This window comes from Astatotilapia calliptera, chromosome 22, assembly GCF_964374335.1.
Source record: "Astatotilapia calliptera chromosome 22, fAstCal68.1, whole genome shotgun sequence".
NCBI lineage: Eukaryota > Metazoa > Chordata > Actinopteri > Cichliformes > Cichlidae > Astatotilapia > Astatotilapia calliptera.
Window position 1 is genome coordinate 25,980,435 of NC_137442.1, and position 70,669 is coordinate 26,051,103.

The 70,669-nt window shown below is 41.0% G+C and overlaps 4 protein-coding genes and 2 long non-coding RNA genes across 18 annotated transcripts in view; 2 read left to right on the plus strand and 4 right to left on the minus strand.

Annotated features, from left to right (window-relative positions):
• Window positions 1-5,443: 5,443 nt before the first annotated feature.
• On the plus strand, window positions 5,444-14,925 carry hsf1 (heat shock transcription factor 1). Of its 4 annotated transcripts, none has more exons than XM_026156230.2 (15): window positions 5,444-5,822; window positions 8,790-8,898; window positions 9,811-9,947; window positions 10,226-10,350; window positions 10,423-10,498; window positions 10,667-10,728; window positions 11,111-11,183; window positions 11,361-11,479; window positions 11,560-11,741; window positions 11,818-11,971; window positions 12,611-12,682; window positions 13,163-13,268; window positions 13,349-13,402; window positions 13,508-13,553; window positions 13,639-14,925. In XM_026156230.2, exons 1-15 carry the CDS (start codon window positions 5,703-5,705, stop codon window positions 13,806-13,808), a joined length of 1,605 nt encoding a protein of 534 aa, XP_026012015.1. In that variant the 5' UTR covers window positions 5,444-5,702; the 3' UTR covers window positions 13,809-14,925. The 4 variants fall into 4 exon arrangements, with proteins under 4 accessions (XP_026012015.1, XP_026012016.1, XP_026012017.1 ...); XM_026156231.2 differs by having other exon boundaries at window positions 11,821-11,971; XM_026156232.2 differs by lacking the exon at window positions 12,611-12,682.
• Window positions 14,926-18,591: 3,666 nt separating this feature from the next.
• On the minus strand, window positions 18,592-35,037 carry LOC113015263 (uncharacterized). Of its 9 annotated transcripts, none has more exons than XM_080296541.1 (29): window positions 34,955-35,036; window positions 34,003-34,067; window positions 33,853-33,918; window positions 32,890-32,925; window positions 32,538-32,603; window positions 31,771-31,800; window positions 31,109-31,168; window positions 29,659-29,712; window positions 28,017-28,058; window positions 27,859-27,888; window positions 27,062-27,118; window positions 26,923-26,970; window positions 26,733-26,777; window positions 24,598-24,639; window positions 24,374-24,409; window positions 24,248-24,298; window positions 23,932-24,048; window positions 23,774-23,824; window positions 23,535-23,561; window positions 23,394-23,432; window positions 22,088-22,138; window positions 21,641-21,682; window positions 21,526-21,558; window positions 21,369-21,428; window positions 21,051-21,116; window positions 20,928-20,963; window positions 20,124-20,159; window positions 19,436-19,480; window positions 18,592-18,961 (listed from the first exon to the last, which is right to left on the minus strand). In XM_080296541.1, exons 1-29 carry the CDS (start codon window positions 34,963-34,965, stop codon window positions 18,927-18,929), a joined length of 1,377 nt encoding a protein of 458 aa, XP_080152667.1. In that variant the 5' UTR covers window positions 34,966-35,036; the 3' UTR covers window positions 18,592-18,926. The 9 variants fall into 9 exon arrangements, with proteins under 9 accessions (XP_080152667.1, XP_080152666.1, XP_080152670.1 ...); XM_080296540.1 differs by having other exon boundaries at window positions 31,100-31,168; XM_080296544.1 differs by lacking the exon at window positions 32,890-32,925.
• A 9,407-nt stretch (window positions 35,038-44,444) lies between these two features.
• Window positions 44,445-55,598, minus strand: stm (starmaker). Of its 2 annotated transcripts, XM_026157211.2 has the most exons (16): window positions 55,231-55,598; window positions 54,352-54,410; window positions 54,078-54,095; window positions 53,868-53,900; window positions 53,713-53,748; window positions 53,546-53,575; window positions 53,422-53,451; window positions 53,242-53,283; window positions 50,450-50,479; window positions 50,293-50,343; window positions 50,169-50,201; window positions 49,965-49,985; window positions 46,801-47,544; window positions 46,438-46,494; window positions 46,249-46,298; window positions 44,445-44,840 (listed from the first exon to the last, which is right to left on the minus strand). In XM_026157211.2, exons 1-15 carry the CDS (start codon window positions 55,239-55,241, stop codon window positions 46,288-46,290), a joined length of 1,206 nt encoding a protein of 401 aa, XP_026012996.2. In that variant the 5' UTR covers window positions 55,242-55,598; the 3' UTR covers window positions 44,445-44,840; window positions 46,249-46,287. The 2 variants fall into 2 exon arrangements, with proteins under 2 accessions (XP_026012996.2, XP_080152675.1); XM_080296549.1 differs by lacking the exon at window positions 49,965-49,985.
• Window positions 55,599-60,617: 5,019 nt separating this feature from the next.
• On the minus strand, window positions 60,618-61,626 carry LOC145423769 (uncharacterized). The gene is made up of 2 exons (XR_013904810.1): window positions 61,500-61,626; window positions 60,618-60,752 (listed from the first exon to the last, which is right to left on the minus strand). It is a non-coding gene; the product is annotated as an uncharacterized LOC145423769 (long non-coding RNA).
• A 100-nt stretch (window positions 61,627-61,726) lies between these two features.
• Window positions 61,727-62,137, plus strand: LOC145423768 (uncharacterized). Its single transcript, XR_013904809.1, has 2 exons — window positions 61,727-61,914; window positions 62,013-62,137. It is a non-coding gene; the product is annotated as an uncharacterized LOC145423768 (long non-coding RNA).
• A 5,047-nt stretch (window positions 62,138-67,184) lies between these two features.
• LOC145423770 (uncharacterized) overlaps window positions 67,185-70,669 on the minus strand; it is a 6,516-nt gene continuing 3,031 nt past the window's right edge. Inside the window, exons 8-9 of the mRNA XM_080296551.1 lie at window positions 68,794-68,835; window positions 67,185-68,518 (exon numbers count right to left, since the gene is read on the minus strand). Of these exons, the coding sequence (XP_080152677.1) occupies window positions 68,289-68,518; window positions 68,794-68,835 (272 nt within the window). The 3' untranslated portion in view covers window positions 67,185-68,288. The remainder of the gene's footprint in view (window positions 68,519-68,793; window positions 68,836-70,669) is intronic.

A 70,669-nucleotide genomic window follows, 5' to 3' on the forward strand; every position in this document is an offset into this window, starting at 1 on the left:
CCCACTTTCTATACCTCAAAGTAAATTTAAAATATGGGATAAGATGATGTCAAGGTTTATATGGGATGGGAAGAAGCCCAGAACAAGGTTAACAACATTTCAACTCCTGAAGTGTAAGGGAGGGATGGCTTTGCCTAACCTAAGGGAATACTTTTACGCAGCCCAATTTAGACCTCTTGTTTGTTGGTGTAGACCAGATTATGAGGCACGGTGGAAGGAAATTGAGAAAGAAATTGAGGGAAACAAAATTCAAATTTTTATCTCTGACAAACAATGACCTCTTACAAAAGTAGAATGGATCAAATTGTGAAATTTACATTAGACACACAGTAATAGAAAAACATCAGTTAAAAGAACAATTATTTTTGCTGAGATGGTTTAGACACGAAAAAAAAATTAAGCCGGGACAATTGGACCAAACATTCAAACGATGGGAGTTAAAAGGGATTACAGCAGTTTTTACTCTAATGAAAAATGGAACACTACTGAGTTTCCAACAACTAAAAAATAAATACAAATTGGAAAATAGAGATTTTTTTTTAGATATCTGCAAGTAAGGGACTATTGTGTAAAGCAAATAAAGACTGAATGGCTTGAAGAACCATTGGGTGTTATTGGACTAGTAAAAACTTGCTATGAACATAAACAATTCAAAGCAATTTCCACCTTCTATAGATCTTTAGAAGAAGATAGACAGGACACAACCTTTTACCTTAAAAAGAAATGGGAAGCTGAACTTGCCATAACTATAACAGAGAAGGAATGGGTTAGTATGTGTGAAATACAACACAGCACAACGAATTCGCCGTTGTGGAGGGAATTTTGCTGGAAAAATTTGATGCGTTTTTTCATTACATCCAAAATAAAAAGTAAACAGATCTCAAGTCCACAGAAATGTTGGAGACTGTGTGGAGAAACAGAAGCAGATCATTCACATGTATCCTGGAAGTGCATAAAAATTAAAAAGTATTGGGAAGACCTTAAAATGACCATAGATAATAATCTGGGTTATGCACTCCTAAACACCTGTCAAGTGATGTACCTTGGAAACATAAAGGAACAGATACAAAAGGAGGACTTATATCTGGTAAAAATAATTCTAGCCGGAACTAAAAAAGCAATCACAAAGAAGTGGTTACACCCAGACCCTCCTACTCAACAAGATTGGATTAGGATTGTAGAGGGTATCTCAGAGATGGAAAAAAATCACATTCAATATTAGACTGATGGGATGTAAAGATAGACAATGGAGGAAGTGGAAAGCATTCCGAAGTGGCACCAAAAACACACCATAAAAAGAAATTTGATAGGTGGAAAAAGAAATGTAAACTCCAGACTGCATATATGTTCGTTTGTTTGTAATTTTCTTTACTGTATCGTTTTCAATGTTAACTAAAACTAATAAAAATTAAAGTTGAAAAAAAAAGAACAAATTTAATGAGAATGTTATACACTCTGAAGTATACCCCAGTAGGTCATTATGTGTTAGAATTTACCATCAGTGTTGATAATGTCTTTCTTCTTGCCAGTCAGAAAAATACTTTTTGTTGGACGCCCCAGAAACATGCTTTTTGTTCTGATTATCAAATACCCTAATCTTCTGTTACTAGTGTGAGGTGACTTTAATATAATAGATCCTTCCTTAGACAGATGCCCACCTTGCTCAAATAACTCTGCTATAAATACATTTATGCAAAAAATTCTTTTAATAGACATTTGGAGAGTTAAGAACCCTAAAGCCAAACTGTACATGGAATAATAAATCCAGCTCTTCTAAATCCTGTATTGATTTCTGGTTAGTCCCTGATTGCTTAGATAAGAATAACATAATAGTCAATATAATGCCAACTCCACTTACAGAACACAAAGCGGTATCACTTCAGGTTTCTTTAAGTCTTCACGCTGCCCAAGCGCGTAGGAGCTGCTACTAGAAACGTAATAATTCCCTTCTAAAACATGAGACAGGGATTGAAGATATTCTGGTATTGATTAAATGTTTCTGGGATAAATCCCTAGCCAGTCATGTTTACTGTCAAAACTGGGAGCTTTTCAAATTTGAAGCCGCTAAATATTTGAGTATGGCTTTTCAACAGCAAAACAAAGGAAAACTGAAGGAATTAATGTACCGTAGTTACAAGGATAACTGCTCCAGAACCGATCGGAAGATGATGAGATTGATTTTGTTTTGCAACAGAATAAATTAAATGACATTTATAAATTGAATGCGGGAGGCTTTATGAGATCAAGGAGATAGATGGTGGTTAGAAGAAGGCAAACAACACTCATCTTATTTTGGCCCTTATGTTCAGAATGCTATTTAAACAATGTACAAAAATGCTAATTGTTCCATCAAATTACATGCCGGTACATCCTTTAGGTTTAAGTTGAACCGTAGTATCAGGCGAGGTTGCCCCATCTCCCTATATTTGTTTCTCATCTGTGCTCAGCTCCTCTCTGACTATATTAAACGTAGTCCCCTGAAAGGCATTACAATTGCAGAAAAGAAAAATTCATTAGTCAGCTTACTGATGATGCCACCCTCTTTTTAAAAAGTGCTTCACAGGTGCAGATAAACATTAACACAACTGATGCTTTTTCTGTAGCTTCAGCACTCCACTTAAACATCGGTAAATGTGAACTGCTTGCCCTCAGAAACTCTACCAGTCCCTCTATTGCTGGCATTCCAGTGAAAGAGTCGATCACTTACCTTGGTAATTAATAAAAGTCAAACCACCAGATACTTCTTCAATTTCAATCCAGTTTGACATAAAACACAACAAAAAACTAAATTCTTGGCTCCAACAGGATTTATCTCTGAAAGGCTTTTCAGTTTTACACACCAAAGCGGAGGGATTATCTCGATTGACTTATGCTGCTTTGTCTCTTGATGTAAATACAGAAACCCTGGTGGATATTGACAGACTCCTTTATAAGAATACAATACATTATATTAAGGGAGCAGTTTATCCAACTCATACCAACATGGTGGAATAAACTTTCTTGACTTTTCTACAGTAAACAATGTGTTTAAAGTAAACTGGATCAAACAATTTCTCAGGAACCCAACATCAATTTGGAACTTTATTCCAAATTAAAAAATAAATAAATAAATTTTAGTCTTTGTTTTATCTTGTAATTACAGTATTGATAAAATCCCCTTAAAACTGTCCAACTTTGCCAACGACCAGATGCTTCTTTCCTGGTCGTTGCTTTATAAACACAACTTTTCTCTGCACAGATACTATATTTGGAACTATATCTATATGTAGATATATATATATATATAAAGATATATATGTAGATAAAGATATATATATATATATATATATATATATATAATTATATATATATATATATATATATATATATATATATATATATAATTATATATATATATATATATATATATATATATATATATATATATATATATATATATATAATTATATATATATATATATATATAATTATATATATATATATATATATATATAATTATATATATATATATATATATATATATATATATATATATATATATATATATTACATGCCGGTACATCCTTTAGGTTTAAGTTGAACCGTAGTATAATTATATATATATATAATTATATATATATATAATTATATATATATATATATATATATAGATAGATAGATAGATAGATAGATAGATACACACATACATATCCTGTTACCTCTGTTACACAGATCTATTTTCCCACTATAAAGAAGAAAAACAACCCTGGCATAAGAACTCTGTTTCAGAAAGACAGAACTTGTGTCCCAATGGCTGTTGCTTACTGGAATAATTTATACTAGGACCTGGAATGGAAGAAAATTTGGACCACACCATTGAAATTCCTGTTAACCAAGAAATTAAAGGAAATATCTTTTAAAATTATAACTTTCTTGACTTTTCTACAGTAAACAATGTGTTTAAAGTAAACTGGATCAAACAATTTCTCAGGAACCCAACATCAATTTGGAACTTTATTCCAAATTAAAAAATAAATAAATAAATTTTAGTCTTTGTTTTATCTTGTAATTACAGTATTGATAAAATCCCCTTAAAACTGTCCAACTTTGCCAACGACCAGATGCTTCTTTCCTGGTCGTTGCTTTATAAACACAACTTTTCTCTGCACAGATACTATATTTGGAACTATATCTATATGTAGATATATATATATATATAAAGATATATATGTAGATAAAGATATATATATATATATATATATATATATATATATATAATTATATATATATATATATATATATATATATATATATATATATATATATATATATATATATAATTATATATATATATATATATATATATATATATATATATATATAATTATATATATATATATATAATTATATATATATATATATATATATATATATATATATATAATTATATATATATATATATATATATATATATATATATATATATATATATATATATATATATATATTACATGCCGGTACATCCTTTAGGTTTAAGTTGAACCGTAGTATAATTATATATATATATAATTATATATATATATAATTATATATATATATATATATATATATAGATAGATAGATAGATAGATAGATAGATAGATACACACATACATATCCTGTTACCTCTGTTACACAGATCTATTTTCCCACTATAAAGAAGAAAAACAACCCTGGCATAAGAACTCTGTTTCAGAAAGACAGAACTTGTGTCCCAATGGCTGTTGCTTACTGGAATAATTTATACTAGGACCTGGAATGGAAGAAAATTTGGACCACACCATTGAAATTCCTGTTAACCAAGAAATTAAAGGAAATATCTTTTAAAATTATTCATAGTTTTTAACCCACCAGAACCTTTCTTGTACGATATAAAAAGACATTGATGCTAACTGTTATTTTTTTTTAACTGTTAGAAGAAAGATATTTCTCTCTTATTTTGATCCTACTTATGCGCTAATCTTTTCTGGCAAGATGTTTGTGCTTTTGTTGTTTCTTTGATCTTATCTTTGTTACGGAAAAATATTGTTTGGCTTTTTTGATTGCCCTGCAAATAGGTCAAACACATTTCATTTGATTAATTTACTAATCTTAATGGCTAAATTTCATATACATGAATCCAAAATTTCTAATGCAAAACCGTCTTTTCAATGCTTTATAAATGAAACCAGACAATATTTTAAAACTATACAACATTCTCATAATATAAAAGCAATAAAACTATAAATTTATGCTCCTTGTTTGGTATCTTGTGATTAGCCTGTGTCTAATTGTTATTACACGAAACCCCCTGACATTGTCTTTTGCTCATTTATATCTGTAATGTTTGAATTGCTAATGAAGTTAAAATAATAATAATAATAATAATCCGCATTACTGCACATCACATCACAGCGCGACAGAACTTTAGGGTTACGTATTGTGCTGACGCCATCAGACCGCGCTGGGCAGCTATCTGCGCAGTTGTGTTTTATCGGATTTGCGGAGTTGTCGCTGCTCTAAGTGAAATAAAGTTCAGGACGTCTGTTTGCAGCCCCGCGGGGAACTCTGAGTTCAGCAGCGGGACCAAACAGGCACGGTCCGAGTCAGATCAAGGACCCGAGTCGTAGTTCGTTGTTTTCTTTCTGACGCAGCTAGCAGTTAGCGTCGTTAGCTCAGGTGTGTGCTCGATTTTCGTCTCTCAGATGGAATATCCCGGAGGAGGGGGGGCGGTGCTGAGCAGCGGGAACGTCCCGGCCTTCCTGACCAAATTGTGGACCCTGGTGGAGGACCCGGACACCGACCCGCTCATCTGTTGGAGTCCGGTACGCACGTTAATAGCTAACAGCTAACGCAGACAAGTTTAACTTTAATTACACTGCAGAAACAGACACAACTTTATTTAAACTGGAATGCAGACAGGTTTGTTGACAAACTTTATTTACTGACTAAGGAAAAGAGGTCAGCTCAGTTAGCTTGGCTTCAGTGAGCTATTAAGGCTAACAGATCTCACGTCAGAGGTCAAATGATTTCAGACATCATCAGCTAGTCAGTAAATGATCAGTTGACGGTTGTTTTTCTGACAAACAGATCCCAGCAGCTGTTTTGGTGATTGGCATAAAGCCTGAATTCAAATAAGCTGATGTCACTGTAGTGTCATAGCCCACACAATGTACAGCTGCAGGTGTTAACTACCAGTTGCACTGAAATCAGTCACTTATCACCAAGAGGTCTCCATCTTTATTTTCCTGATTTTTAGGTGGGTTTTTTTTTTGTTTATTTGTTTTTTTTAATTGCATAACTATTAGGCTCCGCCCACAGCTGAAGGTCATGTAACACCAGATTAAAGATTCTCAAGTGTAATTTCCTAGTGTAGTTTAAAAAGGAAAATGAACCTTTAATCCACGGTTTTCATTACTGCCACACCCCCACCTAGATGGCAAAAACAATACTGCGGTCCTTTGCTCTCCAGCCTCCCTGTGAACGTCTCCTAGTTTAACTAGAAACCAAAGTGCCAGATAGTTGCTGTGCTATCAGATGCAGTAATCAACATTTATTTACAACTGCCAGAGAGGAGTTTTGATTATGGCACCAACATGTAAGCACACCTCCTAACTCTTACTGGCTACATCTGCTTTTCACAACAACCCTGGCTGTGCAGTGCAGGAATGATTTAACTGGCATTAGAAAAATACTCGGTCAACTTTACTGTTATGACATGATATTATTGTGACAAGTTAATACTACCTGAACTTTTCTGGAACTACACTGTAAATATCCAAGTCAACAAAATGTAAGATTTACATTTGGTAGTTTGTGTTTAACCCTTTCACGCACAGTGCTCACTACAGTGGACACCTATTCAAAGGCTGTTTTCTTGTATTTGTGTCAGAGTTGATGGTATACTTGCACATAAACCACTACACTGGACACTGATGTGTCACCCCATACCCTGCCACCCATTCCAAATGTCCACCTAAGTGGACATGTAAAAAACTATTTGAAAAATACATGTTTAAGAAATGAAGTTGCAAGATATTTTTTTCATGCCTAAAGATCATTAAAAATACTTAAGAAAAAAAAATCCTGATTGAGGTTGTCATAATTAAGCTAGCTATGTAGCGCTTACTTTTGCTTTAACAACAAACATTTTCTTGTTCTTCTTTGGCGTTATTGGTAAGACGGCGTTGCCGGCCCTTTAAGTTAATGTTAACCTGTACCATTTTGTAATAAAGTTTTATTGATGCAGAACAACTCTGTTTGTTTTCCTTTTTTCATTCTGATTCCGGACTCATTTGTTACTGGTCCCCTCTCTCACATGCCTAGACCCCTTCGGGGGGAACGTAACAAAGTGGGGGCTCGTCCGGGATATGACTGGAAGGAACAGCAATTGAGTTTTAGTGAGTTGTTTGCCGGTGGCTTGTTTAGTTGTATTGTATCTGCTGCGCTCTCTCTCCAGTTAGCAAAGGGGAGTGTCTAGCTGAGCGTAAGCTCCTCCTTCAGGCACTCATTTTTTATTTTTCCTTTGTTATTTTCGGAGTAATCCCGGGTGGGGATTAGTTCCCTGTCGGGGGTAGGCTTGTCGGTGCTTTGTGCACTTGATGCTTAGCCTTTAAAGTTGCCTTGAGCCTGGTACACTCCAGAAGCTAACTAGGCTAAGATTTTAGTAGGCAGGTCTGGGGAGAGGGTCGGCGGTACTTTTATTTATTGGTTAACCTGTGGCCACACTTTTTCCGCCTGTTTCTCATTTGTGTATTGGAGGTGGTGCTTCTTTGTTGTTATTGTTAGCCTCAGGTAGTTTTTGTTTTAGAGTCAATGGCTACCTTTGATATTGCAGTGTTTAAGGGTGAGCGTGGTGCAGCGTCTCAGCCCGTTCTGCAGGCGCCAGCTCAAGCTGTAGGTCCATTGGTGTCGACACCTGTTGATCAGGGGCTGCCTGAGAACAAACCCATGACAGTGCCTCGCTTCGAACCCCTCTCCATTGAATCAAGTGAAGGCTCGAAGCTGGATGCTAAGCTCCGTGTCCGTCTGGCTCGTCTCCAGCTGGAGAAGGAGCAGCGTGAGAGAGAGTTCCAGCTGAAAAGGGAGCTAGAGCTTAGGCGTTTGGACGCGGAACTGGCTAGGGCATAAAGCTTCCGCGGCAGGATATGGATCACAAGTCCCCAAAATTAATGGGTTCTCTTTATATCGTTGTTTTTCTTCCATGGATAGATGATCCAAATAAAGAGTTCACTTTCATCTGCAGTGTGTGTGTGTTCTGTTTAAATAAGAGTTCCAATCAGTAATCTATTCATCAGTGCCTGATGTGCAAAAAAACCAAAATGTTGAAATAATCAATAAACTGTGAGCTGGTCAGACACAGTCTGCAGGAGAGCAGACAGCTGAGATTAAAGTGTTAGCAGTGTGCTCTGACTTTCAGATCTATTCCTGGAGATTCCTGAGAGCGTAAGAGCGTATATAGTCTCTGTTTTTATCGGTTGATTATAAGGTAAATGGAGTGGTTCTTATACATTCCTTAATACTCAAGTACTCAAAGTGCTTTATACACCATGTCTCATTTACACACATTCATGCGACACTTTTTTCAACCTGCGCGCTTTCTGTCGAACAGTCACACACTAATGAACGCATCGAAGAGCACCCGGACCTCAGGGTTCAGTTTGTGGCCCAAGGAATGGAGCAGAGAGGAATTAAACCACTAACCTTCTGATTAACAGATGACCTGCTTTGCATCCTGAATCACAGCCACCACAATAATACAGATTCTTTTTCTTTTTCTCCTGTTGTATAAGAGTGGTACCAGTTTCCATGTGTTCGACCAGGGGCGGTTTTCCAAAGAAGTTCTCCCAAAGTTCTTCAAGCACAACAACATGGCCTCTTTTATCCGCCAACTCAACATGTGTGAGTAACCAGCAAGGAATCATCAGTGTGTTAGCCCCACCTCTGAATGGTAGCTTGTTCAGAGGTGGGGCTATCACCACTGGTTGTTTTTTTTGTTTTTTTTCATTGATTTATTTTTTGGGAAAGAAGATTCACCCAATCAGGTGTGCTTTGTGAAGAAACATTGAGATATGAGTGAAATGTCTGGTGTTTAGCGGGTTTTCTTTGCTGCTGTAATTATCATAGCAGCAACAACCAGTCATCACAAGGCAAGGTAGCCTGCAGTTAACATAGCAGTTAATGAGAAGATAGCAGTTAATGAGCCAAGCCAGTGCTCCCCAACCTTTGTTGCGCCACAGACTAGTTTATGTCCGACAATATTTTCACGGACTGGTTTTAAAGGTGTTGTGGATAAATACAACAAATAAAACGAGTATCGGTACCCCCCAAAAAAGAACATTTATTCATAACACATGGGAAAAGACCCAGGGAAACAGAGTTAACGATAAAAACGGATAAAAACCACAAATTTCGCACCTGAGCCTCAACTCTCGTGGTCCGGTACCAAACGACTCACAGACCGGTACTGGTCTGTGCGCTGGAGGTACCGGTTTGTGTATATCAACTGATCGTTCATCATGATGATCTTTGTGCATGAGCAACTTCTTTTTCTCCATGTCACTGAAGAAGTGCTAGTTGACTGGTATGCTGAAAAGCTTAACTTTTCTCAACACTCAGCAGAACCATCTTTATAAAAAGTAGGATAGAAGAAAAGGACAGGCCCACCTGTGCATGCTCCACCTCTAGCACTGTGCATGCAAAGGCATCTGGACTATGGAAGAGCCAGAAAGAGCAGCTGTGATATTAGCAAGTGTAGCATTGTATTGATGGTGTCCACATCCTTTATTGATGGTGTAATGGTACTTCTCTCAGATGGTTTCCGTAAGGTGGTGCACATTGAGCAGGGTGGTCTGGTGAAACCAGAGAGAGATGACACAGAGTTTCAGCACCCATTCTTCATCAGAGGACAAGAACATCTGCTGGAGAACATCAAACGCAAAGTCACCAACGTATGTAGTGCCTCACACACCAGAGAATACCTAAAAATGCAGACAGGTGATAGACTAAAGGCAGACTCTGCTGGACTTCCTCTGAAAGGTGATGATTCAGAGTGCTGTGTGACATCACAGGATACAGCTAATCAATCATAAATACTTTGTATAGCCCCCTTAATGTGGGGTCAGAGTGGCCTTTAATCTATCGCTGTGCATGTGGTACTACGAACTCAGAACCCAATCTGACCTGTCCTGTCCATCTCCTTGGTAACGGTATGCTGTGATTGGAACAGGTGTCATCAGTGCGTCAGGATGATGCGAAAATCTCAGCAGAGGAAGTGAATAAGATCCTGAACGATGTCCAGTTGATGAAGGGAAAACAAGAAACCATCGACTCCAGGATCGTCACAATGAAACAGTAAGTACCAAACCAGAATCGGGGCTAGAAACCACTCGGCAGTGTTGACTAAAGGCTGATTTTGTATTTCAGTGAGAACGAGGCTCTGTGGAGAGAGGTGGCCAGTCTGAGACAGAAACACACTCAGCAGCAGAAAGTTGTCAACAAGGTACCTGTTCTCACTGTCCACACCTTTCCAATTAGCAGAACTCTGTAAGAATACACCTGATGTGATCCCTCTAAAAATATGAAAACCTCAGGGGAGAGTGATGCCACATAGTTGTCAGACATTATCTTAACATTAATGAACTCTCTGCCTGTCTTTCTCTCTCTCCAGCTCATACAGTTCCTGGTGTCTCTCATTCAGTCCAACAGACTGCTAGGAGTCAAGAGGAAGATGCAAGTGTTTTTTTGATACCATAGATACTACAACAAATGCTACACTGTACACCACAAAATGTTACAATTGTGACTTAGACACTAGATAATTTCAAAGTGCAGATTGGATGCTGTGAGATTTTCTCTGCTAAGAACATTTTCAAGAAAATGTTCCCAGGTGATAAAATGAGGATCCAACTGCCCAAATTTCTGACTTTTGCTTTTATTTTGAAGTACCAGTTCCATTTCCCTCTCATACCTGACCTTAAATTCAGTTTCGTCTGTACATGTTTTGCCATCCATCCATCTTCATCCGCTTTATCCGAGGCCGAGTCGCAGGGGCAGCAGCCTAAGCTGCTACATGTTTTGCATTTTCGTTTATTCATTTTAACTCTCTCTGCAGTCCTCTGATGCTCAACGACTCTGGCAACACCCACTCAATGCCCAAATATAGCCGTCCCTTCTCATTGGAGCAGGTAACTTGTCTCTGATTTACATCTTTCACTCAGAGCTGCACAGTCAGCGGTGATTATCTTTCAGAGTGACATTAGCTGATTGTCTAGCTTTAGCTTTGAAAACTAGACTCTTCATATCTACCTGTGCAGATCTTTGTCCTCACTTGGTCACTTGTGCTTTTGTGTTTTTCATTTCAGGCTGCAGCCAATCTCTTCTCAGCTGACACCTCTGTGACTTCAGGACCCATCATTTCTGACATCACAGACATGGCCACATCTGGTTCAGATGAATTGGCTAGTGATTGGACGGACCAAGGGTGAGTACTGATCAGATTAGTCCTGCTTAGTCAGTAAGTGATTGATCCTTCAGAAGTCAGAGTGCATAACCTCCTTGCAGAGAGAGCCAATCAGTCGATATCAAAGAGGAGCCGTCCAGTCCAGAGGTGGAGGTGTGTCCTGTTCTGGAGGAAGTGGCTGCACCAGTGGACACGCCCTTCTCCCCCACTACCTTCATTAACTCCATCCTAGAGGAGAATGAGCCACCCACCCCAGTCACCTCCACGAGCAGTGCTCCCACTGGTAGACATTAAGTTTGTGGTTAGCAGTTTGATTCCTATTCAGAGCATTTCCGGTTAAATAAAAATCTTTCTCTCAGCAGCCAGTCCCATTGTGGTGATGAGCCCCGTCTCCACTGGCCCCCTGTCTTCTGCCTCATCCACCCAATCACTCACCTCTGTTACCACAGCAAACACAGCCCCCAGCACAACAGCACCTCAGAAGAAATGTCAAGCCATCGCCTGTATTGACAGGTAAGTGTGACTACACCAGTATGCAGTTGTGAAACATTCATAGAGACTTCTAATAGAGTTAGTACCACCTGCAATGAACAACTATGAGTGTTTACCAAGAGTTAGCCCAAGTATTTCCCCAACAGTGGCCCTGCTCTGACTAAAGCTGAAACTGTGTTCGAGGTTGCAAAGAGCTGCCCAACAAACCGTCTCAGTAGACTGTCTATTAAACTGTCCTCAGTCCACCCTTACGCTGGGGAAGGCGTCACCCTTTACTGACAGCTTCCCCAGCATCTCCCCAGAAACTGCCCCAACAAACACCTGCAGCTTCCCTGAACAGCTGCCCCACCCCCTGCATCCGTCACCTTGACATTCTGAGTGTCTTTCTGAAAAGTGTCTTTCAGACAGGATACTGAAAGTGTTCTGCTGAATGCAGATTGCAAGCTTGTGTCAGGAGTGTGCGAGTTAGACCTCAGTCTGAAGTTTGTGCTACAAGTTTAGGAACCTCCTCCTATTCAGCCCACTTGAATAGCAAGTGCAGCGCTGCCTTATCTGAAAGCCTCTTAACTAATCATGGTGTGGTTTCAGTTTGTCTTACATTTAAGGTGATGGTCCTGTTGCAGGACAAGTGTGTCATTAAAACCCCTGTGCTTCCTTCAGACCACGCCCCATTCCCTCTGCAGGTGGACTCCCACCTGATGTTTGGCGGTTCCTCTCAGCACAACCTGACAAGTGAATCACTAACTCTACAAACAATTATTGATTTGTAAATATTTGTAAAGTTTTGAAGTCTTCTGGTGACATTCTGCATTTTCTTCTTGTCAAATGTGTGAGGTCCAGATCAGCTTCTTTAGCTGATCAGATGTCAGAGGTCATGAGATAGTTAATTGATTATATTTGGTCAATATTAAGTGCAGAAGTAAGCAATCCGGTCAACAGGTCAAAAAAGGTTTCTTAGGTGGCTCACAGCAGGAAATGTTTCAGGCATGTTCTGACTACAGGAAATACTGTGTGTGGCCACAGTGAGGGGTGGAGCCTTTGCATAAGATTATTAACAGCAGAGAACTGGCAGGTTCAAACTGAGCTCACCTGTATGGAACAGTTGAGATGCAGATCATGTATTTATTTGGATCTCTGCAGACATAAAGGAAAATGTAGAATAACGGCAGACATGTGACCTAACATCAGACCTGTCTCACCTGTGTGCCTCAGGTCTGAGCTTTTGGATCATGTGGATACTATCGACAGCGGCTTAGAGAACCTGCAGAACATACTCAACACACAGACGTTCTCCTTGGATACAGTTCCATTTATTGAGGTTAGTCTGACTTCTTGTTACCACCTCACATTATTATCACTTGTGTTTGTGTGTCACTAACTGTGTGTGTGGGTGCTTAGTTTTTCAGTTCATCTGGCTCGCCTGCAGACTTTGACCTCGACAGTTTGGACAACGTGAGTTGCAAATTTCACATTCTTTGGTCTGCTGTTTCAAAAATAAGAGCGTACTGTTGCCGATGATGTCAGACCTGTCTCACTGATGTTACCGTTTCCCACTAGCTGCTGTCTGATGAAGCTCCTAAGGGAAGTGAAGAAAGCGGAACGGGTGAGTCATGCCTTCAGTAAGTTGCTGCTCCATCCACCTGTCTGTTGTCATGTCATGACACTGTGCTGCTCTCTGATTGGTGCAGGAAAGCAGCTGGTTCAGTATACACCTGTCCAAACGTCTGAATCTGACAGCGGGGCTGACCTGCCAGCGCTGCTGGAGTTGGAAACTGAGCCATTTCTCAGCTCTGACCCCCACACCGAGGACCCAGGCATCACCTTGTTGAACCATGGCAATCTGGACTCCAACCTCTGACCTCTCGAGTAACCATAGCAATGTGACACCTGAGCACTGACTCAGTTGCAGCAATAGATGAGAACAGTCGATAGGTCAAAGGTTGTGTTTTTATTACACAGATGTTATTGATATTAATCTGTCTTCTTCTTCTACTCTTGTTCTTTTCTTCTTTGTTGAAGCTTAAATGGAAGCCTTTGTTGCTGTTGAATGCATGTTGAAGTCAGATTTTATGGTCGTCTTTATTTTCTTGTGTAAAATAGATTGAAAAGAATCAGAATATTTTTGGAGTTTTATCAACAAGTGCTGTGCGACCTGACTGACTGCCCACCCATATGAAAGAGCCATGTGGATCAGTGTTATTTCTCATTAGTTTGTTTCCATCAGTTTATATTACTATTATATTCAGTTAGTTCCCGAAACATGAGTTCACATCACTGCTCACTGCTGTGTCCCCATGTTTCAGAAATAATGCAGAGACATGTCTGAGATGGTATGAGCGCCTTTTTTGACTTGTATATTAGAGATGCTTTGGATCAGATTTGAGATTCTTGTCTGCAGAAGCTTCATGGATGGAACTCTGAAGGTAACCAAATGATGGTCCGTGCTGCCAATTGTGTTTGTGTTTGCAAGGCCAGTTTAAGGAAACTTTGTTTGAATTTGTCGGGGTTGCACGTTGTTATGTCATCAGACACAGGGTTAACATTCCTCACAGCTTCACTTGGTTAAAGTTTAAACAAAGGCCGAGATCTTAACCACATCTCAGGCTCAGTGCTGTGATACAGGGCTCATCTGTGATGTCGTCATTCTTACTGAGCAGCTTTTCTGTATGCTAAGTCACCTGTGGCTCACCTGAACCAGTCGTCTCTTTGATGGCTAAGAAACACCTGAAGTCCTGAGGATATTTTATTGGTCACATGGTCAGAGCTGAACAAACAGAAAGCTCCCTTCAGTATTAACACATCTGTTAATATAGTACAATTATATTTAAGGCAAGTGGTAAATCCACCCGAGTCCTCCAGGCTAACATGATGGCGCTCCACGTGTAGAGAGGACAAAGACGGGGTCAAAGGGCAGATGAAATGTTGATGTATTCTGAGTGTAAAATTTTGATTCAATAAAATGTTTTTAAACAGCAGCATGTGAATGAATGACTGGTTGATTTAAATCAAACTGTGAGGATGTCATAAGGTTGGTAATACTGCGTTGTCTCTACAAAGTGAAATGAATGTGTGAGTAAGCTAAATCACCACGTTAACTGATGCTGAACAGATCACCTGGTCAGGAGCAGGTAAAGTTCAGAGTTTCAGTTTAACATCAACTATGTTTATTTCCAGCATGTTTTCAGCCTGATAGATTATCTGTTAGGAAACCATGTTTTATAGTAAGCGCTACTTTTCTAACAACAGTCAGTGAAGCTCAGCTGTAAAGTTAGCTCAGACCTTTTACCCCCTGCAGCTACTAGAATAGAACACACAAGAAATATCTTTTCAGTCAGTCAAAATTAATTTGATTTCCATGTTTGCTATATCTGGCTGTGGAACAGGAAGCTTAAATGTATCAGTCCAGATCCAGTTTAAAGCATAGCTTTTGTCTTTCACATTTGCACATTCTTTGACATACACAGCAGCACTGTGAGAAAATGATGTAAATAAATTTGGTGAACATTTACTTCATCAAGAGGGAGGAAGGTACTCACAGATGGACTGTATTGTATGCAGAGACTGCAATCTAAAAGGTGGTGTTAGAGGAGAATGTAGTTAGACATATGATGGTAATGTGTAGGATGCCCACTTTGAGCAGTTTGGATACAGAGAGGTGAGGTAAGATTGGGCACGTGCAGAGGAGGAAGAATGGATACACTGGACAAAGGAGGATGAAGATGGAGCTGCTAGGCACAAGGAGAATAGAAAGACCTCAGAGGAGGTTCATGGATGTAGAGAGGGAGGACTGTTGTGACAGAGGAGAATGCTGGGATAGGAGGACATGGAGGCAGATAATCCGCTGTTAAGACCCCTGGAGCAACTGAAATAAGTGCAGACATGGTTTAAAAATAATATTCTGGTAAAAGTTAAAGAAGTGATTCAATGTCTTTACTCAAGTAAAAGTAAAAAAGAAGTTCTGCAACGCTAACTGAACCTTGTGCTATAATAATACAATAAAATCATATTAGTTAGATGGAAATGCAAACATAATTTCAGTCTAAATTCTAATAAAAACAATTCTAATAAATGTACTCAGGTTGAATCAATTATGTAAGTAAGTATGTAAAATTTTATTTATATAGCATGTTTCTAGATAAAAGATCACAAAGTGCTTCACAAGGTATAAAACAAAAACAGTCAAAAGTTAACAGAGGTCAGTAATTTGCACCAGAGGTACACTTCAACTGTGAGAGACAGAACGTGAAAAAAAAGTCCATGAATCCACATGGTAGGATTTGTAAAGAATTTATTCGTAAATTAGGGTGGAAAATAAGTATTTGGTCACCTCAAACAAGGAAAATCTCTGGCTCTCACAGACCTGTAATGTCTTCTGTAAGAAGCTTTTCTGTCCCCCACTCGTTACCTGTATGAATGGCACCTGTTTGAACTCATCATCTGTATAAAAGACACCTGTCCACAGCCTCAAACAGTCAGACTGCAAACTCCGCCATGGCCAAGACCAAAGAGCTTTCGAAGGACACCAGGAAAAGTATTGTAGACCTGCACCGGACTGGGAAGAGTGAATCTACAATAGGCAAGCAGCTTGGTGTGAAAAATCAACTGTGGGAGCAATCATCAGAAAATGGAAGACATACAAGACCACTGATAATCTCCCTCGATCTGGGGCTCCATGCAAGATCTCATCCCGTGGGGTCAAAATGATCATGAGAACGGTGAGCAAAGATCCCAGAACCACACGGGGGGACCTGGTGAATGACCTGCAGAGAGCTGGGACCAAAGTAACAAAGGTCACCATCAGTAACACACTACAACGGCAGGGAATCAAATCCCGCAGTGCCAGACGTGTTCCGCTGCTGAAGCCAGTGCATGTCCAGGCCCATCTGAAGTGTGCCAGAGAGCACATGGATGATACAGCAGAGGATTGGGAGAATGTCATGTGGTCAGATGAAACCAAAGTAGAACTTTTTGGTATAAACTCAACTCGTCGTGTTTGGAGGAAGAAGAATACTGAGTTGCATCCCAAGAACACCATACCTACTGTGAAGCATGGGGGTGGAAACATCATGCTATGGGGCTGTTTTTCTGCCAAGGGGACAGGACGACTGATCCGTGTTAAGGACAGAATGAATGGGGCCATGTATCGTGAGATTTTGAGCCAAAACCTCCTTCCATCAGTGAGAACTTTGAAGATGAAACGAGGCTGGGTCTTCCAACATGACAATGATCCAAAACACACCGCCCGGGCAACAAAGGAGTGGCTCCGTAAGAAGCATTTGAAAGTCCTGGAGTGGCCTAGCCAGTCTCCAGACCTCAACCCCATAGAAAATCTGTGGCGGGAGTTGAAAGTCCGTGTTGCTCGGCGACAGCCCCAAAACATCACTGCTCTCGAGAAGATCTGCATGGAGGAATGGGCCAAAATACCAGCTACTGTGTGTGCAAACCTGGTAAAGACCTATAGTCAACCTTTGACCTCTGTTATTGCCAACAAAGGTTATGTTATAAAGTATTGAGTTGTATTTTTGTTATTGACCAAATACTTATTTTCCACCCTGATTTACGAATAAATTCTTTACAAATCCTACCATGTGGATTCATGGATTTGTTTTTCACATTCTGTCTCTCACAGTTGAAGTGTACCTCTGGTGCAAATTACTGACCTCTGTCATCATTTTAGGTGGGGGAACTTGCACAATCGGTGGCTGACTAAATGCTTTTTTGCCCCACTCTATATGCTGAATAACAAGCAGGCCCTGATCACAAGACCTCAGGGACCTACTATAGGGACATAGGGCTGTAAAAGGTCAATAATGTCGGCTGGTGCTTGTCCTTGAAGAGCTTTAAATGTCAGAACCAGTATCTTAAAATGGACTCTGAATTCAGCGGGGAGCCAGTGCAGCTGTATAAGCAATGGTGTTACATGAGAGTACTTAGATGTTTTTGTCAGAATCCTTGCTGCAGCATTTTGGACAATCTGCAGACGCTCCGGGGAGTTTTTGTTTACACATGTAAACAGTGAATCACAGTAGTCCAATTACGATGAAATGAATGCACGAATAACAATCTCCAGTTCAGAATGAGATACCATAGGGCTCAATTTAGAAATGTTTCTTAAATGATAGAAGCAGGATGTAGAACATGAGCAGAGAAAATTAAGGAGAATTTACAATCGCCTACATTGTAGAGGGTGACTTTGCCTCCAAACCTAAACAGGAAGATGAGTAAAGCAAATGGTTACAGTGGGATGAAGAACGTCTGGTGTTGTGGTGTTGTTCACGGGTCTAAAATCCTGTACCATTCATCTACCCTTACCTGGGCCCATAAAGACGGGAAGTATTGGCATATTCCATGATGACTGATATGGGATGATCATGCTGGCCTCCAGTAATCTGTTTATAGTGTCATACTGGGGTCACCAGACCAGACCTTCACCAGGGTTCAGGGTGATGTGGACCTGGGCTGTGTCAACTAGATGGACATCATGTGGCGTGGTGGTCCAGATAGCAGAAGAAATGGAGTCTAAGAAACCTGGGGTTGTTCTTATTTTCTTCAATCAGTGATGAATAATAAGATTTATTCAGAGCTCACAAAATCCAGGACGACAGTTTAGTCACCAGTTTGGGCAAAAGACAAATTCTCAGTTTTGATGTTCAACAAACACATTTATTACAGAATTTTTAAACCATGTTTTACAATGAACATGTCACTTCCTTTTTGTCATCAGATCAAATCTGAATCAGCACACTGTTGAGACTAATTTTCTTTACTTTCCCTCCATGATTCTCTAAGACAAAATAAATGTCTATAAACCGACATTTTTAAATATTAAAAAAACAAACAAACAAAAAAACACCTGCTGCCATTCACTGGAGGGGCCTACAGCTAGTGGGAGGGGTCAGATTTCATTGGCCGTGCTGATTGGTCGGTACACTGGAAACGGTAACGCAGGAAGCGAACTCGCGGTTTGATGTGGAAGTCAGCAGGTATCCTCCAGTTCCACATTTTCTGTACCTGAACGAGAAACTAAGATTCAGTGAAAAGCTTCACATGAGAACAATAAAAATAAAAACATTCCGAACAAACATATTAATTAACACACGTTTTCAACATGTTCCAGCATGTGTTTGCAAAGCTTCTCTGTTGCATGCTACAATAGACGGTTTAAATAATGGATCATATTTTGGATCATTTTTATACCCTCTGGTATGAGTTAAAACACATAATGAATTTATGTGGGAGTTTTTACTATCTGGATCTGGAGGGACAGATCTAACACATCCAGTACTGATGCTGCAGGGTTTTCATGACCCTGACATAAGGTTCTTTTAAATAAAAATCAGTTTCAGGGTTTGATGAACATTGAATACAAAGAAAGTGTAAACTAAACAGGAAACATCAGACTGCTCAGGACATCTTCAGTGATAGAGAAAATGTATTAAATGAAATATTGTAAAGATTCGAGTCAAGAGTGTGATGATAACAAACCTTCAGGACCCTGACCAGATGGGTTGTACTGTTCAGTAACTGAACCTGCAGAGAACAAGCAGAACCAAGAAAAGAGAAAGAACAAGCCTTCAGCACCTGATCTCATATCAGATACAAACAGCAAAATATCCTTTAACCAAAAAATGGGACCCCAAACCGCATCCAGCACACCTTTGAACCTTCTGGGGCACAGATGCAAAGGAGAAAGTACACTTGGAGGGAAGAATTCTCTTCATCCAATCTGCAATTTATTTATTTATTTATTTTTTACAAAAATACTGATATTAACAACCAAAGAAGAAACTTATCTTAGCATTAACCCAGGCTTGAAAAGCTTAAGCCCCTCCCCCTGAAGAAACTATGCAATCATTAGTCAGTGGTCTGATATACTAGATGTTTTTACCCTGAGGATGACAAAGATTTCTTACTTATTACCTCTGATGCTTTTATACAAAAATCACAAATACAGAATCCCCCCAATGTGTGTGTTTTTAACTACTTGGTAAGATTACAATTCCCCGCTAGTACATAGAAGCCATGGAATACATGGAATTTTCCAATGTGGAAAAGAGCATATGCAGTCTTAGTCCTCTAGAGGGCATAGGTTTCCACGTGACATACAGGCTCTGTCCGTATTTCAGGTATGTGTTCTAAACCTTTTAAAGCTGTGAACATTTTTAAGACTTACCAGCCATCTGTGTGTGATCTGTCACAGCTGGAGGACCTGCAAAAGAAAAAAACGACACACACATTGTGTATTCAGTGGGTGTTGACACACCCACAAAGAGACACAGACCTACAGCAGAATAAGAACAGACACTCTGAAACATGAACTCAATCCCAGTCAGTCACAAACACTAAACCTCACAACTTGATCTTCTCCTGCGTTTGAATGTGAGTTTATTAACGGGAATGAGCCAGAACCTCGTGATAGACCACATGACACTGATCTACACCTTTCTCAGCGATGCTGCTTTGTTTCATGCTCACACTTTAAACTGCCGGATTTGTAAGAGTGTCTGTGCAGGTTCTCAGTCACCCAGGTCATCGTAATGGAAGGAGCTTGGAAAGAAAAGCGTCTGGACAGTGGGATACTCCCACTGGGTTTAAATCTGGGACTCTCCACAATTTGACCCTTAGAACTGAAGAAGCTTCTCGGATGAGAGGTGAAATGTCTTCAAGCAACTTAAAGAAGTCCAGATGCTTTTCTTTCCAAGCTCCTTAGACCTCACCCTTCAGAGGCGACAAAGGACATCTAGGGTTTTTTTTTTAAAACAGCATCAATAAGCAAAGATCAAAGAAATGATCAAAACATGATCAATAAACCTTTTTTTTTTTTTAACTTCGATTACTTCGATTAATTGCAGGCTCCCTCTAAGTGTATAAAGAGCATGTTGCATACTTGGCTTTGTGACAACCCTTGTGAGTTAGGGCAAGTTGCTGGAATTGGACTTTTTTTTTTTTAGGTGGGAATAGGTATAGTAGAACTTACTAGAGTCGAGAAGCCTTCCTGTATGATCTGTTGCAACTGAAACACACAGAACATACATCTGACCTTTGACCTCTCACCTGTCTGTTAATTAACTGTTAGTATATTGAAGGGAGATGGACATACCTGTATCTGTCCCAGAGAAGTCTGCTGTCATGGTAACCAGATCTGTGTGAGGGTGAATGCCTGAAACTGAATAAAGCAGAGGAGAATCAGACAGGAAAATGTAAACCTAGATATACAGACAAATGTACAGACAGGTGTACAGAAGCAGACAGATGCAAAGGCTGACCTACAGAAAGACAGGCAGATGTACAGATAGATTTACAGTCAGGCAGACAGAAAGACAGATGTAGAGACAGACGGCCATACACAAAGATATGCACACAAATGCACAAAGAGAACCAGGGACAACTGTAAAGACAAATGTAAAGATATGTGTACCTGGGTTATGTGTCTGTGTGACATCGACAGACGCAGTTTGGATCATAATGGATGGAGACTCTGTAACACATGATCATGTGACAGAAAGTGGATAACCCCCCTCTCCCACACCGGATTATGAACCAATGAGCTTCATAGTCATAGTAAGTAGTAGTACCTGTGACATCATGCCCGAATCCAAGACCTGAAGCTAGAAATAACAGAACACAGAGCTTCATCCATTACTAACACTGTTTATCAGTAAACAGCTTTTTTTGATCTGTTCACCTCACCTGTGAGATTGACGTTAATCCTGGTTACTGACTCTGCACCACCTGATGACATCATCAGCACATTTTTATTTATCACATTATTTCACTGATCATTTAAAATACAATCCTGATTCCAGATTAACGACTGGATAAGGTGACTCGGGTGTGGTTTCCAGTTATTCTGCACTTTGGCTGTTATCCTGCACTTCCTGTGCGCCTTGTCTTTGACTGAAAATTGTATAACTTAAAATGTGAGGCTATTTTTGTAAGAAGTGTTCAAACCATTTAAAGAGCTTCATGTTGAGCAGTACCACTCCCTGACCTGGTGACGTAAACATTACATACTCCGGACTTTTAGCTTCTTTTAGCTCATAATGTTAACAGTTTACTAGTCTAACGATGGAACAATGGAGACACTGAATTCCAACATATAATCTGGTATAAATAATTAGCTTGATTAGACTGTACCTGTGAGATCAGTATAAAGATCGCTGAAGGAAACCAGTTTTTCTGTCTCTGCTGCAGAAACACAAACAGCAAAGTTAAACTGCAGAAACAAATGTTGGCGATGAAGGTGGTGTGAGGAGTATCTAAGGGGGTGATCTGAGCCAGGAATCCTTCTGAACCCACTATCTGACTTTTCAACAAATGTCTTATGTTCACCTGTGTTCAAATGAAGAATCACTAAATTGATACAGAGGGCTTTTGCTTTTTGAAGATGAGGTAGTACTGTTGTTTTTTTCAGAACATGACCATTATCTTACACCAGGGCCAAGCTGAGAATCAGCACCTCCTTCTCTGAAGCCATGGTCCTCTGCGAGAAGATGGTGGATTACTCCCTCCGTGTTGCTGCTCCAAGTGAGGAAGTTAAGTATTTCAGGATCTTAATCTTGAGTGATGATTGAGATGGACCAGTGGATGAGTGCAATTGCAGTTCTCTTCCAAGTATCCTTATCACGGTAACGGGGGGGCATTCACACTTTAGCATCACCTATTAACTTAATCCCACTAATTGCATATCTTTGAACTGTGGGAAGAAGCGTGGGAAAAACATACAACCAGCCAAATGGTGGAGTCGAATGCAGGCAACAGTGCTAACCACCATACTACTGTGCTGCCCAGTAAGTAACATTCACAGATCATTTTCTGTGGAACAAGAGTCACGAGACCTTTGTTATTGATCAGATACAGCCAACACTACCACTTTTATGTAAACATACAGGGGAAACCCTGGGCTAATGTGACAGATAGTAAGTTTCATGTGAACGTTTATCCAGATCATAAATCTTATGGTAAGTGAATCCAGATAAGGGAAAGATACGTTCCTTCATAGCAACTGATCACAGTCAAGTAAGGCGGGTCTTTAATGTATTCTTTTGTTTTTCTTTTTTCCCCCCTTCACATATGACCTGTTGGAGTTTTTTCTTTTAAATTTTGCCTTTTGCAAACGCAGAGTGTATGAATAATGCCTGTTTCCGATTAAAGATGGGATTTTCTTCTTCCTTTTTTGGGGTCCTCTGTTCCATGATTCATTTATTTATGAAGAAAATCAAAGAGGTAATATATCTCATCTGGCCTGTGAGAGACTCTTAATTCTCAGGGAGGAACTGGAAGATACTGTTGAGGAGAATAATATGTGGAGCTTAGCCTGCTGCTACCGTGAATGGACAAATCATCGAGGTGGGTGACAGATGGATAGTCTGGTCTACTCAGGTGTGTTCTGTTGCAGATCTGAATGTTTTTATCGAAGTGAACTAAAATGGTGAACGTTTACCTCCATTTGTGTCTGTCAACAGGGTCTGTCGACCGTTTCCTAAACAACACAAAGTAAATTCAGAAAATCAAACAATAATTACATAGTTGAAGGTATTTTTATATGCAGTAAATTTAAGAGCATGAAGCTCTGAGGAATTACCATCAGTATCAGCTGAATCAGCTGCATCTGTGAGGACAAATACAGCACCAATATGAAATATGGTCAACAGATAATGAAGGATCGGGACTATTGATATTTTCCTTAGTTCAGGTGCCAGATAATGTGTCTTTTTTTAAATTTAAGTTTAGAAAAAAAAGAAACAACATTGAAACGTCTACAGTGGAGCTGATGTAAAGTTTAAAACCTTTGGGATTACATTTATGCTAGTGTGAGATCACCTTTCTGGTCTCTGAGAGCTTCAATGTGCGTTGAGGATGAAGACACTGCCCCTGAAAAGGAAAAAGATGCTGTTTTACTTTACTAAATAAGAGATGAAGGAAAACTTCAGAGTAAAAGTTAATCTGGTTTTCAGAGTAAAAGTCTTTCCTCTCACAACCTGCAGAGTGGGAGGAGCCAGAGACAGAGCTGGGTAATGATTGGTCAGGTCCTGAACTCAGGAAAGTTTGATCTGGTCCTGGCTGATCAACGGTGGTATCAGAATGATGAACAAGATCTTCAATACCAGGAAACAGGAGGTAGGAAAGATTAACAAGCAAGGAAAGGAAACAGCAGAGATACAAACACAGATGCTGTGTTTGAACTGCCACTAGCAGCTACATAATGCTTTTGGCTGAATAAAAAATAATTGGACAGTTCAAATACATCATGTGATATATTTGGATGACGTTAGTGGGGGAGGAGTCTGTACTCACCTGCAAGTGAGTTCAGACTGTTCTGATCTGCATGTGGAGTTGCTGTCACACCTGAACCAAAAGAAAAACATCAACCAGCGTGATTTGTCCAATTTCAGACATTATTAAATGAAGAGGAAGTCATACCTGAAGGCTCCAGGTGAGAGGGTGCTGTCATGTTACCTGTGATAATTCAGAAACAAAAAGCAAAACAATAATTAACACCAATATCAAACAATCAAAAAAGAACAAACAAACAACAACAACAACAAACCCTAAATCACATCAGAGCCCTTTCCCCCAGCTTTAGTAGTCATGGTTAAGTTCACTAATCAAAGAATCACTTTAAGTGTTTCAGAAAGAAATCAAACCTGGGATGTTAACGTGACCATCTGGACCGAAAGCATCACCACCTAAAAACACAGAAACATTCCACTACAATAAAATACAGAATTATGTTTATTGTGTTTCTTCTTGGCTCAGACATCTGACAGGTATACTGCAAAACGACAATAATGGCTTTTTATCTGTGTCTTGTCTTTATATCTCATGAAAGAGGCTCTCTTTTCATATGAAAATATCACCTGATCAGCAAAATGTTATATTCAGAGTTTTGGTTTGAATCAACCACATTGTCACTGTTTATTTTTATTTATTTTTATTATTTCCAGCATGTTTTGAGTGTAATAGAGATTCTCTGCCGTGGGAATATGTTTTATATGTGTGGTAAATCATACCATACTCACCAAATGAAGCACAAGCTGTGCACCACATTGTCACAAGAATGTGTTCATGTGATTATTTAGAAAATGTGTGAATATTGTTCTACTTGATTGTGATTTCCTGCTAAGTCTCATCGACGGCAAGAACACCTGTTCAACCAATCACATTCATTCACTCTGATCTGATTTCCATGTCTCCTTCATCAGGCTGTGGGACAGGAAGCCTTTTTTTTTTATATATATAATTGTTTATTTTATTTTCACTTGCTACACACGGGACAGACATGACTGGGGGAAAGAAAAGGGAGAATGAAAGAGAGGTAGGGGAAGAGCGAACAGCGGGGAAGAGGAACAGTGATAAAGGGCAAAAAACAAAACAAACAAAACAAACAGACAAAAAATACATATATCAAACAAGCAAAAAAAGGAGAGCAATATAAGCTACCTGCATTTAGCTACCTGCCAGAGAGCAGCAGGTAGCAGGAAGCCTTAATAGATCCAATTTTAGATCTCACAACTAAGGTGCAGCTGTCACCGAGATGTATTTTGTTTTTTTCTTTATAATTGGTCTTATTCTGATTTTAGTGTTTATTTGTGAGTGTGGTTCTGATTATATTTGCATGATTTCATTCTGATATTTGTATTGCATGTTTTTAGTGTTTTTTTTTTTTTTTGCATGCTATTGTTTTAATCCACTGTGGACTCTGGACAGTTAGCAAATAGCAGGCGTCTGTTGAGGTGTGGGTGTGGCCTATCAGCTGGGGAAAGGACTTGTTTAAAGAAAGTTGGCTGAGCAAGGGGAAGGGCCAGATATGACATGGCTATTAGCCAGGTCAGACGATGGTTCTGGCCAGTATGTTTATTTACAGGGCGAAGCAGCGAGCGAGAGACTCGAGTGCGGAGTGCAAGCTGGGTTGTGATGTGGGGTGCCCAGTGGAGGGATGAGGTGGTCCCCACTTCAGAAGAGGAATTCCTCTGTTTAACTTTTACATATAAGGAACATTGGTATTGGGTTGTAGGACAATTGAATTGCTGGACTGTGTGGGATTTTACTGTACAAAGAACATTTTATTGTAGTTTTAAGAATTGTTTTTATTTGTTCTTGGGGGATTTTAGGGTACCAAGAACATTTTATTGCATACGTTTTTTAGAATTTTGTTTGCTTTTATTCCTGCTTTCCACCTCCATGAATAAACTTTTTCTTGTTAGACTTGTAGTCTCTGTGCCCTGGGAATCTGATCCCCTTTTATTTAAAGAACTTCCTGTAACACAATTTGGCTCACCAGTTTTAGTGTCTACAGAAATAAACAGCAGCATTGACCATACTCATAGGTAAAATAATTAGCTGTCATTAAAATATTTTACTGCTCTGTGACATACATCCCCATCTTGCTCTATGTGATATTTTTATATTCTTCCTTGACATTTTAATCATCATCATCATCATCATCTGATAATGTGTCACTCACAAATGACCATGATCTGTGAAATAACCCATTTTGTCTGAGGGCTCTCAGGGAGTGAAGCAGAGAGCCTGGCCTAACAAAGAAGACTAATAATCTGATAATCATTATCTCTGACTGGGGTTTAAGGTTTTATTGAGCCCGCTACTGCAGAGAAAGCCTGTTTGTGTTGAAACTCGCCACATCCCTCTGTGAGTCAGAGCTGGAGCAAAAGACCAAAAGAGTCAGTGTGTATCTGGAATGACCTCAGATTTTATCATCAAATCAAGCTTCAGATTTAAGAAAATTATTGGTTTGTAAAATGAGAGCAGCTGAACTTACCCATTATGCCAAGCAGGAAGTCATGGCTAGATGGCTCTATGGATCCTAAAGGAGAAAAAGTCAATGACAGCTGCTGAGAGATTCCTCCTTAAAGCCATAGAAGTGTTCTTTGCCTTTGTAGCACTTAAAAATCTGACTTGGATCTGATGAAGTAAAAGTGATGTCACAGACACCTCACCTGGACACTCACCTGTAAGACCCAGGTGAGAAACGTCACCCTGAAAGAATCCCACAGCATCTGGAAAAGAGAGTTGAACTTAATGTCTCTGAGCTTCTTAAAAAATAGGTTTCACCTGTCTCCCTTGTAGCCCCTCTCCATACCGCGTTACCTGTCTGACTGCCAACTCCACCCCCTCCTCCTCCATTCAGGAGCTTCTGTCCATTACCTCGAAAAAACAAAACAAAACAAGAATTGATAATTTTTTGAAGAGATTGTAAGATCTTTCGTCTGGACTTCTTTAAGTTGCTTGAAGATGTTTCACCTCTCATCCGAGAAGCTTATTCTGTTCTAGAGTCAAATGGTGGAGAGTCCCAGGTTTAAGCCCTGTGGGTGTTTCCCCATGAGAGGGACAATGGCATCTAAAGGACAAAGGTCACTCTTTCGAAGATGCCAATGCCATCTATGTCCACTGTGAACGACCATCCTTGAACAGAGGCGGTGGGTTACGACACCAACTGTCTACCATCTATAATCCAGATCGCTTCCCAGACGCCTTAACGCCCACTCACGTCCTTGGCCATTTGACCTCAGGAAATCACATAATAGGATGGAGCTTGGTTTCACAATGAGCTCACCAAAAACCTTGGCTGATTGTGACCTACACCCGTTTTCACACCTTGGTTCGTGTGATTAGGTAGAGGATCAATAGGGGGTCTGTTGTCCTTCTTGGGGGGACACTCCCACAGGGCTTAAATCTGGGGCTCTCCACCATTTGACCCAAGAACTGAAGAAGCTTCTCGGATGAGAGGTGAAACCTCTTCAAGGAAACTTAAAGAAGTCCAGATGCTTTTCTTTCCAAGCTCCTTAGACTACAATGAACTGAGAATCTTCACAGACATATTGAAAGGTCTTCAACTCAATGATCTATTGATTGGTCTCTGTTTGAGGGATTTGAAAGCTACTTACTGTTGGTCTCTGAGCCAGCTCCTGCAGAACCTGCAGACAAAGACCAGGTTTAAAGATGTGAAGCTTTCTATGCTAAAGGGCTCGTACAGTCAGCTGTTGTGCTGAGCTTAATGAATTAATAATTCTCAAAATGCCAGCAGAGTAATAATTGGACTTACCATTTGTTTCTGTGTGAGATAAAGCAGAGGAATGCTTGTCTCCTTAAAACACAGAAATCATCGATTAACACACCTTCTCATTTAATGGACTATCTTTATTTTTACTATTTTTGCCTTGTAGATACATACTGAAGACATCAAATATGTGAAGCAAGACATATGGAATTATTAAGCAAAGAAAAAAATGATAAATAACTCTAAATATGTCTTATAGTTTAGATTCCTTTGCTTTGTTGACAGTGCTGCAAACCCTTGGCCTTCTCTCAGTGAGCTTCATGAGTAGTCACCTGATATGGGTTTCACTTCACAGGTGTGCCTCGTCAGGGTTTATTTGTGGCATTTATTGCCTTCTTAATGGGGTTGGGACATTCAGTCATGTTATGCAGCACCTCAGATAAATGCCCACAGTTCCAGAAGCAGACACATCTCTACATCAACTGTTCAGAGGAGACTGTACAAATGAGGTCTTTATGGTCAACAAGCTGCTAAGAAACCACTACTAAGGAAAAGCAACAAGCAGAAAAGATTTGTTTCAGGTCATGAAACACAAGGAATGGACATCAGATGTGTAGAAATCTGCTTTCCTTTGATGAGTCCAAATTTTAGATCTTTAGTTGCACCCGCTGTGAAAGGATGCTCTCTACTACTACTACATGGTTACCACCATGAAGGAAGAGGTGTGATGGTGTGGTGGTGAACCGACCAAAATGACTCCAAGACCGCAGCAACGACTCATTCAAGAGGTCATAAGACCCCAGAACAACTTTCAAAGAACTTCAGGCTTCACGTGCCACAGTTAAGGTTCATGACTCTACAAGACGGGGAAAAAAGAGAGTTCCGAGATGATAACCTCTGCTCACAAATACTGTGGATTAATGAGACAAAAGTTGAACCTTTTGGAAAGGTGTATGTCCAGTACATCTGGCATAAAAGTAACAGAATTTCAGAGAATGAACATCACGCCAACAGTAAAATATGATGCCGGTATGGTGATGGTCTGGGACTGCTTACTGCCTCAGGACCTGGAAGACTTGCTGTGGTAAATGGAACAATGAATTCAGCTGTCTACCAAAACGACCTGAAGGAGGATGTCTGGCCATCTGCTTGTGATCTCAAGCCGAAGTGCAGTTGGGTTCTGCAGCAGGATAATGATCCAAAACACACCAGCAAATCCACCTCTGAATGGCTTAAGAAAAATAAAGCGAAGACTTTAGAGGGGCCTAGTCAAATTTCTGACCTGAATCTGGTTGAGATGAGGGGTGACCTTAAAAAGGTGGTTCAGGCTTGAAAACCCTTCACTGTGGGTGAATTACAACAATTCTGCAAAGATGAGAGGGAAGTCCTCCACAGCATTTATTTCCAGTTATCGCAAACACTAGACTGCAGTTATTACTGCTTAGGTTTTTCACACAGAGCCACATAGGCTTGGATTTGTTTCCCCCTAATGATAAACACCTTAATTCTTGTGTTTACGTTTTTGTAATGTCATGATGCCATTTGATGATGATTTCAGTGTTTTGACATGAAGTTTTGTTCCATCCAAATGCATACAGGTCGCATATAGTTATTGACTGCACCCTGTTTGTTCTTCAAAATAAAAGTCCACATATCTGCCATTTTTTAAAAAGCCCAGGCTGTTTACCTGCAGAATGGATCAAAGCTGTGGAAACATCAGAGATCTCAGCTGCTGCAGAACCTGTAACAACAGGAGCAGTTTTAGCTTCTAAATACAAAAAAAGTAAAATGGTCAGATGTTCAAAGCCCTTACAGACCGTGCAATGAACTTATGTCTTGAGCACAGGAAGCATTGTCTAACACTTCCATGTGAGAATGTTTCCAGTAATGGTGGCCAAGTGTGTATCAGAGCAAGACAAAGAGATCCTGGCCATGAATTCTGAGTAGAAAAAAACAACTGGTGTTGCAATATTAGTATTGAAAAATCCCAACACAGGATTGTAGAGAACCACTGATGGTGAGTACAGCCCAATTACATTCTGGATGATGGTGAAATGGTGTGGCCAGCCATGCGATTGGATTGTGGGAGATCTCTGAAGGGCTGAGTCAAGCTATTCCTTGGGATTCAGATGTTTTATTAGTCCTATCCGGGTAGTAGATGGGTAGTTGTGCTTTAAAGCACTGCTTTGAAGGGACACACACGTCCTTACAGGCACTGCTTTTTGGGTCACAAGGAACGTTAAAAGACAATTCAGACTGGACTTCTGTCATTCTACAACAGGAAGACTTTATTTTGTTTTATTAATTTCATTTAATTTCATTTCTCCTTTTATTTTGTTTGTTTTACACCTATGAAGAGCAGGTGTTATTTTCCAGGTTGTGTGACTGTGTACTGTGTATTGTTTATGAGCTTTCCTAAGGTAACAAGTTCCCAGTTGTTCACTTCAGTGATGACTTTTTTCCTGAGACCCTAAAATCAAAACCTCCTTCCAAACCTACGTAGATATTTGGAGTCTGTGTTGAAATTGATATTGCAGTACAATAAGAGGTGGCTGTAGCTCAGGAGATAGAGCAGGTCACCTACTAATAGGGAGCTTGGTCGTTTGAGCCTTGTCTGATCCAGTCTGCATGCAAATACAGGCCAAAGACATTTGCCAAGATATTAACCCCACTTGAGAGCAACCAAGAGTATAAATATGTGTGAATGTTAGATAGAAACACTTACATAGGAATAGCATAAGTAAAAAGTGCTTATGAGAATGGATGAATGGGACAAGTTGTAGAACCTGCTTTGTGCTCAGAGTAGAAAAACGCTATAGAATCCATCTAATCTTTACTGGTCCTGAGTAGAGGCACTACACTGTATTGATGTAGCAAAATGACTGGATAGTTCAACCGTTGTAAAGAGGTTGGAGTGTAACATGTCTCTTAAAAGTATTAAATTGCCACACAGATTTCTGTGCGATCCTTTAAGTAGGGAGTGTTTCCACTGATGAGACTGTAACCTAACAAAAGTCAGAGAAGTGATCAGAGCAGAGTGACTGAAATCTGATTACCATTCAAATCAAACATTTTACTGTCTAAGATGTTCATATTTGTCATCGCGTTTCTCTCTGGATGAGATTCACCTGGTTTACCTGCTGAGCTTCCGGCTGTTCCTTCATGTGTTCTTCCCCCTGCTGTTTGACCACTGGAAGCTGAAAATAAACATCATTTTTAAACAAGTATATTTGCTCTCAGACCGTAGAGTTAGAATGGAAGTAGAATAGAAGGCAGAGCCTTCTGCTTTCAGGCCCTTCTTCTGTGAAACCAGCAACCAGTTTGGATTCAGGGGACAGACACCCTGTCTATTTTTAAGATTAGGCTTAAAACTTTCCTCTTTGATAATGGAAATAGTCAGTTGAGCCTGACTGCTAGTTATGTTATAATAGCCTCAGATTGCTGGGGGCTTCCCATGATGCAGTTTCTGGGATTTGACGTTGAGTGTTTTTTCTAATGATAACTGTCAGGGTGTACAGCAGGGTCTGAGAAAAACAGTAAACCGTCATGAATTTTCAACTCTTACTTATTTTGTTTCGTGAACCTTAGTTTAACAACTAAATGTCAGAGAAGCTCTGTTTTCTATGACTACACAAGGTCCCAAAGCCAAAAGCCTAACACAGAACACAGAAATATCAGTAATATTTCAATCAAATAAGAGAATGTCTCTCAATAAAGTTGGGATAGACTCTGATAAGCTATCAGCATTCTGTACTTTTCTCTAACATCTTCAAGAAACTATACATTTAGCTGAACTTACCACTTAGATCCTGAATGTCAGAGGAGACACCTGCAGAGAAAATACACCTGAGTCAAACCATGCATGTCACCAAAAACTCATCTTCATGTTTTCTTGCTGAAAAACACATTTATAATCTTTACTTCCATAAAAAAGAAGCACGATTTTATCATAAAACATTTACATTTCTTCCTCAATATTCGCTTGTGTGAAATACAAAAACTAAATATTATTTTTCAGTACTTTCTAACATAATGGTGATTTCATATTTCTTTTAAAAATGAACAGTCTGGGAGCGCTAGTTTGGCTCAATGCATGGAGCGGGCAACCACATGCCATACTACTGAGAGCTGGCCTGGGTTTGAGTCCGACCCGCGGGCCACATGCCTTCTTCCTTCTCTCTCTGCTCCTGCCTTCCTGTCTTCTCTTCACTGTGTTTATCAAATAAAGCTAAAAAATGAACAGGCAGTAGATTATTACAGTTAGCTGAAATTAGACTGTACACAGCTACATATGAATATAAGAAACACAAACTAAGAGTTTTAGTCTCTCAAAGACTGCAGAGACTTCACTTCTTGTGTTTAGTAACATATTTGCTACTTTTGCTTTTGCAGAGTTTGTCCTGTACGTGATGCCGTGGTTCTGGACATCCTGCAGTAACCTGAGGAGCTCAGGAAGTGGGTAATCCTGGTCTGAAAAGCAGCCAGTTAATCTGGATTAAACCTGAGACCAGTTGGAACAAACAAAAAAACTATTCAGGAAGGAAAAACCTGATCAGGTCTACTCACCTGAACCCCCAGCAGCCCCCACTGCCACCACCGTTGCCGTGGTGGTCCGCTGCCCACCAAATGCTCCTGCAGGAGGGGGAGGAGCAAACTGTCAGGTGTTCGGCATGAATGAAGCTTGTGTTTCCAGATATTATTATAAACCTAAAGGCATCATTTGAGCTTCATTCTGTGACACATTTAGATAAGACTGAAAAACATATATTACACACAGATTTTTAAAGAGATGTTTATAAGGTTCTCACGTCACGTTCATTTAAACAGTCTGATGTTTGAACTTTTCATTTCTTTGTGTTTATGCAGGTTTATAAGATAATACTACAGGGCAAAGGTCACAGTGTGTTTTGCCTCTCACCCTCAATCTTATCTTGACTCTTGGAGTCATCATCATCTGGAAAGAGAAGACATCCAACATTTATGTCTAATTAGAAGTTTTAAACAAATGTCACACTTCTCTGTTTTAGTGTCTTTTTATTTCTGCTCTGACTTTTGACCTCTGACTCCTTCTACCTTTCCCCTATGCGCGTATGTCACCTAGCTTAGCATTAACACATGTGCTGCACTCACTGCTTCACGAAGATTTATGATTTCTAATATTTCATTTACTGGACAGAGGCCACGCATCCTACAGGAGTTACACTGAAATTAATTCAGTCAAACACAAACAAATTAACAATAAACAAAGAAAACCTATATTATCTTGACCCGGATGTAGTGATTTGTGTCAGTAAAAACATTTTAGTACACAAATGAGAGATAGGTGATGTTCTGAGGACTGAGTACTGTGAAAAAGCTGTTGGATTTTGTCATTTTTCCCTCAAAAACAGCAAACACCACCTTCTCCAAACCTTCACTGTCAGCCCTACAGTCTCACACCCACTCTACTTTGAACAGGGACCCGAAGAGGGGTCATTGAGAATGTCTCACACACATTTACTCACCCAAACAAACCCCAAGAACCAACACCAGGTAATATTTGGCAAACACTGATTACCTAAGGTTATGTCATGGTTATATAGTGTTTCATTAATAAAGAAAGAATCTCACTGCCTGAAGAGTTATTTTAAAAAGCTTTGTGACTGAAATGTGTGACATGTTTGTGTCTTTATGTTAAGTTTAAACCGGTTTGAAAAGATCACAGACGATGATGCTGTTGTTCACTCTGAGGTTTGTGTGAGGGTCAGGTTCCATTCGTGTGACCTCAGTTTGGTTTCATTTTGTCATCAGTATAAACTCTGAGTTTATGCTTCATGAACAATTTGACACGAATCTGCTTTTCACGATAAAAGCTGGCTTCTCTCACACACACAAGGCCTACCCTCCTCCTCCTCGGACACCTCCCCCTCCTCTGTGGCCTCAACCTCCACCTCCTCCAGCTCCTTCTCTGGAAGACACACAGAAAGTCTTCTCTCCAAACAGAAATAATAAAATGAAATAAGATACAAAACATAGCTTCTCTTTTTTTTACCCTCCAAGGGAGCGGTAGAAACTGCTGTTGTCAAAAAGACGGCCATGGACATGATCAATAGATTTCTGTTGTGACAGAGGAGATTAATCAGTACTGACCAACACTGTCAGAATCAGCCTCACATACACTCATCAATAAGATACAGGGACAATACAATAATCAGCACCAATAAACCTCATCAATGATCATTAGTAATGAGTTCATTTCTGCTGAAATCAATCAATACACAAACCGCTGTCAATATAATCAATACCATCACCACGTGGAATGAGGATGGCTGAACTCTGATTGGATCAAAAAACAAGAAACTTTTTTAGTGATCTGATTGGACAAATGAGCTGACAGTCAAAAACAGTCAGTAATAATCTGCATCCAGTCAGGATGAAGTAATACCAATGATTTCATGAAGCACAGCAGAACTGCAAAAGTACTAAAGTATTACAACACCGACATGCAGCAGTGTTTGTTGTATAGTGCAGTTATAGTAGCACTAGCACAAGTCATATGAGTAACAGCAGTCTTCACAGTATAAAGTGTATTATTATTAGTAGTTGTAATAGTAGACTATTAATACTACTGCAGTAAAAATGCGGTGGTATTATTAGTGTTAGCAGTATAATGGTTGTGGCAATAGAAGCAGTTTAAAATGCAGTAGCATTAGTAGTTTTATCAATGTTAAGTGCATTATTATTATTATTATTAATATTATTAATACTATTGTTAGTAGCAGTAGTATCAAAAGTATATAGTGCAGTAGAAACAGTTTTGGTAGTACAAGCACAGGAGGATAACAGTATAACAAGAATAAAATGAAGGAGTAGTCATCAATAGCTTTGTGTAGAGCAGTATTATTATTTTAAAATGCAGTAATATTAGTAGTATCACTCATGCTGGTATCTTTAGCAGTACATAGAGTAACATTTGTAGTAATAGTAGTATTGCAAATACTCACGCTGGCAGCATGTTGCTGTGTGACAGGTGTGTGCTGAGCTAAAGAGACGCACCTGAAGAGCTGCAGCTCCTCCTTCAACCACTCGTATTTATACTCAGACAGGAAGGGAGGGGCTGCTCATGCTATCTATGAAAATACTGCAAATACGACTGAGACTAAAACTACTAGATCATGTACTGGTTCTTATATGAATGTTACTTTCCTGGTCCTCACTGGCCCTGAAATCCATCCCATTTTGCACTGGAGTAGGGTTCAACAGCAGGTGACCCATCCTAACCAGGTGATGTTCAGGTCTGCCCCTGGAGGTTACCTTAGATTAGACAGGTAGAAATTGTTGCTAACTTCCAGTCAAACATATTGATTACACAATCAAGTGAAAACAAGTGAACTGTAACTACTGTGACTCATGTGACCTGCTGGTCACCTGTTACCTGCAAAACCCACCTTCAAATCACTCCACTACATCTCAGGCTTGTTAGTTACTCTGAAGTCTGTGTTTGTGTTAACTGGCAGCTATAATGAGCCAATCAGAGCTTTGTAGGCAGGGTTAAGAGCAGGAATGACATCATCCAGGGACACACGTCTGATCTGGGAGGATGTGTCATTCAATTTCGGATTCAATTATGAGTAGCTCAAAAAAAATTACGACTAGCTCTGACATCATGTAGGAATCAAAAGCTGATTGGCCAAACCAGCTAACTTCACCGTGATGCATAATGAACCATTCATCCATCCATTTTCCTCCACATATTCAACTCATGGTGAACCAAAAAAAATTGTTATGAAGGGGGCTTCCACCCTGTCAATGTGTCACAAGGACGACAGAGATTCTGTCGTTAGTGTCTGTGCTTATTGCATCGTAATCATTATTACACAGGAAACTCCTCTGTTAAAGTGGAGCAGTAAAAACATGCCATGAACTGGATTTTCAGCCTATTGTGGTCATGAACGCAAAACAATAAATTAAAGACATTAAAAAGTCAGGGACCAATGTGCATGTCAAATCATTTTGAAGCAGCTGTGTTTTCTGTTTGTTTTCTATGTACAAATAAAGAAATGATAAAACTTTCCACAACTATAGACACTTTATAAAACCTTAAAGGCCATATAACCTTCAACCCCCCTTCTCCCAGGGTTTCAGCTTTCAACTCTAATTAATTTCTTGGTTAAAACAGACTTGTATTGTTGGACTGAAAGATGAGAGTGGTCTCTCTGCTGCCAAGCTGAGCTGAGACCCCAGCTGACCTGCAGTCTTACAGTTTTTCACCACCTCTAAGACACTTTTCAGAAACCATCCACTCTGTTCTTAAAACTGAACACAAATACAGATTTTGTATTCTGATTCTGAACACAATAGCTTTATCTGTTTTTAAGATCATACAGCCCCCTTTGATTCAAGGCAGAAATGCAGCAGACAAAAAAAGTTTAAAAAGCGAGGTTCAATCTGGTCTCCTCTGTGAGCCCAGCTGTAGAGGAAGTCCCTTTTAATGCAGATTTCTGGAAAAAAGCGGTATTAGTTTTTCACCGATGATAAGACACATTCTTAGAAACCTTTATACAAATAATATCAGATTTATGAAAGCACATTAAAAACAAAATCTCCTCAAACAAAGAAGCCATCAGCTCAAGCCATACAGAGTCTGTGAGAAACAGACAGACAGTTCTTAAACTGATTTTATATCACTGCATGTTGTTGTCCACAGCATGTCTTTTGTTTTTTCTTCCTCTCCCCCAACTGGTTGTGGGAGATGGCTGCCCCTCCATAGCCTGCTGGAAGTATTTTTTTCTGTTAAAAGGGCATTTTTTTCTTCCCACTGTCGCCAAAGTGCTTCGTATTAGGGGATCTTATGACTGTTGGGTTTTTCTCTGTATGTATTATAGTAGGGTCTACCTTACAATATAAAGCACCTTGAGGCAACTGTTGAAATGTTGACCTGAGCTTCATCTGAATGACTGAGCCCCTGTCGTCACCACCAAGCCTCAGCCCAGACAAACAGAGCCAATGGCTACACCATCACAGACCAGTACCTTGTCCATATCACTGCACTTGCCACATGATCTACTTGTTAGTCTCCCGACCCTAAGTTCCTTAAAGTCCTTCAACTGGGGCAGCAAATAATGCCCGACCTAGATTTGGGCATTATCAGGTTTTTCTACAACCAATTACTATAGGAAAAAATCAGAGACAAGCTCCTGTGGAGACTCTCCACCATGTAGTTATCCCCAGAAATCCTGTTCATAAAAGTTGTGAGCACACATAGTGGTGGCGTTTCAGTTTCTTCATTTTTTTCTCTATAGAAGTTAGCTTTGTGTTGATGAACACTGTTGGATGATGAAGGAATGCAAGATCTGAAAGTCACATTGCATTTCCTAAGTCACATATAGGCGTACTAAAAATTCTCTAATACCCTGTGTATTTTTAGACATAACTGTTCCCCATGTTTACATGGATTTTATTATAATATTTGTTCTTCTGATGTGTGCCTATGTCCAGAAGAGTGCATTATAACCACTGAACAGTTAGTCTTGTGTTGAAGAGTACCGACCCTGAAGTAGGAGCTACTCCACAAACAGGGTCTCTGGAAATTACTAGTTCCTACCATGCAGACAAAAAAAAAGGGGGGGGGAACTTCCTGTAAGTCTTATAAGGTCTTGTTCCTCCCATCCAAACAAGCCTATATGAACTATAAGGCTACAGGGGCTCCCTTCTTGGCGCAGAGCACAGCTTTGACCTAACCTTTGATCCTTCCTCACAGGGACCTCTGCAGACCTGTTCACAGAGCATGTCGGAGGAGACAGTGGATGGTGGAAACTGTGGACTATATGAACACTGAAAACCTATCGCTGCAGGGAGGATGTAGGAGTTACCCATCTTCTTTAATGAATCTCATGCACGACGGCCACAGAAACTCTTTACACAACCTTTGCAATCCTTGGATTATTGGAGACAGATATAATTAAAATGCCTGCTACATGTCCCATTACTGTTCTTGATCTTTTCATCTTCTCTCTCCCCCCTCTTCATTTTCTTTCTCTTGTTTCCATACATGAACAGCTTCAACCGTCTGCCACTCCTGCTACTTTTTGACTGAGAAGAGTCTCAATTTAAAAAGAAGAAGAAGAAGAAGAAGAAGAAGGAAGAAGAAGAAGAAGGAAGAAATACATTTAAGGTTTTGAAGATAAATATTTCAGTTGTAGAGCTCATGAACTTCAAACAACATGTTTTCCAAACTGGACTCTGAGTCGCTAACTTACAAGATGATACTGGTCCTGATGGAATCTGATAGTCATAATGTGAATAACCTGCTGAGAGATAAGAACTGGATGGATTTCTGTCTGAAATGCTGGAGATCAACTTTCATTTAGAAAGAGAGCAGTTTGTTTTTTCATCTTCTCAGCTTGAAGTCTCTTTCTGTGTTCAGGCTCAGAGGATGTATAGAAAGGAGGCTTTATTGAAGCGATACAGAGCTGCAGAGAAAAGCTGCCAACATTCCTTCGAACTACATCTGTGACCTTCTCCTCCTCCTCCTGTGAAACTGACTCCATTCATTTATTTTTTGTGTGCATGAACACAGCAAGACAGTACAAACAAGCCTCATTCTGAAAATGTTGCAGGAAACAGACATCACATCGCCTTATCCTGAAGTGACATAAAGCTGTAACAGTGTAAACTGCTCCCACCTTGTGGACAAATGACTTCTCGAGCCTGAAAACTACAATTCTGAATAAAAGCAGCAGGACATCTGCAGCTCTTCTAACACTTTCCCACTGAAACATGGAACAACTGGGTCTGCACAATGAAGATATTTGGTAGAGGTCACCGGCAATCCTCTCACATCATGTTTTGCCTTAGTTTCTCTGATTGGGTTCACACTCTGCCAGCCCAAATTCAGGGAATAAAGATAAATATATTAATAATAAAACAGTGAGAAAAGTTAAATTGATCCACAGAGGATCTACTTGTTTAATAATCTGCAAAATTTTTATTTAAACGTTCGATTTTGGGATATTTTGCTTCAGTGTATCAAAGTTTTTAAAGGTTCATCCATTTTTTGGATTCTAGGGTCATGGTGGGTGGTACCTGTCCCAGCTGTGATAGGGTGAAAGGTGGGGTACACCTGCATAGGCATTGGACTATGACAGGGGTTTCTGTGAAAAAATATTATTATTATTGTGACTACTATTAATATTTATCATGAAAATCAAATGTATCGGTATTTAAATACTTTTAATAAACTTTAATAAGTCTTCACAAGCTTTTTCTCCTGTCTGCAGTGACATTAAGCAGCTTTGAACTAATACAAGCTCAGCACAAGCAATACTCACTGGAACACACTAAAACACACTAGAACATATTAGGACTAGGGTTCTATTGAATCCATGATTTCATTTTTACACATTTTTGTGCATAATGCATAAAAACAAAGCTGACCTCCTACTTCATGGGAGGTGTGAGCATCACAGCAGATGCCTTTGTGTCAAAGTAACTAAGGATAAAACACAGAAAAACATGAAGGAGATTTTCCTGGCCTGGCTTTTTATAACCATCTTAAAAGTAGAACAAAAAGGGAAGAAAACTGCGAATCAGCATACGAACATTACCTGATGCTGCTGAAATGAAGCAGGGCCAAGTTAAAGAGGTTTTATTAGAGAGATAGTAAGCATTTTGCAATTTGGCAAGATTTGTAAAAGTTGAAATTTCTTCAGGATTGAACAGCAGATCATTTATGAAAAAACAAACAAACAGAGGCTGACAGCACTATACACAACGGTAGACGGTGCGTAACAAGCAAGCTAATAATGCAGAAAACTGAGATTTTTAGTACAAGAGAAGGAAAATGAAGTACAGAAAGAGCTGTGTAGGAAGTGTGATTTTATTGTGGTGGAAGCAAGAATACCAAAGTAAGAGGGAATGATCTGTTTTAACTGTTTGACGGTTGTTGAAATAGTTTTGTGAGCTTTAACCTGAGATTAACCTGTGTTTGTGGCAAAATATATCTATATTTAAAAATGGATTCAGCCTTTAATGAATTAATATCACATTATTCAAACTAAAATCAATTTGAATCTTGGAAATCAATTTTACAAACCCAACTTTAACTAGGGGACATAGAAGAGTTTATTATAACTTATTATATGTTAATAAGGAACACAGAATTATTGTGTGGTCCAGAGTTTCTGATAAAAAAACAAGAACAAAAACAAGCAGGAAATGCAATTGCTGTGTTACTGTGCGTTTTCTCATTGTCTCTCTCTCTCTCTCTCTCTCACACACACACACACACACACACACACACACACACACACACACACACACACACACACACACACACACACACACACACGAAGTTTATTTCCAAATCACAGTGAAAATGTGTTCCACAGAAATATGCATACAGTTAAAAAAATAAATTAAAGCAAAATAATGAAGAAGGAAATAGGACAACACTGAGAGGACGTTAAAGAAAAGCTGGTGTGTACAGGCAGGCGTTTAAAGGTTGTGGACTGAACTGACTGAACTGATTTAAAGTGAGAGGAACCTCCGATACAGAGTCGGAGATGAAACGAAACTTTCCCTCCACCTTTGTTTTAATTCTGAACTGTGAAGCCTGTCAAAGTGGCTGACTCCTTGGTCTGTTGGATGCAGAAGAAGGGGTTAAAAGTCACATCGGAGCAGGTATCGCATAGGTACAGCAACATGACAGAGCTGAAGCTGTAGTTTATCTCCTGAGTCTGAGTCAATGTGACAGAACCCAATGACCTTCTGTGCTTTTATTTTGAAGTGAGCTTCCTGTTGTCTGTGGGAATCAGGGCAGAACAAGACTTTGAATCCATCTGCTGTAGGACATCCTGAAACTAGAACCAACTTGGAGCTGGGCTGGACTCTGGGATCAGGTCCAGAAGAGGAATTAGGGGCACTTTAAGCTATAGTCTAGGTCCAGCTTGGTTCTGAATGACTGGAGCTCACCTGCACCTTTGATCCTCATGTCTGACTGAAACTAAGAGCTGTGGGACCATCGAGCAACAGGAAGCCGGTGAGACCGCAGAAACTCCACAGCCAAAGTTTCCATCTGTGACCAACAACGATGCACTCCACCATGCGGGTCAAACTGATCTTCATCACACATACTTATCATCAGTGTGAACACTCAAAACCTACACACACACACACACACACACACACACACACACACACACACACACACACACACACACACACACACACACACACACACACACACACACACACACAGGTGTGGCAGGATCTATTGAATTGCCCCCTGCTGTTGGCCTCTGTCCTGACCCCATTAACCAATCACAGGTTGAAACAAACACCCTTTATCTGGCAGGAAATGCCCCCCTACCCCTCTCTTCTTCTTTGGTATGTGCGACTCCTCTTAGGACCTGCAGGTCACCTTTCACTCATCATCACAAAGAAACTTCATCTCAGGAATCAGTGTTCCACACCAGTAAGCCTGACTTTTCCGTCTCCCACACACCTCGCCAGGCTGACTTAAAATGTCAGTATCCACAGGCCTCACTGCTGCAAATAGGAAATAAATAAACAGAGACTACCAGGTGAGACAGACAAAATGCAGCTTCAGAAACAGGTGAAACCAAAACATGATACAAGGTGAAACAGATGGAAGTGAGCAAGCTCCCATACTACGAGGTCCCACAGAGCCAAAGTCTCTTTCTGTTTTCTAGATTTAGAACGGTCACATGAAGCTGGTTATTAACCCAGGATTTAACCTTTATGTTTACAAGAAGGGATGGGGCTGGCACCGTCAGAGGCTTGTACTACAAAGAAGGGCTTCATCTTATCCAGCTAACTTCAGGTTTAACCCTGGATTCTCTGCGCTGTGAAGGTGGTCCATTCTTACCTGGGTGTATCGCCATGGTAACTTATGCTGTCAAATTAGAGATCAATACAAATTTGTTCTTTGATTATATTTTTTTCTACTGGCAGCAAACAATTTTACAACAATTTTATATTGTTTTATACTAAAACAGGACATCTACACTGCACCCGCTGACCTCATATGAAAGTTTGAATTCTATTTTAAGATTTAATCTTTATTCTCAGACAATAAACAGCAGTGAGTCTGCAGCTGAGAGGAAAAGAACCGAGACTTTCAGGAGCAAGCTATGGGTTGGGCTGCGCACAGGAAGCTTTGTTTCTATGAATAAATTTTCACAAAAAAGTCTCACAGCTCTAATGTGCAGCAATCACCTCAGCAGCATGTTTAGTCTGCTTTATTTATTTGTATCACTTTGTGCCACAAATCACCAGTCATTATACTTTAGGGCTATAACAGCAGCATATAAAGGTATGGTAGAGGGTGTGAATAGTGTTGAGGTGCTGCAGAGAGCAGCCTGAGGAATGTGGCCATGCAGCTAACTCCGGTCTGACTGCTCAATCCTAGCCACAGGAAATTCCTTACAAGTCAGTAAAGGTGATATCAAACTGTTTCCGTGCAGAAGATTTAACAACAGTTAAGCTAAGACCTTACTGATGGTTCCTGTGGCTTACAGCTAGAGGAGACGGGGATCGATCCCCCAACCTTCCCACCGGTGGCGCTGCTGTGCTAACCAGCTAGCAGGTGTGTTCACTTACATCTTCAACGAGTCCCTGGCGAAGTCTGTGGTCCCCACATGCTTCAAAAGATCCACCATCATCCCTGTGCCCAAGAACAGCAAACCCTCATCCCTGAACGATTACCGGCCAGTTGCACTGACCTCGGTAGTAATGAAGGTGTTTGAGAGGCTGCTGAAGAACATCATCTCCTCCTCCATCCCAGACACCACAGATCCGCTGCAGTTCGCCTACAGATCCAACAGATCCACAGAGGATGCCATCGCCCACGTCCTACACACCACTCTCAGCCACGTGGACAAGAAACAGGGTAACTATGTGCGAATGCTGTTTGTTGATTACAGTTCAGCGTTTAACACAATAGTGCCCTGCAGACTGTTCACAAAGCTGAGGGATCTGGGACTTAACAGCCGTCTGTGTGCATGGGTGTTGGACTTCCTCACTGGCAGAACTCAGGTGGTGAGGGTGGGCAGGTGCTTCTCCAACAGCATCACCATCAACACAGGAGCACCTCAGGGATGTGTCCTCTCGCCACTGCTCTACTCCCTCTACACTTCAGACTGTGTGGCCACCCATGGCTCCAACACCATTGTGAAGTTTGCTGACGACACAGTGATGTTGTGTGCCATCTCCAACAACGATGAGACGGCCTACATGGATGAAGTGAAGAATCTGGCATCATGGTGCCAGGACAACCACCTCCAGCTGAACGTCAGCAAGACCAAAGAGCTGGTGGTGGACTTCAGAAGGAGTCAGCACAGAGACTACAAGCCCATTATCATCAGTGGAGCTCCAGTGGAGAGGGTGCAGTCCTTCAAGTATCTTGGTGTCCACATCTCCTCAGACCTGACATGGGCTGCCCACATTCAGCTCCAGACCAAAAAGGCTAGGCAGCGCCTGTATCACCTACGACAACTGAAGAAGTTCAGGGTCTCTCCAAAGATCCTCAGGATTTTCTATACAGGCGCTGTGGAGAGCATCCTCACACAGAACATGACATCGTGGTTCGGGAACAGCTGTGTGAAGGACCAAAAAGCTCTCCAGAGAGTGATCCGTACAGCAGAACGCTGCTGCAGGATTGCTCTCCCCCCGCTTCAGGACACCTACACCAGGAGATGCCGAACTAGAGCAGCGCAGATACTGAAGGACCCGTCCCATCCTGGCAACAAACTGTTCCAACTTCTGCAATCTGGTAGAAGGTTCCGCATCTTCCGGGCAAGGACAGAGAGACTCAAGAGGAGCTTCTATCCCCAAGCCATCCGTGCCCTAAACACACACACCCGCCCTCTCACATCATCTATAATTGACTGAGACACGACTCTCTTCCAGACACTAAACCAAGGCACAATGTACATTTCAATTCCTTTAATTTTAAATATGTTTATATTGTCTATCCTGTAAAATAGTCAGATGTCTATTCATATTAATGTACAGAATTCACCTGCTTGCTGCTACTACTGCACATTCACCCAATGTATATACTATATATATATATATATATATATATATATATATATATATATATATATATATATATATATATATATATATATATATATATATATATATTATGTTCTTCCTCTACAGCCCCCCCCCAATTTTTGCACATGTCGAGGAGTGTGTCAGGCTACATTTCACTGTGTGTTATACTTGTATAACTATGCATGTGACAAATAAAGAACCTTGAACCCTGCTCTACCACATGAGCCACCAGTCATCAGTTATTTTTCTAAATAATGAATAAAGCATACACTTGTTGGTCCTTTCCGATCTCAGTTCTGCTCCAGCTTCTGAACAATAACGTCACATTTTATGATAAAAATGTGTGACTGAAATCACGTCATTACTGGTTCAGGGAAGCATGCTGACTGTTGGAAGAAAGAGTCGATGAGGTTTCGACAATTCAAACTTTATTAGCAGTTCCTCTGTATACACCACTGACTGGTTTTTCACGTCCTTAAAAACATTCTCTGTAAATTAAAGAGGGACTTATGTACATGTTAATGTGTGAAATCAGACACACAAAACAGATCTGAGCTCAGCAGCTGATTTAATATTTCTGCAGACAAGAAGCTGGAAAGAGAGACACATGGCAGAAAAGAAGACAGTCAGCAGGTGAAAGACATTTCCTTTTTTAATCTGAGAAAACCAAAGAGGCCAGAGGTTAAAACAGACACTGCTAGAAAATGGGGAGAGGAAACAACAGTTGGCTGAACGTTGAAATTCATGCAGTTTAGGTTGTTGAAGTCATGGCAGCTGGATTCCACTGTGGAGGCTGTGGGCTTGGCTCTGTCAGGAAACAGCACAGAAAACCTCGGTTCACTTCATACTGCTTCACTGCTCAGTGACTGATTCAAGTCTATCTGGGATGGACTCTTCACAGTAACAATTATTACATATGGCCTGCAGCCACTCCACTCCCTTTTTCCTTCTCTATCAGGTGCTCATTCTCCTCCTATCCCTATATCCTCCTCTGTCACATCAGCCCTCTGCATGCCCCAATTTACTACACCCACAAACCTCCTCTGAGGTCTTCCTCTTTTCTTCCTATAGCTTCAACTTCATCATCCTTTATCCGATATATCCACTCTCTCATTGATTTCTAGTCCATCCTGCTCATCCTAATATCTTTAACTCCAAACCATCCATCACAGCAGGTCTCACTACTATCTTCGAAACCTTCCCTTTCATTGCTGCTGCTATGCTCTGTCACAAATCGCCCCTGATGCTTGTCTCGACCCTATCTGCACTCTCTTCTTCACCTTTCTTTGGACCACTAAGCCCAGGTATTTAAACTCATCTGCCTTCACTGTCTGTATTCCTTACATGTCTCCCTCTCATTCACATGTATTCTTGCCTTGCTTTTACTCACTTTCCTTCTCTCTGCAGAGGCATACCTGGAGAGAAGAGGCTCAAGGGAGCAGGTAGAGGATTGCATTGGGAGGTCCATGTTCTCATCCCTTAGCCTGTCCATCACCACAGTAAACAAGAAGGGCTCAGGGCAGACCTGATGTAATCCCACCCCTACCTTGAACTCACCTGTCACCCTCTGTCCTCATAAATGTCCTGCACCACCATCCTTCCCTACACATACTTCCTCATGCAGTACCATAGCTACTCTCAGCAGCTGGTGATCCACAAAGACACAGCGAACACCAACCTTCTCTATAGTTCTCTCCATCAACACTCTAAAAGCAAACATCACATCTATAGAAGCTGCAAACAGTCACACTTTCGTGAAAACAAAATTAAAAAAATGTTCCTTGAATTGGTGAAAAACGAGTCAGAGGTCTCCAAATGATGTCAGTAGAAAAGTAAAGTTTTTTTCTAATCTGTACACATTATTTTTGGAGTCAAAGGAAGTTTAGTTTAGTACTAGTATAACTAGTATAAGACATACTCTAGACTTAGATTCTAATGAGCATTTAATAACGTTAGATTGACTACATGAAAGAAATGACACATTATTGTTGAAAATGCACTTATTTTTCTCAAGATATGTCACCATCTGGTTTGTTAATGTATGGTTCCTTTAGCATGAACATTTTCAGGATCTACTCCTATGTTTTATAGGAAAAGGATACTCTGGGCTTCGGAGAACTTAAATAGGTCCCATGAAAACTAAGACTGTGTTTTCCTATAATCTGTGATTATGGAGAGGTTTGTCTCCATCAGTGAAAACAATATGGTGTGGTACCTGCAGTTGCTGAGCTCCCACAGCTCAGAGGCGAAGCATCTAACTGGTAGCTACAAGAAAACACAGATGTTCATTTTTACTTCAACAAGATGTAAAACACTTCATGTTTCCACTTTGTGCTTCTCAGAGAAGAAGTAGATTTGACTCTGTCTGAAATGTGATTGGCTGCAGATGTGATATGAAATTTACCCTGTTTGGTGACGGGGGTGGCATCATCTGATTGGTCCAGTTCACCAGCAGGTGTTGCTGTAACAAGAATAAGAATTAAGAACCTGTGGCTCCCTTCATCTGAACTTTTAGTCTTATTGTCTGCTTCCTCTAATCCCAGTTGAGATGTTCAAATGAAACTCATCTAATATCTGTGTGAATGTTTTCCTTCATTAGCATCTTAAATCTTTGTCTATTAATGACTTCAAATTCTTTAAGTTGGTCTTTGAACTCTTCAAGAGTGTTTTCGTTGTCAGCCTCTGATTTTTCACTCTGGATTTTCTGATTGTTGTTTGGGACCACATGAATTTGTGACATAAATCACACCAGTTCATCATTTTTTACCTTCAGTGGAGTCCAGACCATCATCAATTTCATCAGGTTCTTCAGTATCTGCATTTTCAGATTCATCCTTGAAATCCTCCTCCTCCTCTTCCTCCTCCTTTATCTCTTGCTCCTCCTCATTTCCTTCCTCCAGTTCCTCCCGCTGCTCCTCCTTCTCATCCATATCTTCCTCTTTCTCTTCCTTTTCATTATCTAACTCTTCCTTCTCCTCTTCTGCCTCATCCTCCTCTTTATCCCCATCTTGCTCTTTCTCTTCATTTTCCTTCTCTAGCTCCTCCTCCTCTGGCTCGTCCTCCTCCTTATCCTCCTCTAGCTCATCCTCCTCCTCTTTCTCCTCCCCTAGCTCATCCTGCTTATCCTCCCCTAGCTCATCCTGATTATCGTTCTCTTTTTCCTCCTTCTCCTCCTCCACTTCTTTGAACTCCTCCTCATTCTCCTCTTCTGTTTCTTCCTCCTCAGCCTCTTTCTCCTCTATCTCCACCATGTCTTCAATCTCACTGTTATTCATTTGGCTGTCTTCTTCAGCTGGAGTTTCCTCTTTGCTGTCCTCTTCTATGATAGGCACCACCTCCCCCCCCTCCTCCTCCTCACTGGTATCTTTTTCACTCGTTTCATCTCCCTTCTCCTTCACTTCCTGCTCTTCATCACTCAATGCCTCCCCCTCATCTTCTTTGTCACCATTAGGTGCTGGCTCAGACTCCGTGCTGGTGTCGGCGCTGTTTTCGGGCACAGACTCTGCAGTCTCTGTGGATTGCAGATAATAATTATGTCTGTGATGAACATGAGGAATAAGCTCATTGTCCTACAACTGTGCTTACACAGAAAGTAAAAAAAAACTTTGTTATGAATCATGGATTCTGCTTCAATAAGAGCTGTAACACTCCTCATCATTTAAAACACTTCCTGAGGACGTCACCCAAAGGTTGGAAGGAGGACACATGCTGGACTGGTTTTGCTTCACGCTGCACTCCCTCATTTCTTAATGATTGACAGACCTGATGATCATCCCACCAGGTAATGTATGCCAGCTCTGAGTTGTTAATTGCTCAGATATACTCATATTAATAATCATCATATTAATAAATTAATAAATGAGCTTTTTATTGCTGACTTCCTAAAATTGACGAGACTGGCATTTGGCTTAGAAGTAAAGTGAACCTTGACATGCACATTTCTGTGGCTGACATATCAATGACATAGTCGGCACAGACCAGGACCCCTTCAGAATTTTACTTGTTAACAACTTTCCAGCAGCTACAGATGCACTACACTACTCAAGTTTGTTAAATGGGAAAAGGTGTGGTTCTTATACAGCACTTTTCTACTCTACTGGAACACTCAAAGTGCTTTAGTCAACGCATATTGTTGGGGAGTAACGGAATCCATGTACCAGCTTTACGTTTTTAAATACAAAATATGAGTAACTGTTTTCCGTTACAGTTACTGCTTAAATAGGTGATAATTAGAACACAGTTACTTTGTTGAAATAAATGGATTACACGGCAGTCATTACCTGTTTCATATGTTTGGCTATCCCCTCTCTAATTTTGGTAATTCCACGCATTGTCCTAAACCCAAACAAAACATGCAATAAGAAGCTCTAATGTACGTGTCCTGTTAATGTTGGTGGTGTCAGTTACACAGTGGACCTGGAGCCAGCACAACCGAACCAGCAGTGCACGGGCAGGAATTCATTTCTTACTTGGAAATTCCGACACCACTTCACGTTTAAAGAAGAAAGGAATGGGTGAAATCTGAGCGTTCAATGCAACCCATATGGAAAAGATATATATAAATCTTATAAAGTTTGTATCTGTCTTGTGTGAAACTTGTATGAAAAGCATACAAGAGTGAAAACAGATATAAGACCCCTTGAAGAATATAAGTTTTTACTATTTCTTTTCCATATGGGGAAACTCTGTTTGCCAACAACCAAACTGCTCTCAGCGTCAAAAGACTTCAACCTAAAGAAACATCTGGAAGTAAGTTCTTTTTTAAAAACTGATGTTAGCATACTGCAACTACCTTGTAGTATATTTGATGTACTATTGCTGTGTGATTTATTACTATTACTGAAGGCTGCATTACAACCTGCTAGCTGCAAATAATCATGTGCAGCTCTGGAAGCAGACAGAAAGAAAACATATTACTGATACAGAATTTTCTTTTTCTATATGAGATCACTGCAAAAAGTGCAGCCTTGCCTAATGTCCACCCTACTGTTACTCATCTTATATTAGGTTTAAAAATCTAGTTGATATTGCTTTCAGAACTGCACATGATTACTTCCAGTTAGCAGGCTGTTAATGCTATCCATCAAGTCTAACAGTTTGCAGTCTATGAATTAACCTCAGCTAATGGCAGCTAACAATGTTAGCTGGGTGGCAAGTAGCCTTTAGTAATAGTAATAAATCACACAGCAATAGTACATTCATGTAGTTGTAAAAAGCATGACAACATATCAAGTAATCCATAATGTTGAGAATACTTTACAGATATTGAGTAACTTAATGGAATATGTCACAAACTACATTTTGGGCCATGTATTCTGTAACCTGTAGTGGAATACATTTGAAAAGTAACTTTCCCAACACTCAACACAACTTATTCACCCATTCACATCCATTCTTACAAACTCTCGTTTCTATGTCTAAGCGCTTTCACAGCCAAATTAATGAATACAGGAGTAGTTTGGAGTAGCTTTTCTTATGATGATAAACTACTTTTCTGTTAAAATATCTTACACAAGTTAAAAATAGTAGCATATACAATTACAATACAGTAGTTACTCCGGAACAGTTTGAAATTAAACAACACAAAGAGTCAAAGGAGGTTAAACAGAGACGTGTGAAGCATGTCCTGCTTTTAGGAGGAACAGTCTTTATTGCTGACTGTTATCATCCCTTTAACGCTTTGGTGTCTATCACATTGATTTTCTATTTGTTCCTCATTCCTCCAGTGTGCTATTTTTAAAAACCAAACCACGCCCTAACCTTGTGTATCAGTCTCCTCTGAAGGATCAGAAACAAAGGTAAAAATGTTTTTCCTTGTATGTTTTTAGAAAAATTTAACTTCCTTCATCTCTCAGCTTGCTTGCTTGCTCTCAGTCTCAGTCCATCAAGTTTAAGAAAGTTTAAGAAAACTAAAGACAAGAAAATATTTACCATTTGACTGTTCTGCAGCATCTATGGAGATAAACATGTGTAAAGACGTGTACAAAGTAGATTCTTTGTGCTTTGTGACATTTTAAGCAACATTTCAAAACTAGCTCCTTCCTGCATGCTTAAGCCAAACCCACCAACAAATATGAAGAGATTTCCATGCTTTACTGGGTTGTAGTCAGCTGGACAGAGAGGTGAAAACATTACCTTCAGTTTCTTCAGGAGAATCTTTAACGTCACCTGAGCAAGATATAAATAAAACTTGAGTGATGCTTTGTGTGTGTTTCATCATTTGTGTCTCAGCATGAAACAACAGACTGTCTCCTCTCACCTTCATTGCTGTCAGCTGTAACATCAGCTTCATCACTGATGTCTGAACCACCTTACATGAAAGAAACAGAGTGAGAACAAAATCTGGGTAATTATTTGATTAATTCAGACGTCAAAGTGGATTTTAAGTTAAAATCAGCTTTATTACACTCACTGACCTGGTGGCTCAGTGGCATCAACTGAAGGAGCTGAAACACACAGAATGTTAAATGGACTGATTCTTGTATAGAGCCTTTCTACTCTCCTGGAACCCCTTAAAACATTCACATGTTCACATAAACATGCTCATCCTTAAGTGCTTTGTATTGAACATTCACACACATTCATAATGCGAATGGAGAGCAACTTGGGATTAGTATCTTGGCCAAGGATATTTGGCATAGAGACTGGAGCAGCCAGGGATCAAGCCACTGACCTTCCCATTAGTAGATGATCTGCTCTACCTCCTGCTACAGCAGTCCCATAGACAGATAGGTGAACACACACACACAGTAATTAATGAGTTAAAAAAAAAAATCTCAGGTAAAAAAAACAAACCCTTTCATCCCAGCAGGAGGTCTAGCCTTTCAAGCTTGAGTCCTCTACCAGAGGCCTTGGAGCTTGAGGGTCCTGCACAGTATCGTTGCTGTACCTAGGTTTGCACTCTTCTGGACAGAGATCTCAGATGTTGTTCCTGGGATCTGCTGGATCCACTTGCCTAGCTTTGATGTCACTGTACAGAGTGCTCTGATTACCACTGAGACCACAGTTACCTTCACCCTTCACATCTTCTAGAGTTCAGCCCAACTTTTTGTGTTCCTTCTTCCTGATGTTGCTTTTATTTCATATAGCTACATCTGATTATAGCCATCTCCATCTGCTTCCTGCTTCTGCTTCCTCTGCGCTCTATTTATGCACTGCCTGCTGGCATCTTACAGTGGCTTGCAAAAGTATTCGGCCCCCTTGAACTTTCCCACATTTTGTCACATTACAGCCACAAACATGGATCAATTTTATTGGAATTCACGTGAAAGACCAACACAAAGTGGTGCACACGTGAGAAGTGGAACGAAAATCATACATGATTCCAAACATTTTTTACAAATAAATAACTGCAAAGTGGGGTGTGCGTAATTATTCAGCCCCCTTTGGTCTGAATGCAGTCAGTTGCCCATAGACATTGCCTGATGAGTGCTAATGACTAAATAGAGTGCGCCTGTGTGTAATCTAATGTCAGTACAAATACAGCTGCTCTGTGACGGCCTCAGAGGTTGTCTAAGAGAATATTGGTAAATGGACTTGTTCTTATATAGCGCTTTTCTACTCTTCTGAGCACTCAAAGCACTTTACACAACTTGTGCATTCACACAAGCATATTGTTCTAAGTGCTTTCTAAGTAACATTCACACTCCAATGGATACATCGGAGAACAATTTGGGGTTAATATCTTGCCCAAGGATATATGGCATGCGGACTAGGTGAAGCCAGGAATCGAACCACCAACCTTCCAATCAGTAGATGACCTGCTCTACCAACTGAGCTACAGCCACCCAATATTGGGAGCAACAACACCATGAAGTCCAAAGAACACACCAGACAGGTCAGGGATAAAGTTATTGAGAAATTTAAAGCAGGCTTAGGCTACAGAAAGATTTCCCAAGCTTTTAACATCCCACGGAGCACTGTTCAAGCGATCATTCAGAAATGGATGCAATATGGCACAACTGTAAACCTACCAAGACAAGGCCGTCCACCTAAACTCACAGGCCGAACAAGGAGAGCGCTGATCAGAAATGCAGCCAAGAGGCCCATGGTGACTCTGGACGAGCTGCAGAGATCTACAGCTCAGGTGGGGGAATCTGTCCATAGGACAACTATTAGTCGTGCACTGCACAAAGTTGGCCTTTATGGAAGAGTGGCAAGAAGAAAGCCATTGTTAACAGAAAACCATAAGAAGTCCCGTTTGCAGTTTGCCACAAGCCATGTGGGGGACACAGCAAACATGTGGAAGAAGCTGCTCTGGTCAGATGAGACCAAAATGGAACTTTTTGGCCAAAATGCAAAACGCTATGTGTGGCAGAAAACTAACACTGCACATCACTCTGAACACACCATCCCCACTGTCAGATATGGTGGTGGCAGCATCATGTTCTGGGGGTGCTTCTCTTCAGCAGGGACAGGGAAGCTGGCCAGAGCTGATGGGAAGATGGATGCAGCCAAAAACAGGGCAATCTTGGAAGAAAACCTCTTGGAGTCTGCAAAAGACTTGAAACTGGGGCGGAGGTTCACCTTCCAGCAGGACAACGACCCTAAACATAAAGCCAGGGCAACAATAGAATGGTTTAAAACAAAACATATCCATGTGTTAGAATGGCCCAGTCAAAGTCCAGATCTAAATCCAATCGAGAATCTGTGGCAAGATCTGAAAACTGCTGTTCACAAACGCTGTCCATCTAATCTGACTGAGCTGGAGCTGTTTTGCAAAGAAGAATGGGCAAGGATTTCAGTCTCTAGATGTGCAAAGCTGGTAGAGACAGACCCTAAAAGACTGGCTGCTGTAATTGCAGCAAAAGGTGGTTCTACAAAGTATTGACTCAGGGGGCTGAATAATTACGCACACCCCACTTTGCAGTTATTTATTTATAAAAAATGTTTGGAATCATGTATGATTTTCATTCCACTTCTCACGTGTACACCACTTTGTGTTGATCTTTCACGTGGAACTCCAATAACATTGATTCATGTTTGTGGCTGTAATGTGACAAAATGTGGGAAAGTTCAAGGGGCCGAATACTTTTGTATGCCCCGCTGTGATGTGCAGGATTGGGCATATAAAGCCTCTGTCACAGCTCTACGCTGAGCCAGAGGATCAGTCAGCTGCGTTTGTGTCTGACCAGATGTGCAGATTCTCATTCCTCCTTCTTTGTCTGGACATAAAACAGTAGACCTGCTCCTAAAACCTTCATCTCACCTTCATCGCTGTCAGTCATGGCAACACCTTCATCGCTGACATCTGAATCAATATACAGAAAAAACATGGTAGAGTTTGGATTAAGCGATGCAATGATGAACTGAATCACAGCTGTAATCTGGATAAGATTTATTTTAAATTAAGAATGAAAAAAAAAATTACACTCCCTCCTCCACTGACCTGGTGACCCAGTGGCATCAACTGAAGGAGCTAAAGCACAGAGAGAGAGAGAGGAAGCGAAGGACAGGTAAGCACACGGACAGGTAAGCAAACAGCTAAGCAGAAAGATGAATAGAAAAGTTACCTTCAGTTTGCTCTTCACTTTCATGAACATCTGAGGAAACAGAAAAAGAATTATGTGTGTGTGTGTGTGTGTGTGTGTGTGTGTGTGTGTGTGTGTGTGTGTGTGTGTGTGTGTGTGTGTCTCTAGTGTGAAGTGTAAACAATGTGAAGTGTGTGTTGTATTGTTACCTGGCTCTGTTGTGACAGGTTCACTTGTCCTGCCACCTGAAAACAAAATCAACAGAATGAACAATAGTGTGTGTGTGCGTGTGTGTGTGTGTGTGTGTGTGTGCGTGTGTGTGTGTGTGTGTGCATGTGTGTGTGTGTGTGTGTGCGCGCACTACCATTCAGGTGCTCCAACAGAGGCAGAATTCTCTCTGGAACAGAAAAAAAAAACCCACTTTCATATATCGACCTCTGAGGTCTGTAGGTGGTACTCCAGCCACCACTCACCACCTCGGACACAGACTGAACACTGATTTAAATTGAATTGTTTTTGAAACGGCAGGATCAAAGGTCAAATCTTTAACTAATGCAAGCGACCTTATATTTACCATCTTCTGAGTTTCTCTCTGGAAGGAAAAGAAATGATGACATCAGACACACTGACCACATGTTTCATATCAAACATGCCACATGTAAAATCATAACTGATGACTACGGGCTTTTAATACTAATGACCCTTAATTAGGTCACTACAGTTAATTCAATCTGTAAAATAAATCTGTAAAAACACTTGAATTGTTAAATAATTATAATTTCATATGAAAATACAGACTGATAAACGTGATTGATTAATGATATGATGATAATGATGTCATGGCTTACTCTGGACTGGAGCTGCAAGTGAAACAGCAACAAGCGCAAAGAGCAGCAACACAGTTGACCTGCAAAACACACACACACACACAGACACACACACACACACACACACACACACACACACACACACACACACACACACACACACACACAATTTTCGTTGCAAAGTGTGATTTGACTGCAGCCTGTTTGCATAATTTGACTATCTTGGTAAAAACATGAAGAACAAAAGCTTTTCGATGAATCGGTTGCTGTGGTTTTGACATGTTTTCGATGTTTTTGCTAATAGTCTAAATGGAAATTTAAAGCTAAACGTAAATCTGAACCCAGAATAGGGACAGATTTATCAGGAAATCTAATCAAAAGCCATAATTTTAGGACTTCTCTCTCAACACAACTGCAGGAAAGAAACTAAAGAACATGAAGTGATGAATGCCAGGTGATCAATCTCAGGTTAAATGACTGGGCTCCTTTGTGTCTCCTCCTCAGAAACACACAAAGCATCTATTCTTTACCAACATATAGCGAGCCAGCGCGGAGAACCTTTAAGGATCAGTGTGTTACTGTTGGTAAGAGGAAACAGGATTTATTCAGCCAGCAAACAACCGAACACGGCCTGAACTCAGACAGCAGCACCACACAGAGCCAGACTTCACGCTGTAGTTGACTTTGAAATTATTTCACCTCTCTTTGTTACTGTACAATGTGAATCAGATCAAAGGTTGAAAAGGAGCTCTTGAAAAACTCTGAGTCATCAGCTTCATGATTTTTTCCAGGCAGAGAGCAGGAGTGCCTCTTGAGCTTTGTGAAACCATTTAAAGCGGTTCAAAGTTTGAAGACAGTCTTGACCCAGCAGGCTCATGTGTAGCTAAAGAATGAACTCACCGCTGCAGCATGTCGGTAATCCGCAGGTTGATGGAAGCTCTGATCAGGTGAAACTTAAGTGTATTTAAACTCGACTGAAAGAGAGCAGCAGCTTTTTATACTCCTCCTCTTCCTCCTCCTCCTCCTCTGCTCCCTCCTCCGATCACCTGGGCATCTGCACAGACTCACTTTGAGCTTCTTTAAAAGTGCCCTGTTTACATTCAGAGCACAGAATTAAATCCAAATTATTCTAGACCCTGTGGTGAATCAGCACGAAAAGCAAAGAGATGCAGGGTTAGAACAGAACAGCATTCACTTATTGTTCATAATGAAACCAAAGTGGTGGTCTCAGAGCTTCTGCTTCCTGTGTGTTTTCCTTTAAATGACCCTTGGACTCTCGCACCAGCATGACTTTGTTCATCATTAAACTGAACTCCAGTTAATGAAGCCTTTAACTCGTTTCTCCTTGCAGAATGTTTTTTCATGTTTTCTCAACTTCAACTCCTCGTGCTTTCGTCTGATCAGCATTAAATTACTCTGAGCTGATTGTTATCGCAGCACCAACGTTTGAAACGTAACGCTGAGACAAAGCATTGTAACCACATCTAACTGTTCCACCAGGAAATGTACAGAGATGTGTGTGTGAGCATGTGTGTGTCTGGAATGAATATGTCCTCAGACATGAACCGGTTGGACCACAAAAACAAAGAGCGTCTTCTTTTCCTCTTCACGTCTGTATTGTTGATCTTTTGTTTTTAGATCTTTTTATGAATCTGTATATTCATTTCTGCCCTCAGGAATTCGCATGATAAGGTGGGGCCAGGTTTCACAATGAGCACACCCGAAACCCTGATTGGGACCCACACCCAGTTTCACACCTTGGCTCAGGGGATTAGAGGATCATCAGGGGATCCTTTTGTCCCTCTGTGGAGGGATACTCCCACTAGGTTTAAATCTGGGACTCCCCACCATTTGACCTTAGAACTGAAGAAGCTTCTCGGATGAGAGGTGAAACGTCTTCAAGTAACTTAAATAAGTCCAGACGCTTTTCTTTGCAAGCTCCTTTGACTATGAATCTGTATAGAAACTATTTTTTTGGCTGGACTGGTACTTGTATAGTAAGTGTCTAAGCAAGGTATCTTACATTCACGCACACTCAGAGTTCACTAGTTGCCCTAGCTGGAGATCAAACTACCAACCTTTCAATTGTTAGATGACCTGCTCTCCCTCTATCCAAAAGTTGTTTTATAATTTTAAATGGTTACAATGAGTTCTGAGTTCCAGTGTTCAAAAGAAGTGAAAGAATGAACTTGTTTGACTTTGAGACACTCCTTGTAAGCTTTAACATGACCACTGTTGCAGCATGAAAGAGTGCTAGCTCTGTTAAAACAAAGAGCAGGCGCTCACAGTGTGGGTGAACAAATATAGTTATCCTGCAGTGCTGATTATGCAAACATGATGTCAGAGTAGCTGACTACAGATTTGGCAATAACTGTGTGGTAGGCGTGGTCTCTGTGAAAACATTTTATTTACTGTGAATTATCCTCATGAGTCATGAATTCATCCATGCAGCCAGCTAGTCACACTTCTGGAACCTAGTTGCACCAGATTCCAGACGAGCTTACAGTCAGCACACCAGGACTGAAAAAAAAGGTGAGCTTTTTAATTCAGAAACTTTCTAGTGAAAACTGGGTCTAATTAAGCAGAAACATTCCAACTTTGATGGAGCAGCTCCTATTTCTAGAAATCTGGCCAAATATATAATTACACAGGGTACAGGCTTCATTCTTAATACTGACAATGGTTTGCCCAATCAAATCTCTTACCACAACTGGCTCCTTACCTAACTTCCCGTTGTACTTGTGTACTTTGTACAACAGACTGTAGTGTTGAAGTGGTTGAAAAGCTGAAAAGCTGAGAGAAAGAAAGAAACTAGAAACAGATGCAGAAACATGTAACTTTAGCAGCTGCATAGTCAACAGTAGCACCAACAACAACTAATATAAAGCCCTTGCCATCACAAGAGGCAGCTGTTGCTAACATTAGCTATGAAGAAGTGCTGGATGAGGAACAGCAGTCCCAATAAAAGAGTGAGGAAAAGACAGAGGAAGGTAAAATTAATATGGTAAGAAAATAGATGAAGGGACATAATTAGGAAGAAAGAAATTCATGTAAAATAAATGGCCAATAGCACTCTAGCCAGGCTGACAAAAAGTCAGAACACTATTGAGAGAACCATTCTTTTAACATTAACTAGAAATGGCTTCACAAATAAAATTTTAAGCATTAGAGAAAACTCATAACAATCTCACAGACACAACATAATGTACAGCTGCTTTCAATGCCATTGATATTTATTTAGATTTTTTTTCTCCAGTTGATCTTTTTGTCACACACTGTTTCAGGTTTAATTAATATTCTTTGATTTATTGTTGTTCATGGTTCTGCTTGTGCTTTAATAGTTTCTAATCCCTAGGTTACTGTTCTTCCTCTGTATTCTACGTTTCACATCTAGTCTCCTTTGTCTTAATGTTCATTTGTCTCCTCATTTCTAGTTTCCCAGGTTCTAGTTTCCTACACTCTTAGATCTTAGTTTCTAGTTTCCTGTGTTAGGTTTTTGTTTCCTCTCTTAGTTTACCCCTCTTGTGTTCTGAGTCCAGCAATTGGGTCCTCATCCTGCCTGCCACAGCACTAACCCTGACACTTCTGATCTAACTTCAGTAATTCCTTCCTCCAAACCATCAACATGTCTGTTAGACCCCTACCTTTATCAGTCCTACCATTAATTAATGCTTCAATCTTAAATATGATCAACCTACCTCTATTAATCGGCTAAGTACCGCAGGCCTTCAAGCTAGCAGTAGTTAGAATAGCTAAAGTTATTGTAACAAGGACCCGGGCGCAGCCCTCATTGTAGCAGGAGACTTTAACAAAGCGAACCTCAGACAAGTCATGCCAAACTTTTACCAGCATGTTTACCACACCCGGCTGTTGGGAAGTCTGACCACAACGCCATCTTCCTCATTCCCCAGTATAAACAAAGCATACGGAGGGAAGACGTGACCACGAAGAAAGTAAAACGGTGGACTGCCCAATCAGAAGCTACGCTACAGGACGCACTCAACGACGTAGACTGGGACATGTTCAGAGCATGCGCAGTCGACATCAACGAGTTTACGGAAGTAGCAGTATGCTTCGTCAATATGCTAGCGGAGGAGATTATCCCCACTGCGAGAGTCACCACATTCCCAAACCAGAAACCGTGGATGGACAGATCGATCCGCACTGCAGTAAACGCCAGGACCGCCTCCTACAACGCGGGTCTCGCCACTGGCGATATGAGCGCCTACAAAGCGGCCTCATACGGCGTGCGTATCACTTTGTATCACTTTGTGCCACAAATCACCAGTCATTATACTTTAGGGCTATAACAGCAGCATATAAAGGTATGGTAGAGGGTGTGAATAGTGTTGAGGTGCTGCAGAGAGCAGCCTGAGGAATGTGGCCATGCAGCTAACTCCGGTCTGACTGCTCAATCCCAGCCACAGGAAATTCCTTACAAGTCAGTAAAGGTGATATCAAACTGTTTCCGTGCAGAAGATTTAACAACAGTTAAGCTAAGACCTTACTGATGGTTCCTGTGGCTTACAGCTAGAGGAGACGGGGATCGATCCCCCAACCTTCCCACCGGTGGCGCTGCTGTGCTAACCAGCTAGCAGGTGTGTTCACTTACATCTTCAACGAGTCCCTGGCGAAGTCTGTGGTCCCCACATGCTTCAAAAGATCCACCATCATCCCTGTGCCCAAGAACAGCAAACCCTCATCCCTGAACGATTACCGGCCAGTTGCACTGACCTCGGTAGTAATGAAGGTGTTTGAGAGGCTGCTGAAGAACATCATCTCCTCCTCCATCCCAGACACCACAGATCCGCTGCAGTTCGCCTACAGATCCAACAGATCCACAGAGGATGCCATCGCCCACGTCCTACACACCACTCTCAGCCACGTGGACAAGAAACAGGGTAACTATGTGCGAATGCTGTTTGTTGATTACAGTTCAGCGTTTAACACAATAGTGCCCTGCAGACTGTTCACAACGCTGAGGGATCTGGGACTTAACAGCCGTCTGTGTGCATGGGTGTTGGACTTCCTCACTGGCAGAACTCAGGTGGTGAGGGTGGGCAGGTGCTTCTCCAACAGCATCACCATCAACACAGGAGCACCTCAGGGATGTGTCCTCTCGCCACTGCTCTACTCCCTCTACACTTCAGACTGTGTGGCCACCCATGGCTCCAACACCATTGTGAAGTTTGCTGACGACACAGTGATGTTGTGTGCCATCTCCAACAACGATGAGGTGGCCTACATGGATGAAGTGAAGAATCTGGCATCGTGGTGCCAGGACAACCACCTCCAGCTGAACGTCAGCAAGACCAAGGAGCTGGTGGTGGACTTCAGAAGGGGTCAGCACAGAGACTACAAGCCCATTATCATCAATGGAGCTCCAGTGGAGAGGGTGCAGTCCTTCAAGTATCTTGGTGTCCACATCTCCTCAGACCTGACATGGGCTGCCCACATTCAGCTCCAGACCAAAAAGGCTAGGCAGCGCCTGTATCACCTACGACAACTGAAGAAGTTCAGGGTCTCTCCAAAGATCCTCAGGATTTTCTATACAGGCACTGTGGAGAGCATCCTCACACAGAACATGACATCGTGGTTCGGGAACAGCTGTGTGAAGGACCAAAAAGCTCTCCAGAGAGTGATCCGTACAGCAGAACGCTGCTGCAGGATTGCTCTCCCCCCGCTTCAGGACACCTACACCAGGAGATGCCGGACTAGAGCAGCGCAGATACTGAAGGACCCGTCCCATCCTGGCAACAAACTGTTCCAACTTCTGCAATCTGGTAGAAGGTTCCGCATCTTCCGGGCAAGGACAGAGAGACTCAAGAGGAGCTTCTATCCCCAAGCCATCCGTGCCCTAAACACACACACCCGCCCTCTCACATCATCTATAATTGACTGAGACACGACTCTCTTCCAGACACTAAACCAAGGCACAATGTACATTTCAATTCCTTTAATTTTAAATATGTTTATATTGTCTATCCTGTAAAATAGTCAGATGTCTATTCATATTAATGTACAGAATTCACCTGCTTGCTGCTACTACTGCACATTCACCCAGTGTATATACTATATGTGTGTATATATATATAACGTTCTTCCTCTACACCCCCCCCCCCCAATTTTTGCACATGTCGAGGAGCGTGTCAGGCTACATTTCACTGTGTGTTATACTTGTATAACTATGCATGTGACAAATAATAAAGAACCTTGAACCTTGAACCCTTGTAGCACTTTGGCCACCCTTTCCAGCGCAACACCTTGACACACAGCAGATGAATGTGTTTTCTCTTTCACACTTTTTATTCTTATTTTTGTGACTCTACATTTAATCGGCGTGTTCACTCAGCTCAACCCTTGCCCATCCGTCACTTTCTCTGCCTTGGACAGATCCGCCTTCTCCAGGCCCCCAGCAGCTGCTAAAATAAGGAGAGAAAAAACATTCTGTTAGTAAAGACCCTGCAATAATACAGAGAAAACCCCAACGATCATTTGACCCTCTACCAGCAAGCACTTTGGCAACAGTGAGGAGCGAAAAACTCCCTTTTAACAGAGAGGAACCTGACAGTGTTAGTCATGTACAGTAAAATACAGGGGTGAAAGTCTGATTTGAGCATAGTCAGATTTATTTATTGAAGTTAAAAAGAGAAGTTTTTTTTATATTTGTGTTGTTTCTTTGAACTTCAACCTTTGTTTAGTGGCCACGATGAGCTTTGAAAATTAAAACAGAAAACCAAAAATCTGGCTTTTCAGATTCAGTCGAGTTCAACTGAGGACAAAAAACAGCAAAACACAAAGAAAGCCATAAATCTGCTACTGCAGACTGTGTATCTGTGTATGTGTGTGGGCGTGTCTGTGTGTATGTGTGTGTGTGTGTGTGTGTGCAAGGGCATGCTAACAGCCTCTAATGAGCTCTGTGTTCACTTCACTTTGATAATCAACTGAACAGCACCAGAAACTGTTTTAAACCAAACAATGAAGTTCAAATAAACTTTATTAACACAACATCTTTGTTCCAAAATGAAACAAGAATGTAATTAACCAGATTAATTGTAAATAAATCCATGTATGTTTTATTGGTATCAGGTCATAGTGTCACTGACATCCTGATTGACACATTAAATATTACATTAAATGATAAATGTGCACGTGAACTGTTTACTCACATTACAGGCAGAGCTGCACATCCTCAATCTTTTCAGGATCTGGAGGTTTGACTGGAAAGTTCCATCAGGCACCTGAGTTCCTTGGTCTCCACCCCTGGGTGGAGCCATCATCCCTCCTGCAGTCCTGCACACCTTAGGCTGATTCTGGGTAATCAGGTTGAGGATTTAAGCTCCACTGAGCCTCTTCTTCAACACCAGTTTGTCAATGACCTCGCATTGTTTTCCAGGACCTTCTTTGCCACTGCCTTCAACCCCCAGAGCTCCTCGGATTAACCTCGCATTCTGGGGCAATACAAAGGACCTCACCTGCCTGCCCTCCGGCCACCACTCACCACCTTGGACACAGCAGAACTCAGGTCAGCCAGCCTTTGCCACTACTCACCTGGATCCTCACCACCTCTCCCTCAAAGCCAAGGTTACCCCAACTATCCATAAGCATTATCAGTCATAACCACCTCTGCTAAATACCCTATGCTTGCCGCCTTCTTAACCCCGTTCTTTTTTTCTTCCCAGACGCACTCCGTCCCCGTCGCTACCTGCCAATTCCCCGTTCACCCCACTGACCCACGGCCACACCATTAGCAACACTTTGCCACAAATTCACCTGTTGATCTAATAAACAAACACTGTAAAACGTGCGAGCCGTCTCTGTTGTGGTTATCTGCGTTTGAGTCCAATTTAGCTATCGGCCTGTGGCCATTGTGACAAATCTCACCTAAAAACTAAATGTTTTGGTAGTGACCTCTGAACTTTTCCAAGTCAAAGACTGATCATGTTTCAGAAATATGTTAAACAATGCCAGCTTTACAAAATGGAAGGTATTACTTTGAAGATGAAGCTTCATACTGTCTCTGTCATGAAGTCTTCCTGCTGGGAAGCACCAAATAAAGTACACTAAATGAACACCAAATAAGACCTGTTTATGGTAATATGTTAATGCAAGGTGTCCAAATCCAATATAAGTAAAGTAAGCACTTGCAGACAGGTAGAACTGAGTTGTTTCTGTGCCAATAAAGGTCAGTTTGTTTCATGTATTTAGATTTCAGCAGGAGCCTGTAGGCATTATCTCTGGCTCTCTTCCACAGCATGTCGTTTGTCATATCTTCCTTCTCTCACCCCAACCGGTCACTCCCTAAGCCTGGTTTTGCCAAAGGTTCTTTCCTGTTAAAAGGGAGGTTTCCTTTCCCACTGTCGCCAAAGTGCTTACTGATAGGGGGTCATATGATTGTTGGGTTTTTCTCTTCATGTAGTATTTTAGGGTCTACCTTAAAATATAGGCTGTGGTGGACCACTAGAGAGCTCCACTCACACCCAGTGTTGAGGAAGTGTGTTGCTGTGTTTTGTGGCGCAATGTGTTCAGTTGATGTGAGGAGAGTAATAAAGCAGGAGTGAGAACTAAGAGCTCCGTGTTGTCTGTGCTTACCTCCACATTGGTGACTCCAGACTCGAACATGCTACAGGTCAAGGATGACGCCGGCTCCGCTCTGGATGCATCAGCAGCCGTCGGTCCACCACCTCCTGCTGCAGCTGCAGCTGCTTTTGCTGTGGCGCTGAAGCTGCCGGACTTTTGGCTCCACGATCTGCCGTCGTGGTTCGTGCATGTGGAGGCACAGTTTGCCCTTCACGGCATCTCGGCTGACGACATGAAGTATCACCATGTGGTGGCCTTGCTGGACCCGCTAGCCACCCATCGCGCGATGACCCTCCTCTGGGACCCACCCGCTCAAGGGAAATACGCTGTCCTTAAGGGGCTGCTTCTTCGGCATATGCCCTCTCCGACACAGAGCGTGCCGAAAAGCTTCTCTCCTTCTCAGGCCTGGGTGGTGGCACGGCTCTGGAGCTCATGGAGAACATGTTGTCCTTACTCGGACCGGATGATGGAGGATACCTCTTCGCCCACCTCTTCCTCCGACAGCTGCCGTGAGAGTTGTCCTCACACCAGACCGGCCACCTCTCTCCTATAAGCCGCTTCGTCCCCTCCAGTGACCGATCACTGCAGTGTCGTCCGCGAACTTCAAAATTATGTTGTCTTTGTTGGAGGCGACACAGTCATGGGTGTACAGGGTGTAGAGGATGGGGCTGAGGACGCAACCTTGTGGGATGCCAGTGTTTGTAATAATGCTGGCTGAAGTCCTGTTGCCGATCCTGACAGACTGAGGCCTCTCAGTCAAAACGTCCTGTAGCCAGTCACATAGGGCGGGGTGCAGGCCGAGTGTTGCCAGCTTGTGAGTGAGTTTGTGTGGGATAACAGTATTGAAAGCGGCGCTGTAATCAACAAAAAGTACCCTGATTCTTTGTTTTACAGGTGGGAGAATGAATAGTGAAGGGCAGCAGCGATAGTGTCTGACGTGGACCTATTGGACCGGTAGGCATATGGCAGGAGGTCCAGAGTGTCTGTGATGCTGCTCTGGATGTAGGCCAGCACCACTCTCTCAAAACACTTCACAATGATTGGAGTGAGTGCAACTGGTCTATAGTCGTTCAGGCAGGTGGCTGGGCTTGTCTTGGGGAGAGGGATGATGGTTGTAGTCTTGAAGCATGTGGGGACAGTGTTCTGGCTGAGGAAGAGGTTGAAGATGGAGGTAAGAACCTCCGCCATCTCATTGGCACATGATTTAAGAGCCCATCCCGGGATGTTGTCTGGTCCTGCTGCCTTGCGGGGGTTGATCCTCCTCAGGGCTTTGTGCACCTGGTCTATTGTGACCGCTGGCGGGGGTGGGTAGTCTGGGGGTTCTGGCAGGTCTGGAAGACATGGGGGGTCGGGGAGGTCTGGGGGGTCTGAAGGGTCTGGGAGGTCTCGAAGCGGGTGTAGAATGCATTGAGATCATCCAGAAGACTGCCTGTAGAGCTGATGGTGCTGGTGGTGACCCTATACTCTGTGATGTGCTGCAGGCCTTGCCACATCCGCCTGGGGTCAGCAGAAGAGTAGAAGCCATCCAGCTTTTCTCTGTACTCCGATGCCCATAGAACTCCACTGCGTTCACTGTATGACGGGCCGTACAGGGTTATTAAACAAAGTCCAAAAACATTTCCTTTTGGACTTTGGAGGTCGGCAGGAGGTTGTCTCTGTTGAAACACCTAAGCCTGCGCATGTTCTGCAGGATGATCAGGTGGTTCCGGCCCAGGCCCCGCCGCGGCCGCCCACCTACCACCAGGCTGATGGATTCTGTTTTTTCCTTTAGGAGAACCCCACACTCACACCCAGTGTTGAGGAAGTGTGTTGCTGTGTTTTGTGGCGCGATATGTTCAGTTGATGTGAGGAGAGTAATAAAGCAGGAGTGAGAACTAAGAGCTCCATGTCATCTGTGCTTACCTCCACAGGCTGTTGTTGTGATTTGGCACTGTATATATACAATTTAATTCAACTGAAGAGCTAAGAAAAATATCTTACATGTAGCAAGTGAAAAGAAAACATGTTAGAACCAACACAGGAAACAGATGTGTCAGGTAGAGTGGTCAGAGGCTGCCCAATGAGAGAACCAAAAACAGAGCGCATAGGAGAGAAGCATGTATAGCTCAGAGAGGACCTACAGAAACAAAGCCTTCAGTCAAGGAATCCAAAGGCTGAGAGACCAACGGGAACCAAAGCGATGAAGAGAGACAGGAAGACAGAAAGGAAACAAAAAACAACTTTTGTCACTTTCCAAAGACTCCTTCTGTCTGTCCTCAGTAGTTCATAGTGAATCTGGAAAATTTGCAGCTCTGTCCTCCTGAGCTGTTCTCAGAAAAATTATTTATTAGATTTATTCTAGTGATCTCGAGGCTGCAGACAGTATAACTGTGAATTATTCTGGTGCATTAAATTTCTTTCACCTTTAAGTTTTGGAATTTTGATTTTAGTTTTGGTGTCAGATATCTGTGTAAACTTATTTTGTGCTGTTTGCTGTGGGTACTTGTGTGTATTATTAGTCTGTATAAACACTGCTGATTGTACTGCTGTGTGTCTTAGCCAAGACCCACTTATCAAGAGATTTTTAATCTCCGGAGATAAAAAAAAAAAACAAACAAACAAAAAAAAAAACTGAGTCTTGTAACTGAGAAGCCTGAGTGTGTTTTGAACACCCTGTAGATCTGAAATGATGTTAGAAACCCGGATCACAGCCAGACTCTCCCTGTCTGTTGCTACCTTCACTGATAACACACTGCAAGCATGTGGAGAGGCTATTGATTCGTTTCTGCAGCAACAACCATCAAGCAAACAAGCATGTTTAAAAACCAGCACACAGACACACAGTGTAAACCCCCATTTGCCACGTGAGACTCCCTGAATCCTTCCATTTTCATTTTTCCTCCCCCGGGAGGTGCTACAGGTTGCCTCAGGGACTGTATGAAAGAGGTAATATCTTGTTAAACAACCCATGAGTACAAACCATGAACCTCTGATATATGTATATACATATAAATGCAGAACATACCACACATTAATTATTTTCTATTTCCTTGTGTCTCATGGGGAATGTCCCTCCTCCAATGAGTTCCCTTTTTAGCTCTGATAAGTGGTTGACTGGTTATAATACAGTGCTTTTCTGTGACTGAGCACACTACACAACTTGCCTCATTCACACAAACACTTTTTGCTATGCTTTTTCAATGTAAGTGTTACTCCTATAGATGCATCGGGGATCAACTTGAGGTAAGTATCTTGCCAAAGGAGATGTGGCATGTACAGCAGCCAAGGATCGAACCACCTTCCAATTAGCAGATGACCTGCTCTACCTCCTGAACATGCCACCAGTAACACTGTGAGGAACACCTCTTCAGGATTTTTTTTATGTCTGGTAACACAATACATAACATAAATATATAAAACTAAAATTACTTGTTAAATAATCATTTTTGCTTTAAACTCTAATAGGGTGATACCGTACAATGAGGTCATTAAGATAAAATGATTATTGAAGACCTTGTATGTAATGAGAAGGATTTTAAATTTGATTGTGACTGTGGATTTAACAGGGAGCTAATGAACAAAAGACATTATAGGAGAAATATGCTCTCTCTTTCTAGTCCCTGTCAGTACTCTTGCTGCAGCTGTAGCTGCAGATTTTGGATCAACTGAAGGCTTTTCAGGGAGATTTCTATGACATACTGATAATAACGTGCTACAATAGCCCAGTAGCCTAGAAGTAATAAATGCATGAACTTCTAATTTTAGAAATATAAACACAATAAAGCAGACTTACCTATTTATTTAATATGCGCATTGAAGGACATATTCTGGTCACAAATGACTCCAATATTCCTCACCGTGTTACTGGAGGCCACGGTAATGCTATCCAGAGTAAGTATTTGGTTAGGTACTATATTTCTGAGAGGGCTAGGTACAATATCCTCAGTTTTAATTGCATTTAGAAGCAAAAAAATATGAGGTCACCCAGGTCTTTACATCTTTAAAATATTTCTGTAGTTAAACTAATCTGTATGTGTTATCTGGCTTCATGGATAAATAAAGTTGGGTATCATCGGCATAGCAGTGAAAATTTATGCCATGCCTTCTAATGATGCTGCCTAAGGGAAGCATGTATAATGTAAACAGAATTGATCCTAGCACAGAACCCTGTGGAACACCATTATTAACCTTAGTGTGTGAAGAGGACTCTCCATTTACATGAACAAATTGGAGTCTGTTAGATAAACCACTGTAGCACAGTACCTATAACAGCTACAGCATCACAAGGTCCACAGTTCATGTTCAGTTTAACTTTATTTAAATCTGATAAATGAAACAATCAAAAGAAATTCCCATCACAAATGTTTAAATGTTTCAGGAACACACATATAAAAGAAAGAATAAAAACAGCAAAGAGCAGGTTTAATACTCCGAGGTCTGCTTGATCCAGGGGTCAAAGCTAATGAAATACATTAGGGCCAAAGATAAAACTTGGTCTGACACTTCATGGTTGACCTGCTGTGGTTCTTAAATGCTTCCACTTTGCAATAACAGTAGTACATTACAGATGACACAGAACATCTAAAGGGAAGAAATTCTGACTTGTTGCAAATGTGGTATCCTGATGTAGTGGTATACTTAAATTCAGTTCTTTGGAATGAGCCATTCTTTCACAAATGTTTGTAAAGGCAGACTGCATGGCTAGATTACATACACCTGTGATAACGGAATTGAAAACACCTGAATTAAAAAGATGAAGATTTTCACACCTGCTGTGTTCATTCCAGTTAAATTGAGCTCTGTTTCGTTTTCCTCCTTACACAGAGTAAACATACAGTCAATCAAGCACCTAGCCGTAAAATTAATCCAAGTTCCCCATGTTAATCACTGGGCAAGAACCCAAAACCTTCTTCCTGTTCTTACATTTCTTGCTCCTGCCCCAAACATCTGGCAGCCAAGCAGACTGCCAAGGTTGTCACGCGGTTTGACAAATTTTGTTTTCTCTGAATTTTTTCTGTGTGAAAAGAAAAGACATCGTGTCTTTCGTGTATTTGTTTTTTGTAAGCCAAATTTTTACAACTTCTGATTCAGAGCACAATAATAATGTTAAATATTTTAAAACACCTTAAGAGTCTAAGTGGACCAATACTTTTTTTCCGTGAAGTTTACCTGTAGTATATAATGAATATGACCCCTGGATTCTGGACAGCAGTTTCACTCAACCCTGGAATAAATCAATGGCTTGGTGATTCTAGCGAATTGAAGGTAAATGTCAACCTGCTGTGAGTGTTCAGGTGAGTTCATGTGTGGTATGAGTCTGCGTTAATCATGTGACAGATCTGTGTGCGTTTGGGTTTTATTTGGTTTAACATTGTGTTCTAACTGTGACTGCTGATGTTCTATATCTGGCGGCGGTTGTTCCTGGATCGCCTCTTAGACGTTCGGCTCCTCACCGGGGTTTTGGGCTGAGGGATGATGGGCTGAGGGATTACCGGCTGAGGGATTACCAGCTGTGGTGGGAGGGCGGGGCTTTCAATGGCATGGTCGGGACTCTGGTGGTTGAGGGCGGAGTTCCGCGGTTTAGCCAAACGAGAGCTGGACTTTTTCTTCCCTGATTCTTCAGAGTCATCTGTAAAAGGAAAACAAAAACAAACAAAAAAAACAAAGTTTGAAACTGTTTAAAGAAAAAGAAGGCGTACAACTTCACAGAAAAAAAATTCTGCTCATCAACTGATACTAAAAAAACAATCAGAAAGAAGTTTCGAAAGTCACAAAGTTTTCACCTCCAATGGACTCTGGCTGCTGGGTAAACAAGTTAGATATTAATTTATTTGCTAACGTATTGGTGGTTCACAATATGAAAACTGTTTTTTGGTCTAGAGAATCAGAGTATTATTGTCTCACCATCTTCCTCTTCCACACTGTTTGGAGCAGCTACAGCGGGTTCTGCAATCAATCAATCAATTAATTAATCAATCAAGCAATCAATCATCTTTTAATTTCAGCTGATGAATTCAAAATCCAGCAGCTATCCATGCAGTCTGCATATCCAGACATTTGTAAAATAATGGCTGGTTCCAAAGATGTCACTGAATTTAAGTATAGCAGAGAAGGTTGACCAGTACTTTGTCCATATATATATATATATATATATATATATATATATATATATATATATATATATATATATATAGGGACATACCAGGTGCTGTTATACGATTGATTACTGGAACTGAAAATAAAAAGCATACATTTACATGTACAGTACTTATTTTTAAAAGTTTTTACATTGTAGCTACAAACTGAAGACATCAAACATATGAAGCAAGATATATGGAATAATGTAGCAAAGAAAAAAATTGATGAATAACTGAAGAATCCTCAAAGTAGCCACCCTTTGCATTGATTACTTCTTTGCACACTCTTGGCCTTCTCTCAATGAGCTTTATGGTGCAGTCACCTGAAATAGTTTTCACCACACAGGTGAGCCTTTTCAGGGTTCATTTGTGGATTTTCTTGCCTTCTTAACACTGTTAGGGACCATCAGTTGTGTTGTGCAGACGTCAGCTTGGTACACAGCTGACAGCCCTATTTGAAAACTGTTAGAATTCATATTATGGCAAGGACCAATCAGCTAAGTAAAGAAATGTGACAGTTACTTTAAGAACACAAGATCAATCAGTCCGGAAAATTGCTAAAACTTTGAATGTATTCTCAAGTGCAATCGCAAAAAACATCAGTCACTACAATGAAACTGGCACACATGAGGACTGCCCCAGGAAGACCAAGAGTCACCCCTGCTGCTGAGGATAAATTTATCCAAGTCATCATCCCCAGAAATCACAAAATACCAGCACCTCTAGTTCCAGTAGCATACACATCTGTACATCAACTCTTCAGAGGAGACTGCATGAATTGGGCCTTTATGGGGACATAGCTGCTGAGAATCCACTATTAATGAAAAGAAACAAGCTAAAGAGATTTGTTTGGGTCAAGAAACACAAGGAATTGACATTAGACCAGTGAAAATCTGTGCTTTGGTCTGATGAGTCTAAATTTAAGATATCTGTGTCCACCTGCAGTGTCTTTGTGCAATGCAGGTAAATGGATGGTCCTTCACTGTGGAACTGAGATGAATGGTTCCCACAGTAAAGCATGGAGGAGGAGGTGTGTTGGTGTGGGGATGCTTTAGTGGTGATGCTATTGGGCATTTATTAAAACTGAAGGCACACTGAACCAGTGTTGCTACCACAGCATCCTGCAGCAACATGCCGCTCCATCATTTATTTTTTACCCCAAACACACCTCCAGGCTGTGTAGGGGCTATTTGACCAAGATGGAGAATGATGGAGTGCTGCACCAGATGGGCTGGCCTCCACAGTCACCTGACCTAAACCCAATCAACAGGGTTTGGAATGAGATATATCGCAGAGCAAAGGCAAAAGGGCCAAGGAGTGCTCAGTATCTCTGGGAACTCCTTCAAGACTTGAAAAACCATTTCAGGTGACTACCTCATGAAGCTCAACAAGAGAATGCTAAGAGTGTGCAAAGAAGTAATCAAAGCAAAGAGCGGCTATTTTGAAGAATCTAAAATATAAAACATGTTTTCAGTTATTTCACACTTTTTTGTTTACAACTTAATTCCATATATGTTCATTCATAGTTTTGATGATCTACATCATAAATAGTCATGAAAATAAAGAAAAACCATTAAATTAGAAGGTTTGCCCAAACCTTTGACCAGTAGTGTATGTGCAATGAGACCAGAGAGCTATGGGTT

What these genes read in the sequence shown, in the direction of transcription:
- hsf1 (XM_026156230.2), top strand. Translation starts at nt 5,703, where the DNA reads ATGGAATATCCCGGAGGAGGGGGGGCGGTGCTGAGCAGCGGGAACGTC. An exon ending in AGCAGAAAGTTGTCAACAAG is followed by an intron (nt 10,499 to 10,666) that starts GTACCTGTTCTC and finishes CTCTCTCTCCAG; the next exon opens with CTCATACAGTTCCTGGTGTC. An exon ending in AAGTGAAGAAAGCGGAACGG is followed by an intron (nt 13,554 to 13,638) that starts GTGAGTCATGCC and finishes TGATTGGTGCAG; the next exon opens with GAAAGCAGCTGGTTCAGTAT.
- LOC113015263 (XM_080296540.1), bottom strand. An exon ending in TGGAGTTGGCAGTCAGACAG is followed by an intron (nt 26,971 to 27,061) that starts GTAACGCGGTAT and finishes TCTCTTTTCCAG; the next exon opens with ATGCTGTGGGATTCTTTCAG. An exon ending in TTCTCACCTGGGTCTTACAG is followed by an intron (nt 26,778 to 26,922) that starts GTGAGTGTCCAG and finishes TTTCTCCTTTAG; the next exon opens with GATCCATAGAGCCATCTAGC.
- stm (XM_026157211.2), bottom strand. An exon ending in AAGTGAAGAGCAAACTGAAG is followed by an intron (nt 53,452 to 53,545) that starts GTAACTTTTCTA and finishes TCTGTGCTTTAG; the next exon opens with CTCCTTCAGTTGATGCCACT. An exon ending in TGATGCCACTGGGTCACCAG is followed by an intron (nt 53,284 to 53,421) that starts GTCAGTGGAGGA and finishes ATATTGATTCAG; the next exon opens with ATGTCAGCGATGAAGGTGTT.